The sequence below is a fragment of the Nicotiana tomentosiformis genome, chromosome 9, assembly GCF_000390325.3.
Source record: "Nicotiana tomentosiformis chromosome 9, ASM39032v3, whole genome shotgun sequence".
Lineage (NCBI taxonomy): Eukaryota > Viridiplantae > Streptophyta > Magnoliopsida > Solanales > Solanaceae > Nicotiana > Nicotiana tomentosiformis.
Genome location: NC_090820.1, coordinates 84,552,800 through 84,624,888, shown reverse-complemented (window position 1 = coordinate 84,624,888; position 72,089 = coordinate 84,552,800). Strand labels below are relative to the sequence as shown.

The 72,089-nt window shown below is 40.9% G+C and overlaps 4 protein-coding genes across 4 annotated transcripts; 3 read left to right on the top strand and 1 right to left on the bottom strand.

The window, feature by feature from the left end:
- Positions 1-31,665: 31,665 nt before the first annotated feature.
- LOC138899117 (uncharacterized mitochondrial protein AtMg00810-like) lies at positions 31,666-32,863 on the bottom strand. The gene is made up of 3 exons (XM_070185237.1): positions 32,774-32,863; positions 32,406-32,589; positions 31,666-32,306 (listed from the first exon to the last, which is right to left on the bottom strand). The coding sequence occupies exons 1-3, from the start codon at positions 32,861-32,863 to the stop codon at positions 31,666-31,668; spliced, it is 915 nt and encodes a 304-aa protein (XP_070041338.1).
- A 7,400-nt stretch (positions 32,864-40,263) lies between these two features.
- LOC138899116 (uncharacterized) lies at positions 40,264-40,713 on the top strand. Its single transcript, XM_070185236.1, has one exon. It carries the CDS (start codon positions 40,264-40,266, stop codon positions 40,711-40,713), a length of 450 nt encoding a protein of 149 aa, XP_070041337.1.
- Positions 40,714-41,126: 413 nt separating this feature from the next.
- On the top strand, positions 41,127-43,916 carry LOC104091173 (probable receptor-like protein kinase At2g23200). The gene has a single exon (XM_009596451.4). It carries the CDS (start codon positions 41,148-41,150, stop codon positions 43,740-43,742), a length of 2,595 nt encoding a protein of 864 aa, XP_009594746.1. The 5' UTR covers positions 41,127-41,147; the 3' UTR covers positions 43,743-43,916.
- A 22,847-nt stretch (positions 43,917-66,763) lies between these two features.
- LOC138899115 (uncharacterized) lies at positions 66,764-67,072 on the top strand. The gene has a single exon (XM_070185235.1). The coding sequence runs from the start codon at positions 66,764-66,766 to the stop codon at positions 67,070-67,072; it is 309 nt and encodes a 102-aa protein (XP_070041336.1).
- The last annotated feature ends 5,017 nt before the right edge of the window (positions 67,073-72,089 follow it).

The following is a 72,089-nucleotide window of genomic DNA, read 5'->3' as shown; positions in this document are numbered from 1 at the left end:
GAAGAAGAAGGATGGTACTTTGAGAAAGTGCATTAATTACAGATAGTTGAACAAGGTCACAATCAAGAACAAGTATCCTTTGCTGCGTATTGATGATTTGTTTGACCAGCTTCAGGGAGCGATGGTGTTCTCCAAGATTGACTTGAGGTCAGGGTATCACTAGCTAAAGATTCGGGACTCAAATATTCATAAGACAGCTTTCAGGACTCGGTATGGCCATTATGAGTTCCTTGTGATGTCTTTTGGGCTGACCAACGCCCCAGCAACGTTCATGCATCTAATAAATAGTGTGTTTCAGCCTTATCTTGACTCGTTCGTTATTGTATTCATGGCTGACATCCTGATGTACTCTCGTTGCCAGGAGGAGCATGCCCAGAATCTGAGGATTATGTTACATCGGTTGAGGGAGGAGAAACTTTATGCAAAGTTATCCAAGTGTGAGTTTTGGCTCAGTTCAGTGGAGTTCTTGGGGCACATGGTGTCCAGTGAGGGTATTCAGGTAGACCCGAAGAAGATAGAGGCAGTTCAGAGTTGGCCTAGACTATCCTCAGCCACGGAGATTCAGAGTTTTCTCTGTTTTACTGGTTATTACCATTGTTTTGTGGATGGCTTCTCATCCGTTGCATCGCCCTTGACTAAATTGACCCAAAAGGGTGCTCCTTTCAGGTGGTCGGAGGAGTGCGAGGAGAGCTTTCAAAAGCTCAAGACCGCTTTGACCACGACTCCAGTTCTAGATCTACCATCAGCTTCTGGTTCTTACATAGTGTATTGTGATGCCTTGCAGATCAGCATTGGGTGTGTTTTGATGCAGGAGGGTAGAGTGATTGCTTATGCTTTGCGCTAGTTGAAGACCCATGAGAAGAACTATCCTATCCACGATCTTGAGTTAGCAGCTATTATTCACGCCATGAAGATTTGGAGGCACTATTTGTACGGGTTCCATTGTGAGGTTTACACTGATCATCGGAGTTTGCAACATCTGTTCAAACAGAAGGATCTTAACTTGCGTCAGCAGAGGTAGTTGGAGCTTCTTTAGGACTATGGTATCACCATTTTGTACCATCTCGGGAAGACCAATGTGGTGGTCGATGCCTTGAGTCATCGGGCGAAGAGCTTAGGGAGCTTGGCATATCTTCCAGCAGTAGAGAGGCCATTGGCATTGGATGTTCAGGCCTTAGGTAGCCAGTCTGTTAGATTGGATGTTTCTGAGTCGAGTCGAGTATTGGTAGATGGTTTGTGTGAGTTGATTATCCAGGAGTCTCACAGTTTGCGGTATTCTATTCATCCGAGTGCTGCGAAGATGTATCAGGACTTGAGACAGCATTACTAGTGGAGGAGAATGAAGAAGGACATAGTGGAGTAAGTAGCTCGGTGCCTAAATTGCCAGGAGGTGAAGTATGAGCATCAGCAACCAGGTGGGTTGCTTCAGAAGTTAGAGATTCCGGAGTAGAAATGGGAGCGAATCACTATGGATTTCGTTGTTGGGCTTCCACGGACTCAGCGAAAGTTTGATGCAGTTTGGGTGATTGTGGACCGGCTGACCAAGTCAGCTCATTTCATTCTTGTGATGACTACCTATTCTTTCGAGCAGTTGGCTCAAGTGTATATCCGCGAGATCGTCAGGCTTCATGGCATACAGGTATCTATCAATTCTGACCGGGTTACGTAGTTTACATCACGGTTCTGGAGGGTCGTACAGTATGAGTTGGGTACTAGAGTGGAGTTGAGCACAGTATTTCACCCTCAGACGGACGAATAGTCCGAGCGCACTATTCAGATATTAGAGGATATGCTCTGTGCGTGTGTGATGGAGTTTGGGGGTTCGTGGGATCAGTTCTTGCCACTGGCGGAGATTGCCTGCAATAACAGTTATCAGTCGAGCATCCATATGGCACCGTATGAGGCTCTGTATGGTAGGCAGTTTAGGTCTCCAGTGGGTTGGTTCGAGCTGACCGAGGCTAGATTATTGGGTACAGACTTGGTTTAGGATGCTCTGGAGAAGGTTAGAGTGATTCAGGATAGACTACGCACAACCCAGTCCAGACAGATGAGTTATGCGGATCGGAAAGTTCGTGATATTGTATTCATAGTTGGAGAGCGGGTCTTGCTCCGGGTGTCACCAAGGGTGTTATGAGGTTCGAAAAGAAGGGCAAGCTGAGCCTGAGGTTTATCGGTCCATTTGAGGTATTGCGACGTGTTGGGGAGATTGCTTATGAGCTTACCTTTCCTCCCGGACTGGCAGGAGTTCATCCAGTATTCCATTTTTCTATGCTCCGGAAGTATCATGGCGATCCGCCTCACGTATTGGATTTCGTCTCAGTCCAGTTGGACAAGGATTTATCTTATGTTTAGGAGCCGGTGGCGATCTTGGGTAGGCAGGTTCGAAAGCTGAGGTCAAAGAATATTGCTTCTGTGAAGGTTCAGTGGAGGGGTCAGCCGGTCGAGGAGGCGACTTGAGAGGTCGAGCATGATATGCGCAACCGTTATCCTCATCTTTTCACCACTTCAGGTATGTCTCTATGCTCGTTCGAGGACGAACGATTGTTTTAAAAGGGGAAGCATGTAATGGCCCGGCCAGTCATTTTGAGTGTATTAGCCCCGATTCCCTATTTACTGTTTTCCCCGTATCTGTTTCTGCTTATGTGACTTGCCGAGAGGTCGTGTTTTTGGTTTCGGAGTGTTTTGGGACACTTAGTCCCTAAAACGGAAGCTTAAGTCTCAGGATTTTGACCGTAGTCGGAAGTGCGTGAAGGCGACTCCGAAATGGAGTTTCGTCGGTCCCGTTAGCTCCGTTGGGTAATTTTGGACTTCAGAGCATGTCCGGACTGTGAATTTGAGGACTGTAGTTAATTTAGGCTTGAAATGGCGAAAGACGAATTTTTATGAAGTTTGATCGGGGGTTGCCTCTTTGATATCGGGGTTGGATTTCGATTCCGGAAGTTGTAATAGGTTTGTAATGTTGAATATGACTTGTGTACAAAATCTAAGCTCAATCGGATGTGGTTTGGTAGGTTTCGGTGTCATTTGCAGAATTCGAAAGTTTAGAAGTTCTTTAGGCTTGAATCCGGATGTAATTGGTGTTTTGATGTTGTTTTGAATGATTCGAAGGTTCGACTAAGTTCGTATTGGGTTATATGATTTGTTGGCATGTTTGGTTGAGGTCCCGGAGGCCTCATGGGAAATTCGGGAGGTTTCGGACTTGTTTTGGATTTGAAAAGGGTAACTGAAGTGCTGTTGTTGCTGGTGTAATCGCACCTGCAGAGTGGGAACCGCAGTTGCGAGCTCGTAGAAGCAGGGATGGGACCGCAGAAGCGGCCAAGGAGGAGTTGAGCGGAAGCCGCAGGTGCGAAGATTTTCATGCACCTGCGATGGTCGCAAAAGCGGGCAGCTGGGCGCAGGTGCGAGTTTCAGCCGCAGATGCGATGGGTTTCCGCACCTGCGATAGGCGCAGATGCGGCCTTGGAGCCGCAGGAGCGGAACCTGGTATTTTAAGTGGAATCCGCACCTGCGACGGATTTTTCGCAGGTGCGGCGTCGCAGATGCGACAGTGGGTCCGCAGATACAAAAATTCTGGGCAGAAGGTTTAAAAAGCAAGGGTTCGCGATTTTAGTCTTATTTCACCATTTGAGACTCGGACTAAGGCGATTTTGGATAAGCTTTTCGAGGGTATTATTGAGGTAAGCTTCTTGTACTCGTTTTTTTATCATAAATCTTGATTCCCCACTGATTTCCCCACCTAATTAGCTAGATTTTGAAGTGAAATTTGGGGGTTTAGGGCTTGAGAATTGGAGAGTGGATTTTGGAGATTTGGAGGACCAAGTGATGTCGGATTTTGATGAATTTAGTATGGTAAGACTCGTGAGTAAATGGGCTTTCGGGTTTTGTGACTTTTGTCAGATTGCGAGACGTGGGCCCGAGGGCCGAGTTTGAGCCTATTTCAGATTTTGGCTTAAAGTTTTGTGTTTTCCTTGTGGTATTTATTCTTTTAGCTTATATTAATTATATCGTTCTTCTTGTGGCTATGCGTTTGGAGATTGATTCGAGGGGCAAAGGCATTGCGAAGTAGGATTTTGCGCTGTTTGAGGTAAGTAATAGTTTTAAATCTGGTCTTGAGGGTATGAAACCCCTGATTTTTGGTATGATGTGACTATTTTGTAGGTGATGCACATGCTAGGTGACGGGCATGTGGGCGTGCACCGTGGGGGATTGTGATTTGGTCCGTCCTGGGAGACTGTATAGTCGAATAGCCTATTGTTAATTACTTGTTCTCTCTGTGTTATAGAAATTTGACTGCAAATCATGTTAGAAATCATGCTTAGGCTATGTGATGGTACTGCTGGGACCCGCTAATTATTGTCTTGTACTCAGTCATGGTTTTACTTGCTTATCATATCTCAGTCTCATCGTGATTCATCGTGATTCTTGTTGATACACTATGTTATTTTTGTTTGGGCTGATCTTTATGATTTCTGAGAACCCGGGAGACTAGAGAGGTTGGTGACTGAGTTAGGGCCTGAATGTCGAGCTGTTAGCTATAGGTATATATATGGATCGAGTTATACGCCGCAATGAGCCTGGGGTATGTATATATATGGATCGGGTTACACGCCAAAACGATCCTGAGAGCTGTATGTATATGGATCAGGTTGCACGCCGCAACGAGCCTCACGACTATATATATATATATATATATATATATATATATATATATATATAAGGATCGGGTTGCACGCCGCAACGAGTCTTATGGCTTTTTATATATTATGAGATCGGGCTGCACGCCGCAGCGATATAGCGCTTGGGCTGAAGGAGCCCCTCCGGAGTCTGCACACCCCCAGTAAGCGCAGGTACCTATTGAGTGTGAGTACTGAGGGCTGAAAGCCGAGTGATTGAGTTATTATGACGAGTTAAGTGACTATTGTCCTGAGAGGCTGTACTTGCTTTTTCATTTGTTGATGCACTTAGTTGCTATCTGTCATTGTTGTGAAATTTCTGAAAGATTCTATATCCGGATTACCTGCACTGTAACTGTATAATCTGATTTGACTTGAACTGCCGGATTTGAAAGCATGTCTATTCTTTACAGGAATTATTGAAAATGAATTGTATTTATATAGCTCGTCACTACCTTCTCCGTTCCTTATTTATTTTTGTTACTTGCTGAGTTGGTTAAACTCATGCTACTCCCTGCATTTCATGTGCAGATCCAGGTGTGTTTGATCACGGAGGTCGTTGAGTTCATGCGCGATCGAGTACCGGAGACTACGAGGTAGCTGACGGCGTTCGCAAACCTTGTCTCTCCTTCTATGTTTTCTTTCTTATCTGTATTGATACTTAGACACAGTTTGTAATAGACTGGATATCTAGATGCTCATGACTCAGTGACACCCCGATGTCGGGCTATTCTTCCGCATTTATGCTTTGGGTTTTACCCTTTTTTTTATGAAAGACTTCGATTATTTTAAATATATTAATTCATTTCTGTTAAATGTTGGAAGTGTTTTGGATATGTCGACTTGCCTAGTATCACGATTAGCGCCATCATGACGGGTTAGGTTTTGGGTCATGACAGCTACCATCGATTTCTCCATGATTAGTCCACACAAAGTAATTATCTATAAATATGAAGCTTAACTTTCTCCGATATTTTAAACTTCACACAATTGCACTTGACACAAGGGCACCTAATTACTCCTTCAATTTGGTATGATGAAAGTGACATTGCATGTCTAATAAAGTCATCAACCCCTTCTATAAAATCCTCCCGCAATCCCCACCGATTAGGATAAATCCTATTGTACATCCAAGTACGATGTTCTATCTATACAAATAAAATAAAAATAAATGGAGATATTTTCATAGTATTAGAACTACTTAATTTTTAATTAAATTATTTTTAGTTAATTAAGATAATTAATTTTTACTAATTACACCAAAATTAAATTATACTAAATAGAATTAATTATAATTCATTGAATTTAAACATAAACTATAATTTCAATTCATATCCTAAAAGTTCAACCATTATCCATAAAAGTTCAATTTATATCCTAAAAGTTCAATTCATATCCAAAAAGTTCAACCATTACCTCTAAAAGTTCAATTCATATCCTAAAAGTTCAACCCATACCCTAAACAATTTAATTAACCACACAAAACATAAGTTCTATCCATAAAGTTCAACACTTACCACTAAAAATTCAGTTCATGCCATAAAAGTTCAATTCACAAGATCAAATCCTAAAAACTCAATTCAATTCAAAGTTAATAATTAAATTCCTAACTAAACTATTCAAGTCAATACAAACTTAAACATTCAATTTACACCATATGTAATCAATTCAATTCAATTCAATTCAATTAAAACAAGACCTAAACCCTAGATTTCAATAAAATGCAAAGTTAAACAATCAATTTAAGCACTAATTAACTAATTCATAACTAATTAAAAAAACATTAAATTTATACAAATAATATATAAGTTGTAATTCAAACCTAGAATTTTTAGGAGGTGGAGAAGGAGGGGCGGCAGTAGAGTCAGTAGCAGCGGCAGCTGCGGGGGGAGTGGCGACGCGGGGGTAGTGGCGATGTGGGGTGGGGAATGGGATTTGTGTGAGGGAAATAGAGAAGGAGAGGGGGGAAGAGTGTTGTGTGTGCGAGGGAGAAGAGAGTGAGGAGTTAGAAAATTTTGAGAAGAGAGTAAGAGAAATGAGGGGGAAATCCCGTATTTGGGATCTGAAATTAGAATTACTGACCAACGTTGGTCGGTAATTTTGGTCAGTACACTAAGTGACGAACGTTGTCTGTATTTTGATTCTTAACCCACCAACTTTGGTCGGTTATGTTTTTAAAAAAAACTAAATTGTTTTTTTTTGTGTTTTTATTTCTTAAAATATTATAAACTATAAAAAATATTATTATAAACTATAAGCATTTATTTTATTCACATATATATTTACTATAAATAATTGTAAATTATAAGCATAATTTTTATAAATAATTATATTAAGTAATTACTTTTAATAAATTATAAGCATCTATCTAAGTTAATTTTCTAAGTTATAATTAAGTATATGAGTAATTTCACACACACAAACACACACACACACACACACATACACACACACACACACAAACACTATATTGTAATAGATGATCAATCACATACATTACTACGTACGAAAACTTTATCAATTGATAAACCAATATCATTCAATTTTAAATATGTTTAGCCGTTTGACCTATTAACTCGTTTACTTAATGCTAGTAATTTCTTTCCTTTCTTTAATTTGTGATCCAGTTTAGTATTAATTCATCTATATTTTATTCATTCATCACTAATAATGCATGACATAGATTAATCGATATAGGTCGAGACGTTTTGTTTTTAATATTCATCGATATAGGTCGAAACGTTTTGTTTTTAATATTCATCGATGCGTCTAAGTAAGTTATAAGTCGATGAATAAATTTACAAATAGATATATTTGATGATGATCAATTATATATACTAATTAGATTATTGATTCTTCACAAGTTTATTCCCAAAAGAACCCGGCCCTATGGCCCTAACGCTTCGTGTTCTTATATTTATATATATATATATATATATATATATATATATATATATATATATATATATACACACACACACACACACACACTTCGTTGTACTACTTTAACTATATATAGCTTGTTATAGTATATGTTAGTTTATTACTTATTTGTATTACAAAATAAAGTGTTAATGGATTATATTTATATTATTTAAATAGTAAATATTAATGTGATTCAAAAGTTTGACCATGTTTGACCTATTAAATAGTTTACTTAATGCTAATAAATTATTTCGTTTCTTTAATTTGTGATCCATATATACATTTCAAAGATGTTTAGTATTAATTCTTCTATATTTCATTATATAATCACTAATAATGCATGACATAGATTAATCGATATAGATCAAGACTTTTTTTTTTAATATTCATCGATATAGGTCGAAATGTTTTGTTTTTAATATTCATCGATGCATCTAAGTAAGTTATAAGTCGATGAATCAATTTACAAATTGATATATTTGGTGATGATCAATTATATATACTAATTAGATTATTGCTTCTTCACAAGTCTATCCCCAAAAGAACCCGACCCTGTGGCCCTAGCGCTTCGTGTTCTTACAGATATGTGGCTATACATACATACACACACACATATATATATATATATATATACACACACGCATACACACTTCGTTGTACTACTTTAACTATAAATAGCTTGTTATAGTCTATGTTAGTGTATTCATTATTTGTATTATAAAATAAAGTGTTAACGGATTACAATTGTATTATTTAGATAGTAAATATTAATGTGATTCAAAAGTTTGATCATGTTTGACCTATTAACTGACCAACTTTGGTCGGTTATTTTCAGAAATTATATGTACCGACCAAAGTTGGTCAGTAAAATCTTCCCCTGTAATAACCGACCGACTTTGGTCAGTGAACTTAACTATAAATTTTATAAAATATTTTAAATAATAATATAATTATTAAAATTTAAAAATGTGGGTCCACATTACCGACCATTGTTCGTCGGTAATCAAAAAGGTACTTTGACTAAAACGATATGACCACTGCGGTCAAATGTTTGACCAATATATCGACCAACTTTGGTCGGTATGTAATTTTAAAAAAATGTAAAATAATTTTTTTTGTAGTTTCCGTCCGTTTTGGATGATGTTTTGGTCGCTTTGTTGACCGGTCAACATTGGTCGATATGGCTTGGTCGATTTTTCCCGAAATTTTAGTAGTGAATGCCCTTTGCCGTTTATTCTGTCACGACCCAACTCCATGTCAGGCCACGATGGCGTCCAACACAGTTGCTAGACAAGCCCACAGTGAACAACTTAGTGATTTCCCATTTAGCTTTACTTATTTTAAAACATTTGGTAAATAAAGGATTTTTAAGGCAAACAAACGGAAACATCTGAGAGCAGTTATAACTATTGAATTACAACCCAAAAATCAAAGTCTACTAATACATGCAAAGATCTGGTGTTACAAGTATGTGGGAAACTAGTAGAATATACAAAAGATGACTATCCTACTGCCTGAAACAGAATAGACAGATAAAAACAAAAGAGAAACTCCGGAATGCTGCCGAATGGCTCAGAAGGGACAGCTCACCGTGAAGTCTCGGTCCAAGATCAAGTATGCGCGCCGGGCGGGTAACTAAATGCACCAGCCTTAGATCCTGTACAATTAAGTACAGAAGTCCAGTATAAGTATATAAACAACATGTACCCAGTAAGTATCCCGCCTAATCTCCAAGAAGTAGTGACGAGGGGTCGAATTGACACTTACTAGGCCAATAATAATATAATTCAAGTACTATGCTAAGCAGGGATCTCATGAATGATACTGTCATTTCAACAACAGGAAGAGATAAGTCCTTCTTTCATAATTATAACATAAATTTTAGTAATACTATTTAGCAACTTACATTTCAAGGCATTTAAGCAGCATAAATCATGGAGAATTGCAAAATAATTAGCATGTGCAATTATGCCGATGTCGTACGGCCCGATCTAACAAAATATTTAAATTGTGCACTGCCGAGGGTCGAATGGAGTGAACCATAGATGCATCTATTTTCCCCGCTCGCGAATCATACGTGCGACGCGGTCAAACATAAATTTAAGGAATTACCCCGCTCGCGAAACATACATGCGACGCGGTTACACAAAGATCTCATAAAATTTTATAGTACTCTCCCATTCTTTTCAAAATACGACATTCAAATGAAAACTTTTAAAATCCCATTATTTTTCCTCAATTCCAATTCCTTTTTGAAACATTTTGCACACTCCATTCCGCCCTTCTCAAGGCAAACAATATACATAAAGCAATAACAATATCAACAATGTATGTTGTAAGCCTAAGATTACCCAGACATAACAGGAATAGTAGCTATGTACGGACTCTCGTCACTTCGTGCGTACGTGGCCCCTCACAAACAACAACACATATTAATTTAGTTTACCTATGGGGTAATTTCCCTCTTATAAGGTTAGAAAGGAGACTTACCTCGTCTCAAAGCCTACTTCCCAATTCAAGAACGCGCTCAAATCTCCAAATTTGACGCCAAACGACTCGAAGCTAGTCAAACATTACATAAACTAATCAATCTATGCTCAAAGGTTCGTAATTCTACCATTTAAGTGATTACCCAACCTAAATTGCAAGATTCCTAAAATTCACCCCTAGGCTCACATGCTCGGATTCCGGAAATATTTAAAGAAAGTTGTTACCCATAACATTAGGAACATAAATATATGATTTTTACTAAATTTCATAACGAATTTCGTGGTTAAATCTCATTTTTTATCAAAAACCTAGGTTTTCACCTAAACCCATGATTTTCACTAATTTACATGTTATAATCTACCCTTAAACTATGTATTTAACTCACATTGTGTAGAAATTACTTACCTCAAAGTGCTAAGTGAAATCCCCTCTCTAAGAGCTCCAAGAATCGCCCAACAATGGAAGAAATGAGCTAAAATAGCCTAAGTCCCATTTTTTAAAAATGTTTATGCCCAGGTCTGCCTTCTTCGCGATCGCTGAAGAGGCCTCACGATCGCGAAGGCAAATGGCCCAGGCCCAGGGATATTTACCCATCGCGAACGCGACAGGAGCAACGTGAACGCGAAGGCTCGCTTGGCCTACCCTATGCGATCGCGAGGGTTTCATTGCGAATGTGAAGAACGAACAGCGGCCACCCAACTCAGCCTCATCTACGCGAATGCGGGCCAGGTCATGCGAACGCGAAGGCTAGAGTACCCAGACCTCTGCGAACGCGGTCCTGCGCACGTAAACGCAAAGGGAAAAAGCTCTCGAGCCCACAGTACCCCAAATACTTCATCACGAACGCAAAGGTCTGATCGCGTTCGCGAAAAAGGAAACCAGAAGCAAAAATCTAGTGCGTTTCAACTCAACTCCGGGCGGTCCGAAACGCACCCAAGCCCCTCGGGACCCCGTCCAACTACTCCAATAAGTCTATAAACATAAAACGGACTTGCTCAAGCTCTCGCAACACGTAAAACAACAACAAAACCAAGAATCACACCCCAAAACCAAATTGAATCAAACTTGAACTTCAAGTTTCTGAATCGCTCTGAACGCGTCGAATCTTACTTAGACTACTCGGATTGACACCAAATTTTGTGTGCAAGTCTTAAATGACATTACGGGACTATTCCCGATCTCGGAATTCCATTCGGACCTCGATATCACCAAAACCTACTCCAAACCAAATTTAAAGAACTTCAAAGTTCTTCAAGAACCAACTTTAACTATTGGGCGCCAAAACGCTCCCGGGTCATCCAAAACTCGATCCGAACATACACCCAAGTCCGAAATCATCATACAAACCTATTGGAACTATAAAATCCCGATTTCGAGGTTGTTTACTTAAGATGTTGTCCGAAGTCTAACTTGGCCTTCTAAGCCAACCTTAAGGAACCAAGGGTTCCAATTCGAACCCAGACTATCCCAAATCTGGAACCAACCATCCCCGCAAGTCATAAATCAGTAAAAGCAAGTACGGGAAGTCTTATTTAGGGGAACGGGGTTCTAGAAAGCAAAACGACCGATCGGGTCGTTACATTCTCCACCTCTTAAACAAACGTTCATCCTCTAACGGGTTTAGATTCATACCTGAAGTGCTGAATAAGTGTGGATATCTGCTTCGCATGTCCTCCTCGAACTCCCAGGTTGCCTCCTCAACTGGTTGGCCCCGCCACTGAACCTTTACTGCGGAAATCCTCTTGGACCTCAACTAGCAATCATGTCTAGCAACAATAGCAACTGGCTCCTCCTCATACCCCAAGCTCTTATCTAGCTGAAGAGTACTGAAGTCTAACACATGAGACAAGTCGGCGTGATACCTCCGGAGCATAGACACGTGAAAAACTGGATGAACCCCTGATAGGCTGGGAGGTAAAGCAAGCTCATAAGAAACCTCCCCAACTCACCTCAACACCTCAAATGGGCTTATAAATCTTGGGCTTAACTTGCCCTTCTTTCCGAATCTCATAATACCCTTCATCGGCGAGACTTTCAAGAGAACCTTCTCGCCTACCATAAATGATACATCACACGCCTTCTGATACGTGTAACGCTTCTGTCTGGACTGTGCTGTGCGAAGCCGCTCCTGAATTAACTTTACCCTTTCTAAGGCATCCTTCACCAGATCAGTACCATATAACCTAGCCTCGCTGGGCTCAAACCACCCGATGGGAAAACGACATCGCCGACCATATAAAGCCTCAAATGGGGCCATCTCGATGCTGGACTGATAACTGTTGTTGTAAGCAAACTTGACCAATGGCAAGAACTGATCCCACTATCCCCCAAAGTCAATCACACATGCTCTCAGCATGTCCTCCAATATCTGAACTGTCCGCTCTAACTGCCCGTTGGTCTGTGGATGAAACGATGTGTTGAGCTCTACACGGGTCCCTAACTCACTCTGTACGGCCCTCCAGAAATGTGAGGTGAACTGAGGGCCTCTATCTGATATGATGGAAACAGGCACACCATACAACCGAACTATCTCCCGAATATAAATCTGGGCCAACTTCTCTGAAGTATATGTAGTCACAACCGGAATGAAGTGTGCCGACTTGGTCAACGTGTCAACAATGACCCAAATTGCATCAAACTTCCGCAAGGTCCGTGGAAACCCAACTACGAAGTCCATAGTGATGTGCTCCCATTTTCACCCAGGTATAGTCATCTGCTGAAGTAGGCCACCTGGACTTTGGTGCTCATACTTGACCTGCTGGCAATTTAGACACCTAGCTACATACTCCACTATGTCTTTCTTCCTCCACCGCCACCAATAGTGCTGTCTCAGGTCACGATACATCTTTGTAGCACCTGGATGAATAGAATACCGAGAACTGTGTGCCTCCTCTAGAATCCTCTCCCTTAAGCTATCGACATTAGGAACACATAGACGGCCCTGGAGTCACAGAACACCATCATTGCCAATAGAAACATCCTTGGCACCGCCCTGTAGTGCCGTCTCTCTAAGAACTGCCAAGTGCGGATCGTCAAACTATCGGGCCTTTATCTTACCTAATAATGAAGACTGAGCAACAACACATGCAAGAACTCGGCTGGGCTCTAAAAAATCCAACCTCACAAGTCTGATAGCCAAGGACTGAATATCCAAAGCTAGTGGCCTCTCCTCCGCTGAAATAAATGCCAAGCTACCCATACTCTCTGGCTTCCTGCTTAAGGCATCCGCGACCACATTTGCCTTGCCCGGATGATAAAGAATGGTGATGTCGTAATACTTCAGTAACTCGAGCCATCTACGCTGCCTCAAATTGAGATCCCTTTGCTTGAACAAATGTTGTAAGCTGCGATGATCGGTATAAACCTCACATGACACCCCATATGGATAATGCCTCCATATCTTAAGAACATGAATAATCGCAGCTAACTCTAGATCGTGCACAGGGTAATTCTTCTTATGAATCTTTAGCTGACGCGAAGCATATGCAATAACTCACCCCTACTGCATCAATACACAACCCAAGCCAACGTGTGAAGCGTTGCAATATACCGTATACATCCCCGAGCCGGAAGGCAACACCAAAACTGTTGCTGTAGTCAAAGCTGTCTTGAGCTTCTGGAAGCTCACCTCACAATCATCGGACCAACGGAACGGAGCACCCTTCTGGGTCAATCTAGTCAAAGGTGCTGCAATGGATGGAAATCCCTCCACAAACCGGCGATAATAGCCTGCTAACCCCAAGAAACTCCTGATCTTAGTGGGCGAAGTGGGACGAGGCCAACTCTGAACCGCCTCAATCTTCTTGGGATCCACATTAATACCCTCTCCTAACACCACATGACCCAAGAATGACACGGACTCTAGCCAAAACTCACATTTGGAGAACTTAGCATATAGCTCCTGCTCTCGCAATGTCTGAAGTACCACTCTTAATGTTGCTCGTGCTCTCCCAGGCTACGTGAGTAAATCAAGATGTCATCAATGAAGACAATAACAAAGGAATCAATATAAGGCCTAAACACTCGGTTCATCAAATCCATGAAAGCCGATGGGGCATTAGTCAAGCCGAAGTACATCACTAGAAACTCATAATGACCATATCTGGTACGGAATGCAGTCTTCGGAACATCTGAGTCCCTAATCTTCAACTGATGGTACCCCGATCTCAAGTCGATCTTAGAAAACACCTAGCACCCTGCAACTGGTCGAACAAATCATCGATACGCGGCAGCGAGTACTTGTTCTTGATGGTAACCTTGTTCAACTGGTGGCAATCAATGCACATCCGCATAGTCCCATCTTTCTTCTTCACAAATAACATTGGTGCACCCCAGGGTGACACACTTGGTCTCACAAACCCCTTTGCTAACAACTCCTCAAGTTGTTCCTTCAACTCCTTCAATTCTTTTGGAGCCATACGATACGGTGGGATAGATACAGGCTGGGTGCCTGGAGCCAAATCAATACGAAAATCAATATCACGATCTAGTGGCATGCTTGGAAGGTTAGAAGGAAACACATCGGCGAACTCCCGGACTACTGGCAATGAATCAATAGTCAGAGACTCTGCGGTGGTGTCCCAAACATAAGCTAGATAAGCCAAACAACCCTTCTCGACCATATGTCGAGCCTTCAAAAAAGAGATGACCCAACTAGCTATACTAACCGAGGAACCCTTCTACTCTAATCTCGGTAATTCTGGCATCGCTAAGGTAACAGTCTTGGCATGACAATCAAGGATGGAGTGATATGGGGATAACCAGTCCACGCCTAGGATGACCTCAAAGTCAGTCATATCAAGTAACAGAAGGTCCGCCCTAGTCTCATAACTATAAAATATGACCACACAAGACTGATAGATCTGATCCACAACCATAGAATTGCCCACAAGAGTGGACACATAAACAGGAGTACCCAAGAACTCATGAGAACATCCAGAAAATGAGCAAATAGAGATGATACATATGAATAGGTAGATCCTGGATCAAATAACACCGAGGCATCCCTATCGCAGACAAAAATAATACCTGTGATCACAGCATCCGAGGCCACTGAATCTGGTATGGCCGAAAATGCATAGAATCTAGCTGGGCGCCACCTGACTGGCCCCTTCCTGCTTGACCTCCACCTCTAGGATGGCCTCTACCCACCTGCCCTCCGCCTCTAGGCGACTGGATGGCTGGTGCAGCTGCAAGAGCTGAAATCATGGGCTGCTGATCCTGTTGTACTGCCTTACCCCGAAGCCTGGGGTAGGATCTCTTCATGTGACCCGGATCTCCACACTCATAACAACCTCTCGGTACCATAGACTGCTGCCCCGAAGTCTGATCCTAATGGCCTGAATACCCACTAGAAGAACCCTGAATGGCTGGTGGGCGGTATGAACTCTCTGGCATAGCGTTGAAATAAGCACTGGAAGAACCCTGATGAACTGGTGGGCGGTAAGAACTCTGTGGCATAGCACTAAAATAGGGTCGTGTCGAAGCACCCCGAGAAGGTGGTGGTGCTGAATATGTGGGTCTACTAGGCTGATCCCTCCCGATCTGACCTCTGCCCCTAGCCGGGGCATCTCTAAACTCTCTAGAGAAATGGGCCCTCTTGTCTTCCTGCATCTGCTCTCTACATCTCTGCGGTAGCCCTCAATCCTCCAAGCAATCTCCACTACTAGCTGATAACCAGTACCCATCTCAACCTCGCAGGCCATACTAGCCCGAATATTAGATGCAACCCTGCAACAAATCTACCCACTCTCTCTGCATCTGTAGAAAGTATCATAAGTGCATGGCGAGACAACTCAGAAAACCTCACCTTATAGTCGGTCACTGACATCTGACCCTGCTCAAGCTGCTCAAACTGATACAGCAACTCTTCCCTCTCGGAGGGTGGAATATACCTATTGTCACGCCGCGAACCTAGGAGCGAGACCAGCACCCGGTGCCTCACCTAACCTGGCGTAACAAATTGCGACTAAGGGACTCTAAACATATAAAGTCATACTTTGGCCATGGGGTCACCTTGCAAGACAATTTGCGAAGCAAAATATAAAATTGAATGGAAACTAGCGCTAACTAAACATCAATATAAAGCTAGGCCGACAAGGCCGTCATAGCTACTACATCTGACAAACCACCAAATTATACATACCAGGCCTACAAACCCAACATACTGCACTAACCAACAAGATATGTCTACAAGCCTCTACTGATAGATATATTGTGATTGGAACAGGGGCCCGACCTACCCATAATATATATATAAATACATACATAAGATGTACACGAAAACCTAGACCCGATAACTCTGAAGGATGTGGAGCTTACCGATCAGGCTAAACTCTGGAAACACCTACTGAGGAGTTCTACCCTTCTATCTATCTGAACCTGCATGCATGAAATGCAGCGTCCCCAGAAAAAGGACGTCAGTACGAAATAACGTACTGAGTATGTAAGGCAATAACATAACTGAAAACTGAAACTGAACTGATAATATAATAATTGGAAGTAACTGGGAGTCAAAGATGATCTGGATATATACTTACCTACTGATACTGACTCAACTCCTTCATATAGTAAGTAAAATAAATGTCCGGCCCTAAAAGGCTCGGTACGTGTAACTGCTCGGCCGTAGTAGGCTCACTCATAAGCGCTCGGCCATACTGGGCTCTGTATTTCGGCCATCCTGGGCTAGCTCATAGGCGCTCGGGCACAGTAGGCTCAGTATATATAACTTACCATCTGATCAGAGGTTGCCCAATGGGGGCCTGCCCACCGATTATAGCTCGATGGTGGTGAAAATAGTGTAATACTGCATATATATATATACCCTCTGCTCTCTTGACTGAATAAAGACAAAACTAAACTGAATATGAAGTCTCGATAAGGGAGAATACTGTAACTTATGAGACTAGGATAGTGTATATAAATTCGGGAGTATGAGCTTTTCTTTATGCCTCGTTATCAAACACATGTAATTACGAGATCATGCCAAAATGAAGGAAGGGCTTAGCCTTAACATACCTTATCACAATCATTCCAATCACCAAGTTGAACTCACCTCTTCGCACCTTAATCTACAAGAATGATAATAATACTATCGTTAAGTTACGAAAGGTACAACTATCGCACAACGAACGACAAACTTATTTTGTATTAAAACGGGCAGCATCTCCCCTATAATCCTTACTTCCTCCAAATTCAAGATAACACCAACAATACAAGAACAGAACAATAAAAGCATATATACATCATTTTCCATCCCTATATACGCCATCAAATACTACAAAACAGCCCAACACACCCCAATCTCTTCATACACAAAACGACCACCGTAGTAGTGTCAAACGACCCGGAAATGTTATGACGAACGACCAGCCAACCACCCTACATTTATATGGTGTTCCTACACCCCATTCCTCCTCCAAAACTCCACAAAACAGTAGTAAAACACGCAACCCAACAGCAACACAAAACAGTCCGCTACAAGTGAATAACTCGAACTCACGGCTTCCGATCACCGTCCCATGAGTTCTTACAAGTATAGAACGACTTACCATGAATTTACAGCAGAAAAAATGGATGAAAGAGAGAAGTAAACACACCTTATTTGTTGGATAACTCAGCTCCTATCTTGGTTCATCAAACTCTAGGTTTTATCTCCAATTAGAACTTGAAAGGGAGAGAAAATCAATTAGGGTTTGGGGGAAATATTTTGGGAGGAGTTTTGCAGAGCTTATGTATGGTTATTATGCTCTATTTTAAGTCTAATATATGAAGAAAATAGGCCTTTAAAAGTCCTCTTTCTACGACCCGAAATGGCCCATTTTTGGGCTCTCATTTAAGCAAGTAGGTGACACACCTACTTGTCACCTAGCAGCTTGTGCAGTATAGCAAATATGCCCATATCTCTCTACTACGATGTTGTATTGACAAACGATTTAATGCATTGGAAAATAGACTCATAGATCTTTCATTTGATGGGTGGAACACCCCATAACTCTAAGTATATTGGGAGACAATTGCAGTTACATTTGACCCAAAGTTTCAGTAAAACTTATGAATGTAACTTGTGATGACTTTCATCGACTTTTGTTCCACAACTCGCTTGACTTCAAAACATAACACATGGATGTCATACAACTAATATAAATCATAACATAATCTCCTTATCATGTTAAGCACCCTAGTCTCACCCCAAAGGTACATGTTATAACATTCCCAACTTGTCGACTTTCAATGAAACATTGTTTACTTCAATTTCTTTAGCTTCTGAACCGTCCAACCCTCTTTGTACTTGTTGTTCATGATCTTTAATATTTATAACCTCAGAGGTAACTTGATTAACTTACTTTAAATACTTTTAAATATTATCTCATTTTTGGTCCTACATTAGTTTGCTTACGACGCATTTTTACGTACAAAAATATAGGTTGTAACATCATTCCCCCCTTGGGAACATTCGTCCTCGAATGTTTACTCTTAGAGACTTTGGAAAATTTTGCTAGAGTATTCTTCGTACACTAGGTTAAAACCAATCTGCACGTAGCCAGCAAACATACTATGCATGCCATACATGGCCAATGTTTATAAATAGCAACACTTTGCCTCACCGACCGTAAATCATAAATACTAAAAGTGAAAAATAAAAGCTTACCTGATGACCTACTAGCCTGAATAGAGCTGTGTTGTAGCGTCCCATCTTGAGTCATATCTTCAGTTTGAAATAGGTGGGGGTATTTAGACTTCATTTCTTCCTCTGATTCCCACGTCATCTCTTCTACATTCTTGCTCCTCCATAAAACCTTCACAGAAGCTACCTCCTTATTTCGTAGCTTGCGGATTTGTCGGTCTAGGATGGCAACTGGAATTTCCTCTTATGACAAATCCTCTGTAATCTATACATCATCCGTGGGCACCACTCGGGTAGGATCACCAATGCACTTCCGTAGCATAGATACGTGAAAAACCGGATGGACAGACTCCAATTCTGAGGGCAACTCTAACTTATAAGCTACTTGGCTTACTCTCCGAATGATCCTATAAGGCCCAATATACCGTGGGCTAAGCTTGCCTTTCTTGCCAAACCTCATCACGCCCTTCATAGGTGATACCTTTAAGAATACCCAGTCATTAATCCTAAACTCTAATTCTCGTCGCCGCACGTCATAATATGACTTCTGACGACTCTAAGCTGTCAACAGTCGCTCCCGGATAAGTTTTACTTTCTCTATGGCCTGCTGAACCAGGTCTGGCCCATGTAACCTAGATTCTCCAACATCAAACCACCCTATAGGAGATCTGCACTTACGCCCATACAAAGCCTCGTACGGAGCCATCTGGATACTGGAGTGGTAACTGTTATTATATGCAAACTCGATAAGAGGTAGATGTTCATCCCAACTTCTTTTAAAATCCAACACACATACTCGTAACATATCCTCGAGTGTCTGAATTGTGCGCTCGGCTTGTCCATCAGTCTGTGGATGAAAAGCTTGTGCTGAGATTCACCTGAGTCCCTAGACCTCTCTGAAATGACCTCCAAAAATGTGCTGTAAACTGAGCCCCACGGTCAGATATAATAGAAACCGGTACTCCGTGTAGCCGCACTATCTCCTTAATATATAACTTTGCATAATCTTCTGTTGTATATGTAGATCTGACCGGTAGAAAGTCAGCTGATTTCGTGAGCCTATCGACTATCACCCATATTGAATCGAACTTACGATTAGAACGAGGTAAACCCGTGATAAAGTCTATGTTTATCGCCTCCCATTTCCATATCGGGATCTCTATAGTCTGCATTAGCCCTCTGGGCTTCTGGTGCTCTACCTTCACTTGCTGGCAACTAGGACATTTGGCGACAAACTCAGCAATGTTCTTCTTCATATCGTTCCACCGGTACACATCCTTAATGTCATGATACATCTTCGTCAACCCAGGATGGATGGAATACCATGAATAATGTGACTCTGACATAATCCTGTCTCGTAAGCCTACTACATCTGGAACACATAGACGACCCCTGTATCTGAGAACCCCATCTCCCTTGAGCTCTAACAATGGCTTCTTCTGCTGCGGAACTCGCTCTCTCAACTCGACCAACTCTGGGTCCTCGTACTGCCTTTCCTTGACTTCAGCTATGAGGGATGATTTTGCAGTGTTTTGGAGTACAACTCCACCATCCTCAGAATCTACTAACCGAACCCCCAACGAAGCCAATTGATGAATCTCTCTAGCTAATTGTCTTTTCTCGGGCTCTACATGTGCTAAGCTACCCATAGATCGGCGACTTAAGGCATCTGCTACAACATTAGCTTTCCCTGGATGGTAGAGAATGTTAACATCGTAATCTTTCAATAACTCAAGCCATCGCCTCTGTCGCAAATTCAACTCTTTCTGCTTGAAAATATATTGTAGGCTTTTATGATCAGTAAATACATCAACATGAACACCATATAAATAATGCCGCCATATCTTAAGTGCATGGACAACCGTAGCTAACTTGAGGTCGTGGGTCAGATAATTCCTCTCGTTCTTCCTCAACTGCCTTGAAGCATACGCAATTACCTTCCCATGTTTCATTAGGACACATCCTAACCCGACACCTGAGGCATCACAGTACACGGCATAACCCTCTAGACCCTCTGGAAGTGTTAGAACTGGAGCTGAGGTCAACCTGTTCTTAAGCTCTTGGAAACTCCGCTCGCAAGCCTCTGTCCATTGAAACTTAGTTTCTTTCTATGTCAACTTCGCCAATGGTGCCGAAAGGGAAGAAAAACCCTCTACGAACCTTCGATAGTATCCTGTTAAGCCTAGAAAGCTACGAACCTCTGTCGGAGTGGTAGGTCTATTCCAAGATTTCACGGCCTCAATCTTCTGAGTGTCCACCTTTATACCTTCATCTGATACAATATGCCCCAAGAATGCTACAGACTTCAACCAGAACTCACATTTAGAAAACTTAGCATACAACTTACGATCACGGAGGGTTTAGAGTACCGCTCGCAAGTGGTCCACATGCTCATCCTCTGAACGGGAATAAACCAGAATATCATCAATAAATACTATCACGAACAGATCTAAAAATGGCCGGAATAGGCTATTCATCAAGTCCATAAATATGGCGGGTGCATTAGTCAACCCGAAGGACATGACAAGGAACTCGAAGTGGCCATATCGGGTCCTGAAGGCTGTCTTCGGAATATCTTTTTCCCGAACTCTGACCTGGTGGTACCCCGACCTCAAATCTATCTTTGAAAAGCATCTAGCCCCCTGCAACTGATCAAACAAGTCATCGATCCTTGGAAGTGGATACTTATTCTTAATAGTTACCTTGTTCAGCTGCCTATAATCGATACACATCCTCAGCGAGCCGTCTTTCTTCCGCACAAATAGTACTGGTGCACCCCAAGGTGAGGTACTGGGCCTGATGTAACCTTTCTCCAGCAAATCTTTTAACTGCTCCTTCAACTCCTTCAATTCGCCAGGTGCCATTCTATATGGAGGGACGGATATTGGTTGAGTTCCTGGAAGCAAATCGATGCTAAAATCAATATCTCGCTCTGGAGGAATACCTGGAAGCTCATCTGGAAACACATCTGCATACTCTTTGACTACGGGAATAGACTGAAGTGTAGGTATCTCAGCATTTGCATCTCTAACTCGCACAATATGATAAATGCACCCTTTTGCGATCATTTTCCTTGCCTTCAGATAGGAAATAAACCTACCTCTGGGTGTTGCTGTATTACCTACCCATTCAAGGACTGGCTCACCCGTAAAATGAAATTTGGATGCCTTTGCTCGGCAATCAACTGTGGCATAGCAAGCTACCAACCAGTCCATGCCCATGATAGCATCAAAATCCATCATCTCTAGCTCAAATAGGTCAGCTGAGGTCTGACGACTACAAATTGTCACCATACAACCTCGATAAACCCATCTAGCAATAATAAATTCTCCGACCGGTGTAGATACCGCAAAAGGATCACTTAGTATTTCAGGCACTACACCAAACTTCCTCGCGACAAATGGGGTAATATACGATAAAGTAGATCCTGGGTCTATCAAAGCATAAGCATCGTGAGAGCAAATGGTTAATATACCTGTCACAACGTCTGGTGAAGACTCCTGGTCCTATCGACCTGCTAAAGCATAGATACGGTTCTGATTACCACCTGAACTGGAACCTCTACCTCTGCCTCAACCTCTACCAGCCGAAGACTGAGACTCGTGCCTTGAAGGATGCACGGACATAGATAATCCTGTTGCTGAACTCGCTGGTTGTGCCATTCCCCCAGAATCTCTATTTGGGAAATCTCGCAACATATGCCCCGAATCCCCACATGTATAACAAGCATCAGAATCTGCTCGGCATTGACCCAAGTGTCCTCTACCACAGATGTCACACCGCGGAGGAAATGACCATGTCTGCGTAGAACCTCTCTGTCGCTGCAAACTCGACGCCCGTGAACTCTCACCTGGTCCTGACTGAGTATAGCGGTCATACCTGTAACCCTGTAACTGAGGTGGCGGAGACCTAGGTGGCCGTCCGAAGTACTGGGTCCTATAACTACCCTGAGATTGCTCCTGAGACCTTGGAAATCTCATCATCTTTCGTTGCCCTTGCTCAGCCCTCTCTGTACCCTGCTGCCGACGCCTACCCCTTTCTATATTCTAGGCGAATGCCTGAATCCGAGAGATATCCATACTATCCTGCAATGCAGCGGTGGCACATGCCTCGGTTAACTCTGGGGCTAACCCTGCTATAAACCTTTGAATCCTGTCCCGCATAGTAGCAACTATGGATGGTGCATATCTGACCAATGAGTCAAAACGGAGACTATACTCTCTAACACTCATATTACCCTGCTTGAGGGCTAGAAACTGATCGACTCGAGCCTGTCGGATCTCCCGTGGTAAGTACTGGTCAAGGAAGGCATCTGAAAAATTCTCCCAAATAGCTGGAGGTGCATCACGTCCCCTGGACCTCTCCCATCCCTCATACCAAAGGATGGCTATATCTCGGAGTCGAAAAGCTGCTAGCTCAACTGCCTCTTTCTCCGTGGCATGCATAACACGAAAGATCCTGTGAAGCTGATCTATGAAATCCTGCGGGTCCTCCCTCTGATCTGTCCCCGTGAACTCTGGGGGACTCAAAGCAATAAACTCTCGGACCCTTGAACTCCCAGACCCCTCAGAAGTTCCTGCACTAGCTGATGCCCTAGCCTGTTGCTGGGTAGCTACCAACTGTGTCAACAAATGCACCGCACTCCTCAAGTCCTGATCTGATGGAAGTGGAGGGGGAACTGGATGTGCGGTTTCCCTAGGAATCTCCGTAGTTGGTGGAGGAGCCGGTAATGGCTGAGTAGGGGTCTCACCTTGAGCCTCAGACTGGGCCCCATCTACTGGGGGTACCCTGCTGGTCCCCTCACCTACTGCTGTATCTCTCCTCTGGCTAGCCGTAGTCTTCCTAGTCACCGTCATCTGTGCATGCAAACACCAACACATAAGTTTAATTCAAATTTCCTATAACTCAGTTCTGTAGCACGATTTAGATTTCAAAGAAGGGTAACCAACTCCTAAATGCCCTGTAGTGCCCTGCTTATATAATGTGGTGCACAACACATCTATAAACAAGACCCTACTAGACACGGCTTGTAGACTCCCTAGGACAGAACTGCTCTGATACCAAGTTTGTCACGCCCCGAACCTAGGAGCGATACAAGCACCTGGTGCCTCACCTAACCTGGCGTACCAAATTGCGACTAAGGGACTCTGAACACATAATGTCATACTTTGGCCATGGGGCCACCTTGCAAGACAATTTGCGAAGCAAAATATAAAACTGAATGGAAACTAGCGCTAACTAAACATCAATATAAAGCTAGGCTGAAAAGGCCGTCATAGCTACTACAGCTGACAAACCACCAAATTATACATACCAGGCCTACAAACCCAACATACTGCACTAACCAACAGGATATGTCTACAAGCCTCTACTGATAGATATATTGTGATCGGAACAGGGCCCCGACCTACCCATATTATATATATAAATATATACATAAGATGCACACAAAAACCTAGACCCGATAACTCTGAAGGTTGTGGAGCTTACCGATCAGGCTAAACTCTAGAAACACCTACTGAGGAGGTCTACTCGTCTGTCTATCTGAACCTGCATGCATGAAATGCAGCGTCCCCGGAAAAGGGACGTCAGTACGAAATAATGTACCGAGTATGTAAGGCAATAACATAACTGAAAATCGAAACTGAACTGATAATATAATAACTAGAAGTAACTGGGAGTCAAAGATGATCTGGAGATATACTTACCTGCTGATACTGACTCAACTCCTTCAATATAGTAAGTAAAATAATTGTACGGCCTTATAAGGCTCGGTATATGTAACTGCTCTGCCATAGTAGCCCCTCTCATAGGCGCTCGGCCATACTAGGCTATGTATCTCGGCCATGCTGGGCTCGCTCATAGGCGCTCGGCCACAGTAGGCTCGGTATATAACTTTCCATCTGATCAGAGGTTGCCCAATAGGGGCCTGCCCATCGATTATAGCTCGATGGTAATGAAAATACTGTAATACTGTATATATAGGCTTGCTGCTCTCTTGACTGAAAGAAGACAATACTAAAATTGAATATAGAGTCTCGATAAGGAATAATATTGTAACTTATGAGACTAGAATAGTGTGAATAAATTCATGAATATGAACTTCTCTTTTTGTCTCATTACTAACACATGTAGCTACGAGATCATGCCAAAATGAAGGAAGGCTTAGCCTTAACATACCTTATCACAATCTTTCCAATCACCAAGTTGAACTCACCTCTTCGCACCTTAATCTACAAGAATGATAATAATACTATCGTTAAGTTACGAAAGGTACAACTATCGCACAACGAACGACAAACTTATTTTGTATTAAAACGGGCAGCATCTCCCCTATAATCCTTACTTCCTCCAAATTCAAGATAACACCAACAATATAAGAACAGAACAATAACAGCATATATACATCATTTTCCATCCCTATATACGCCATCAAATACTACAAAACAGCCCAACACACCCCAATCTCTTCATACACAAAACGACCACCGTAGTAGTGTCAAACAACCCGGAAATGTTATGATGAACGACCAGCCAACCACCCTACATTTATATGGTGTTCCTACACCCCATTCCTCCTCCAAAACTCCACAAAATAGTAGTAAAACACGCAGCCCAACAGCAACACAAAACAGTCCGCTACAAGTGAATAACTCGAACTCACGGCTTCCGATCACCTTCCTATGAGTTCTTACAAGTATAGAACGACTTACCATGAATTTACAGCAGCAAAAATGGATGAATAGTAAACTCACCTTATTTGTTGGATAACTCAGCTCCTATCTTGGTTCTTCAAACTGTAGGTTTTACCTCCAATTAGAACTTGAAAGGGAGAGAAAATCAATTAGGGTTTGTGGAAAATATTTTGGGAGGAATTTTGCAGAGCTTATGTATAGTTATTATGCTCTATTTTAAGTCTAATATATGAAGAAAATAGGCCTTTAAAAGTCCTCTTTCGACGAACCAAAATGGCCCATTTTTGGGCTCTCATTTAAGCAAGTAGGAGACACACCTACTTGTCACCTAGCAGCTTGTGCAGTATAGCAAAAAGCCCATATCTCTCTACTCCGATGTCGTATTGACAAACGCTCTAATGCATTAGAAAATAGACTCATAGATATTTCATTTGATGGGTGGAACACCCCATAACTCTAAGTATATTGGGAGAAAATTGCAGTTACATTTGACCCAAAGTTTCAGTAAAACCTATGAATGTAACTTATGATGACTTTCATCGACTTTTGTTCCACAACTCGCTTGACTTCAAAACATAACACACGGTTGTCATACGACAAATATAAATTATAACATAATCTCCTTATCATATTAAGCACCCTAGTCTCACCCCAAAGGTACATGTTATAACATTCCCAACTTGTCGACTTTCAACGAAACATTGTTTTCTTCAATTGCTTTAGCTTCTGAACCGTCCAACCCTCTTTGTACTTTTTGTTCATGATCTTTAATATTTTTAACCTCAGAGGTAACTTGATTAACTTACTTTAAATACTTTTAAATATTATCTCATTTTTGGTCCTACATTAGTTTGCTTACGACGCATTTTTACGTACGAAAATATAGGTTGTAACACCTATCCAGGAAAGGCTGTGTGAACTGGCTCCAAGTCATGGGAGGAGAACCTGTTGGTTTGCTAAGAAGATAAGACTGCCACCATCTATGGGCCCTGCCCTCCAGCTGGAAAGTAGTGAAGTCAACCCCATGAGACTCTAGTATCCTCATGTTGTGCAGTCAGTCCCTACACCTATCAATGAAATCCTGGGCATCCTCATGACGCTCTCCCCCAAAGACAGGAGGGTCTAACCTAGTCCATCTGTCCAATAACTTTTGTAGATCGCAGTCCGCAGTCGGTCTAGGCTCAAGTGTAGCTGCCGCAACTAGCTGGGCTCCGCCTACGGGTAGTGCACCCGGAGTCTGATATACCGCAGTTGTGTGCCAAGGAGCCTGAGCAGTAGGGGTCTGTGCTCCTCCTCCTGCCTGAGATATGGCCGGGTCCGCTGGTAATAAACCAGCCTGAGTCATGGTGTCCATGAACCGCATCATATGTCCCATGACCTCCTGAAAGCCCGGTGCTGTCATGAAATCTACCGTAGTTGGCTCTGCGGCAGGCACCTCGCCCTGCTCCTCAATAATGGGATCCTCCACTGGATCCGCTGTTGGTTCCACTGGGGCAGTTCTGGGATGCCCTCGTCCCCTACCTCAGGTCGGTGCTGTCCCCCGGCCTCTGTCTCGGCCTCTAGCAACAGGGGTAGCAGCTCCTCCCGGGTCTAGAACATCCACCGTGCGCGTCCTCACCATCTGTGAGAGAATAAGAGAAGGAAATTTAGTGTATCATTAATTGCACGATAGGATATGAATAATGAGTAGTTTCCTAACATCTCATAGCCTCTCAAAGATAATTACGGACGTCTCTGCACCGATCCACAAGACTCTACTAGGCATGCCCATAACTTGTGAGACCTACGTGAACCTAGTGTTATGATACCATGTTGTCACGACCCAACTCCATGCCAGGCCGCGATGGCGTCCAACACTGTTGATGGACAAGCCCACAGTAACCAACTTAGTGATTTCCCATTTAGCTTTACTTATTTTAAAACATTTGGTAAATAAAGAATTTTTAAGGCAAACAAACGGAAACATCTGAAAGCAATTATAACTATTGAATTACAACCCAAAAACCAAAGTCTACTAATACGTGCAAAGATCTGGTGTCACAAGTATGTGGGAAACTAGTAGAATATACAAAAGATGACTATCCTACTGCCTGAAACAGAATAGACGAATAAAAACAAAGTAGAAACTCCGGCATGCTGCTGAACGGCTCAGAAGGGGCAGCTCACTGTGAAGTCTCGGTCCAAGATCAAGTATGCGTGTCGGGCGGGGAACTAGATGCACCAGCCTCAGATCCTGTACAATTAAGTACAGAAGAGCAGTATGAGTACATAAACAACATGTACCCAGTAAGTATATCCCGCATAACATCGAAGAAGTAATGACGAGGGATCGAATTGACACTTACTAGGCCAATAATAATATAATTCAAGTACTATGCTAAGCACGGATCTCATGAATGATATTGTCAGTTCAACAACAGGAAGAGATAAGTCCTTCTTTCATAATTATAACATAAATTTTAGTAATACTATTTAGCAACTTACATTTCAAGGCATTTAAGCAGCATAAATCATGGAGAATTGCAAAATAATTAGCATGTGCAATTATGCCGAGGTCGTACGGCCCGATCAACAAAATATTTAAATTGTGCACTGCCGAGGGTCGAATGGAGTGAACCATAGATGCATCTATTTTTCCCGCTTGCGAATCATACGTGCGACGCGGTCAAACATAAATTTAAGGAATTACCCCGCTTGCGAAACATACATGCGACGCGGTTACACAAAGATCTCATAAAATTTTATAGTACTCTCCCATTCTTTTCAAAATACGACATTCAAATGAAAACTTTTAAAATCCCATTATTTTTCCTCAATTCCAATTCCTTTTTGAAACATTTTGCACACTTCATTCCGCCCTTCTCAAGGCAAACAATATACATAAAGAAATAACAATATCAACAATGTATGTTGTAAGCCTAAGATTACCCAGACATAACAGGAATAGTAGCTACGTACGGACTCTCGTCACTTCGTGCGTACGTGGCCCCCCACAAATAACAACACATATTAATTTAGTTTACCTATGGGGTAATTTCCCTCTTACAAGGTTAGAAAGGAGACTTACCTCGTCTCAAAGCCTACTTCCCAATTCAAGAACGCGCTCAAATCTCCAAATTTGACGTCAAACGACTCGAAACTAGTCAAACATTACATAAACTAATCAATCTATGCTCAAAGGTTCGTAATTCTACCATTTAAGTGATTACCCAACCTAAATTGCAAGATTCCTAAAATTCACCCCTAGGCTCACATGCTCGAATTCCGGAAATATTTAAAGAAAGTTGTTACCCATAACCTTAGGAACATAAATATATGATTTTTACTAAATTCCATAACGAATTTCGTGGTTAAATCTCATTTTTTTATCAAAAACCTAGGTTTTCACCTAAACCCATGATTTTTATTAATTTACATGTTATAATCTACCCTTAAACTATGTATTTAACTCACATTGTGTAGAAATTATTTAACTCAAAGTGCTAAGTGAAATTCCCTCTCTAAGAGCTCCAAGAATCACCCAACAATGGAAGAAATGAGCTAAAATAGCCTAAGACGCATTTTTTTAAAAAGTTTCTGCCCAGGTCTTCCTTCTTCGCGATCGCGGAAGAGGCCTCGCGATCGCGAAAGCAAACGGCCCAGGCCCAGGGAAATTTACCCATCGCGAACACGACAGGAGCAACGTGAACGCGGAGGTTCGCTCGGCCTACCCTACACGATCGCGAGGGTTTTTTCGCGAACGCGAAGAACGAACAGCGGCCACCCAGCTCAGCCTCTTCTACGCGATCGCGGGCCAAGTCACGCGAACGCGAAGGCTAGAGGACCTAGACCTCCACGAACGTGATCCTGTGCATGCTAACGCGAAGGGCAAAAGCTCCCCAGCCCACAGTACCACAGATCCTTCATCGCGAACACGAAGGTCTAATCGCGTTCGTGAAGAAGGAAACGAGAAGCAGAAATCTGGTGTGTTTCAATTCAATTCCGGGCGGTCCAAAACGCACCCGAGCCCCTCGGGACCCTGTCCAACTACTCCAACAAGTCTATAAACATAATATGGACTTGATCGAATTCTCGAAACGCATAAAATAACAACAAAACCAAGAATCACATCCCAAAACCAAATTGAATCAAACTTGAACTTCAAGTTTCTAAATTGCTCCGAACGCGTCGAATCATACTTAGATTACTCGGATTGACATCAAATTTTGCGTGCAAGTTTTAAATAACATTACAGAGCTATTCCCAGTCTCGGAATTCCATTCGGACCTCGATATCACCAAAACCTACTCCAAATCAAATTTAAAGAACTTCAAAGTTCTTCAAGAACCAACTTTCACTACTGGGCGCCAAAACGCTCCTGGATCATCCAAAACCCGATCCGAACATACGCCCAAGTCCAAAATCATCATACGAACCTATTGAAACTGTCAAATCCCGATTCTGAGGTCGTTTACTCAAAATTTTGAACGAAGTCAAACTTGGCCTTTTAAGCCAACCTTAAGGAACCAAGGGTTCCGATTCCAACCCAGACTCTCCCAAATCTCGAACCAACCATCCCCTCAAGTCATAAATTAGTAAAAGCAAGTACGGAAAGTATTATTTAAGAGAACGAAGTTCTAGAAAGCAAAACGATCGGTCGGGTCGTTACATATTCTATCTCATATTAAGGAACCCTCGCATAATTATTAAATTGCCCAGCATAAGTGCCAGAGATAGTGCCACTTTGTCCAGCAGCCAGTAATCCAAATAGCTCCAGATATCAATAGACACTTTTGTTTGGGTGTGAAAATAAAAAATGATGCCAGACTTTGAGGGACCCTTTATGTATTTATTTTATCCTTTATTTAAGTGATCTAATAGCGTAAAACTTTTTAAACATTAACCTATGAGTCTTATGGTTTGCGAACAAATTATAATGGCATTGCAATACAGTACTAGACAACTTTGGATAAACTCTTACTTTCCTATCTTAACCTTGACCCTCTTAAAGGACTTTGGAAGAAGTACTTTGGAGAAAGTCATCTTTGTTTGTCTTATTCTAGGATTAGATAATTCTGAAATTGTTATTTCACATGTAATATCAAATGAAAATTAAAAATCCTAAAAATTATAGGGTAAATAATTCCGAGATTATTTATATCAAAAATAATTGTTTTTAACCAAACTCGAAATAAAATAATTTTACCTTTTATCCCAAATTTATTATCTTATAGTACCAAACAACCCCTTAAAATCTTTTTGAGCCAATCATAGCCTAAGAATTTCAAGAAAAAGAAACCCAACCAATGAACAATCTGATACTTGTCAAGTGGTACAGTGGTAGTCTTGTTCCAAGTCAATATGCAGTCAATTTCATCGTCCTTCTTTTTTCACATTCTGCCAAAAATTAATAATTCTCCTCTTCACTTCCCTTCCTCTCACTCTTCTCCACCATTCTTTCCATGGCAAATCTTTTTTCCTTTCCCTTCTCTTCCTTCTTGCTTTATCTTCCTACTATTCCATGTCCTTATCATCTAGTTACACCCTCATTCTTTTTCTAGGTCATAATCAAGTTATATTTAAAATTATAGTGTGACGATTATAATATAAGAATTAATATATTAACTTCATTATTTAGTGAATATATTTTCGGTAGCTATTTCGTTCATTATTTTAAGAATGAATATTATACTTGGTATAATCTAAAACATATATTTGATTTTACATTAAATAAATTTCGATAAACATTATTTTAATTTTAATGTTGGTGATCTTAAAGGACTATGTGAATGTGAAGAATAGTATTCTGCCCAAGATGCTCTCAACCTTAGAGCTTTGTCTATTATATATAATGTTATACAAAGTACAATGTATCAAGTCAACAAAGACTCTACCTAGAGTACAAGGTTATATAAACAAGGACTCTTTAGAATACAAAGTGTAAGATTAAAGGAATTCTACCTATTCTATATGCACTAATACACCCCATCAAACTGGACGGACGGATAACGGACAGATTGTCCCGAAGAAAACAAAAGCGAGATAAAGGCAGGCCCTTTGTAAAGATATCTGCTAACTGGAAATGTGTCAGAATATATTGAACTATAAGATCTCCTTGTGCAATCTTATCATACACAAAATGAAAATCAACAACAATGTGTTTCGAGCGATCATGAAAAATTATATTACGGGTCATTTAAGTTGAACTGATGTGGTCGCACAATACACAAATTGGTTCATGAAGAAAGATACCAAACTCACAAAGATCGTGACGAATCTAACAAGTCTCAGCAACAGTGTATGTAATAGCCCGGTACTCAGCTTCTTTAGACAATTTTGAAACTGCTGGTTGCTTCTTTGCATGCCAAGAGATAAAATTAGTTCCTAGGAACACAGCAAAACTTGTAGTAGAACGGTGACTATCAGGACAACCAGCCCAATCAACATCCGAGTAGGCAATAACCATAGAAGTCATAGATAGGGCACGCAAAGTCAGTCCATAAGTCAGAGTACCCTGCAAGTACCTGAAAATACGCTTGACACAATGCATGTAAGCGGTACAGGGAGCATGTATAAATTGAGAGACAACATTTACCGCATAGGCAATATCTAGACGAGTCATTGTCAAATATTGAAGAGCACCAGCCATGCTCCTATGTTCACTAGGATCTGAAAGTAACTCACCGTCCATCAGAGAAATAGAAGTACGAGAAGCAAGGGGAGTATGCAATGGTTTGCATGTGTGCATATGAAATTTAAGTAATAAATCAACAATGTGCTTTTGCTGAGACAGGTGAAGACCGTGAGATGTAGGAACTGCTTGAATACTAAGAAAACAATGGAGATTGCCTAAGTCCTTCATAGCAAACTGATGAGATAGACGAGAAATGAATTGATCAAGAAGACCATTATGACTATCTGTGAGAATGATATCATCGATGTAGAGTAATAGAATAAGGAAATGATAAGAAGATCAATAAATAAATATTAAACTATCAGATTTGCTGCAAGCAAAACCATGAGAAATAAGAAATGCACTGAAGCGATGAAACCATGCCCTGGGAGCTTGTTTCAAGCCATAGATGTCTTTGGTTAGCTTGCAAACATGATTAGGATAGTGGGGATGAATAAAACCTGTAGGCTTCTTCATGTAGACCTCCTCAGTAAGAACCCCATGCAAAAATATATTTTTAACATCTAGCTGATAAATTTGCCAAAAAAAAAGAGACAGCAAGGGAAAGAACAATTCTCGCAGTTGTCGCACGAACAACAGGGCTAAATTTCTCATGATAATCTATGCCAGGCTTTTGATGAAAACCTTATGCTACAAGGCGAGCCTTGTATTGCTCAATAGACCCATCTAAATTATATTTTATGTGATATACCCATTTGCAACCGACTAAGTTCATGTTAGGGGTAAAAGGAACAAGGATCCAAGTAATATTCTCCAAAAGGGCATTAAATTCATCTGCCATTGCTTGTTGCCACTTTAAATTTTTCACAGTTTGAGAAAAGCAAGAAAGCTCATGTTCATGGACATTAGCACTCAAAGAAAATTATTTCTTTGGCTTAGAAATACTAGACTTAGATCGAGTTTGCATTGGATGTTGGGAAGGGGTAGATGACGAAGTTGAGGAATTAGTAATAGGTAATGAGGTAGACAAAGATGGTGAAGAATCTATAGGTAATAACTCACTAAGGCTAGGTACGAGTGAAAAAGTCTCTACAACAGAGATCTGATAACTTGTGGAATCTATAGTTCTAGAGGATAAAGGTTGAGACACATGAGAAGTATCATGTAAAGAATAGAACAATGGTAGACACAGAAGATTGAAGCTGTGGCGGTGGACTCCTACGATTTAGAGCCGACATGACAACAAGATGATTAGAATTAGAGGATGAAGGGGAGACAACAGTAGGAGAAATAGACAACTCAAAATATGGAAAAACTAGTTCATGAAATATTACATGTTGACTAACATATACACGACCAGATTTCGGATCTAAATAATGGTATCCCTTATAATCAGATGCATAGTCAAGGAAGACACATCTAACTGAACGAGGTGTAAGCTTATGAAAAACTCGAGCAGACAAATTGGGAAAGCATTCACAGCCAAAAACTCGGAGAAAGTTGTAATCTGAAAGTCTATGAAAAAATTTCTCAAAGGGAGAAAGGCCATGTAAAATAGGCGTAGGTAACCTGTTAATGGTAAAAACAACATAAAAGGCTGCATCAACCCAAAATTGAAATGGGAGAGTAGCATCTGTTATAATTGTGTGTACCATTTCAATAATGTGTCGATGTTTCCGTTCAGCAACCCCATTTTGTTGTGTAGTGTCCGGATACAACTTACGAAAAGAAATGCCAGAATTAGTAAAATGTGAAAGCATGGCCTTGTTGTCAAACTCGCCTCCTCCATCACTTTGAATTTTTTTTATTGTAGTGTAAAGCAAATTTTCCACCAGCTTTTGAAAAGCACAAAAATGAGTAAAAACTTCTTATTTATTTTTCATTGTATAGAGCCATGTAAATCGAGATTGCCAAACATCTGAGTGAATAATATCCAAAGGAAAAGAACTACAATGTTCCACTAGTTTGAATGATAAACGATGAGACTTTCCTAGACGACAAGAGACACATTCATTACTAAATGAATTTGACAAACTAATAGCATTATTGTTCCTAAGAGTAGTGATGTGTGGCTATAATTCATGGTTTAGTATACTATTCGCCTTATATTTTATACGCTTTAATGATAAATTATACTTTATTTGCTCGTAATGAAGGATATTTTATGTGTAGGTGAATTGGAGATGAAAGTAGAGAAAAAGGGATAAATAAAAGTCGAAAGCGTGCTCGGGGGCAGTTGAAAAGGAGAAGCTGGCGAAGCCAGGCCTACACCAGGCGTTATACCTGGCAAAGCCAGGCCTAGAGCAGGCCTTATACCTGGCGACGCCAGGCATGTAGTAGGCGATAGACCTGGCGAGGTGAGGTAGAAGCGAGATTGACCAGGCTTTATACCTGGCGACGCCAGGCCTGGGGCGAGGTCTACCAGGTGTTAAGCCTCGCGAGGCCAGGTCTGGGCATGCACAGTCCGAGTTTTGAAGACTTATTTCGTCTCCGAGTTTGACTAGGACTTTGCCTACACGTTTAAGTCTTTTCGTACATATATAAATAGACCTAAAAATGCCACTTTGGAAGATTTTTGAAATCGGAGGCAAGAATAGCTTGTGGAATCACCCGTTGAGAGTTAGAATCATTGATTTCTACATCCTTTTATCTTTACTCTGTACTTTAATTATGCAAAATATTTGGGATATTATTGCTATGAGTATGAATACATAAATTCCTAATCTAAGGTTTTGATGGAACCTATTGAAGGATGATTTTCTTGTTACGTTAATATAAATTTACCGTAGTATTTTCTCTATTTGTTCAACTATATTATTCATGTGGTTGATTGAAGGGCCCTCAATTAGATGTGCCTATTTAGTATGTATTACTCGGGAGAAAGTGCATATTTAGGTATTTGTTGAACAACATCACTCCTAACGTATATGAGGGATCAATACGAAGGGTTTAAAGGTGCGATTAGGGATAATGAAACCTTGGTGCGATCAGAGTGAGCCGTACTTAATGCCAGCTAGCGTAATTCGGGAGAATATGTCTAGTAACTTATGGTAATTACTCGGGAGAGAGTTACGACAGTCATAGTGCTCATGATCGATAGAGAAAACTTAGGCAAATTTACAAAAAATATAGCGGAAAAGATTCCAACAATAGAGGGAATCACAACCTTAGATCTTTCCAATTCTTGTTTACAAACCATTCGTAGTTATTCATTTGTTAGTGCATTTTCATTACGTAATATTTAGTTAATGAACATCCAAATTATTATTCAAATATTTCTGAAGATTGATTGCGTGAATTTGTGAGGGTCTAGCAGTTGTGGTTGATAGGTTAATTCCCTATGGGATTTGACTCCGGACTTATTAGCCGGAATATATTTGCGACGACCGATTGTCCTTTTTATAAGGTATAGTTGGACGCGATCAAAATTTGGCCCTATTGCCGGAGAATTAACGGTGTTATTAATTGCATCTAAAAGAAGTGCTATAATTCTTATTGTAGTCAATTTTCTTCATTCTAAATCAAATACATTGAAATTCTAATGTTTGTAGTCTTGGGTGTTACAGGTGCATGCCTAGGAACTCCTCAAGAACTGGTGAGCTGCTCGAAGCATTATCAGATCCTGAGAAAGTTTTCAAGGCACTAAATCGTGCAAATAAGAAAAGCAAACAACAACAAAACTTGACAGAACAAATCGAGCCAGACATGGATGACAGAATAGAAAATCCAATCAACAACAGAAACAATGCGGATGAACCAAACAATCAGGGTGTGGTGCCTCTTGTACCAGAAGCAGTATTATATGATTGGGCACAAACCACTGCCGACAATCTGGTAACCACAATTGCAGTCCCTTAAATACAAGCGGAATCATTTCAAATCACAAACAACATGCTACATTTGTTGCAGAACAAGGGACTGTTCTCAGGGTCACACATTGAAGATCCTCAGCAGTATCTGAAGAATTTCCTATCGATATGTATCACGCAAAGGCAACCTAACGTGACACCGGATGCAATAAAGTTGTTATTGTTCCCATTCTCGTTGACACGAGATGCTCAGACTTGGCTTAATTCACTCTCCATAAACTCCATCACTACCTGGAAGGAATTAGTCAAGCAATTTATGAACAAATTTTACCCACCTAATAAAACTGCCCAACAGATTGATGATATATTGAGCTATAGGCAGAGACCAACAGAATCACTACAAGAAACATAGGATAGGTTCAAGGGTATGCTGGTTAAGTGTCCACATCATGGCATTCCAGATCAGATGTTGGGGCAGAGATTCTACGTGGGACTGGCTGACGGCTTAAAGGCCAATGTTGATGCTTCAGCAGGTGGAGCATTTTTGAGTAAAACATTTGAAGAATACAATATCCTACTTGATAAAATGGCCCAAAACTCAGGATGGATGACAAGAGCCTTTACGATCACTCCGGTTGTTCACTCAGTGGCTTTGGACCCAAACAACTCCATAGCTGGGAATATGGCCACTCTAATGACACAAATGAGTATCCTCACCAAGAAGATTGATGAATCAGGCAAGAAGCAACAGGTTCACATAGTTGACGCAACTAATGGGGGTTTATGTACACCATGCATTAATCAACCATATGTTTGCTCGTAGAGTGCGGAAGGTGACAACCAGCACTATCAAGAAGATATGAATTATGTAGCCAACTATGGGGGGACAGAGGCAAGTTGGTCAGAATTGGGGTCAACAGAATCAACAATATAGACCAGCGCAGCAGAAGTACAATAACAATAACAATCCCGGAGCTACGCGACCACTGGGTCAAGTTGTGCCTTACCAAAGGCAACAGGGTTACAACCAGCAAAACCAGCAGCTGACTTATCAACAACCTCAACAATAACAGATTATGAGACAAGATGATGGTTTCACTGAACTTAAGGGAATGCTGCAACAAGTGATTGGGTCCACGGGAAAAATGCAACAGAGAGTAGACTCACATGAATCAGCGATAAAGGGCATTGAGATTTAATTAGGACAGCTTTCTATGGCTCTAAATAATCGTCCCCAAGGGACGTTACCTGCAGACACACAAGTCAATCCAAAAGAACAGGGCCTGAAACAGCCTATGGCAGTGAGTCTACGAAATGGTAGAGACCTACATTTGGAGCAAGATATGGCTCGTGAAAGCCGACTTACTGAAACACTTATGCCAGTACCCATTGAGATAGACGATTCAACAGGGTTGACAGAGGTGACGGTATAACATGCACAAGAGAGCACAAGCAAAGAAAAAGAGGTTGCGAAGGAGACTGAGGTAGCACAAGAAACGTCAGTAGAAGCAGTGCCTGAGCAGGTTCAAAATTAAATCACAGGAAAGAAGCGGCCTCCAGCACCTTTCCCCCAGAGATTGGCCAAATATCAAAAAGATGAGCAGTAGAAGAAATTCTTGGAGATGTTGAAACAAATTCAGGTTAACATTCCATTGATTCACGCCTTAAAGGAAATACTTGGTTATGCAAAAATGATGAAGGACTTGATGTCTCGTAAGTTCGACTTTCAAGACTTGGCCACAGTTACATTGACTCAGACATGTAGTGTTGTTGTGACGAGACCCATAACTGAGAAGTTATCTGATCCAGGGAGTTTCACAATCCCATGCACAATTGGCAACTATGCATTTGCTAAGGCACTTTGTGATTTGGGGGCAAGCATAAACTTGATGCCTTTGGCTATCTGTAAAAGGTTAGGCATTGGAAGAGCTAGACCCACGTCCATGTTACTAAAGTTGGCCGATAGGACAGTGAAGAGGCCCTCTGGTATCCTTGATGATGTATTAGTAAAGGTTGGGAAGTTTGTGTTCCCAGCAGATTTTGTCATTCTAGACTACCGGGTTGACGAGAAGATTCCCATAATTTTGGGAAGACCATTCTTGGCCACTAGGAGAGCTTTAATCGACTGTGAGACTGGAGAGCTCAAAATGAGACTAAATGATGAAGAAATAACATTCAACATGCAGAAATCTATGCGGCGACCAAGTGAAATTGCTAACTGCTCTCTAATAGAAGTCGTGGATGTAATTTTAGAGAAGGAAGATGAAACCTTGAATGCTAAAGACCCTCTAGCAGCTTGTCTCATGAACTTAGATGAAGTAAATGGAGAGGATTTGGTGGAATGGGTACTGGCTCTTGAAGTCCAAGGGTTTTGGAAAAGAGAGCTCGAATTTGAGCCTTTGCACTTAGAAGAAAGAAAAATTCCTCCAGCTAAGCCATCGATAGAAGAGCCACCAAAAGTTGGAGCTAAAGCCGCTACCACCTCACCTCAGGTATGCTTTCTTGGGACCTAGTTCAACTTTACCTGTTATTATCTCATCTGGTTTGTTAGATGTGCAGAAAAAACAGCTTTTGCAGGTATTGAGTGAGTGCAAAACTGCAATTGGTTAGACCATCGCAGACATTACGGGTATCAGCCTGGCCTTCTGTATGCATAAGACTCTACTGGAAGATGGACACAAACCTTCCAGAGAATATCAAAGAAGGTTGAACCCTAACATGAAGGAAGTTGTGAAAAAGGAGGTGATAAAGTGGTTAGATGTGGGAATCATCTTCCCCATCTCCGACAGCAACTGGATCAGCCCAGTCCAATGTGTGCCTAAGAAAGGTGGGATGACTATAGTGCAAAACGAGAACAATGAGTTTATCTCAACAAGAACAGTCACGGGATGGCGAATTTGTATGGACTACAGAATATTGAACAAAGCCACCCGAAAAGACCATTTTCCCTTGTTGTTCATTGATCAAATGCTAGATAGATTAGCAGGGAAGTCCCACTTTTGCTTTCTAGATGGATACTCGGGGTATAATCAAATCTCTATTGCCCCAGAATATAGAGAGAAAACATCATTCACTTGTCCATATGGCATCTATGCCTTTCGGAGAATGTCGTTTGGTCTATGCAATACACCCGCCACATTTCAAAGGTGCATGATGGCCATCTTCACTTATATGGTTGAGGATATCATGGAGGTCTTTATGGATAATTTCTCGGTGGTGGGATACTCATTCGATTATTGCCTAAGGAATTTGAAAAGAGTGTTGAAAAGATATGTCGAGACGAATCTAGTACTCAACTGGAAAAAGTGTTATTTCATGGAACAAGAAAGTATAGTCTTGGGGCACCTAGTGTCGAGTAGGGACATTGAGGTAGATCGTGCCAAAGTTGATGTGATCGAAAAGCTTCCACCACCCACGTCCGTCAAAGCAATAAGAAGTTTCCTGGGCCACGCCGGCTTCTATAGAAGATTTATAAAAGATTTTTTTCAAAATTGCTAACCCCTTGTGTAAATTGCTTGAAAAAGATCACCCTTTTGTGTTTTCTGATGATTGCAGGGTAGCTTTTGAGGAATTAAAGAAGAGGCTGGTGAAAACATCCATCATAGTTGTACCTGACTGGGAGCAATCGTTTGAGCTGATATGTGACGTAAGTGACTATGCTGTGGGAGCAGTGCTTGGACAGCACAAAGACAAAGTCATGCATCCAATATATTTCGCTAGTAGAACTTTGAGTGGTGCCCAACTAAATTACACGGTGACCGAGAAGGAGATGCTAGCAGTGGTGTTCGTATTTGACAAATTTAGATCATACCTGATAGGCTCTAAGGTAATTGTTTATAATGACCATGGTGCTCTCAGGTACTTAATTGATAAGAAGAATTCAAAGTCGCGCATGATTCGGTGGGTGCTACTACTGCAAGAATTTGACTTGGAAATCTGTGACCAAAAGGGAACGGAGAACCAAGTAGATGATCACTTGTCCAGGCTGGAAGGAGCCGAGAAAAAGGTTGAAGTGGAAGATATTGTGAAGACCTTCCGAGATGAACAACTACTAGCCACGAGTCTTGAGGTAGCGCCATGGTATGCAGACATTGCAAACTACCTGGCAAGCGGTATTGTCCCCTATGACCTTTCTTCTGTTCAAAAGAAAAAGTTCTTTCGCGACTGTCGCATGTATTATTGGGATGAGCCTTATCTGTTCAAGATTTGTATTAATAACATGATCCGGAGATGTATCCCCGAGATGGACCAATCTTCTATTTTGCAGGCGTGTCACGCGTCACCATATGGTGGCTATTTCGAGGGAGTAAGGACAGCTTCGAAAGTCTTGTAGTCGGGTTTCTACTAGCCGACATTGTTCAAAGATGCACACTTATGGGTGAAAGGTTGTAATGAATGCCAACGAATCGGGAATATTTCCTGCCGACATGAGATGACTATGAACCCAATTCAGGAGGTAGAAGTGTTTGATGTATGGGGAACCGATTTCATGGGGCCTTTCGTCAGCTCATATGGCAAAAAGTACATACTCATAGTTGTGGACTACGTGTCCAAATGGGTGGAAGCTGCAACGCTCCCTACAAATGATGCAAAAGGGATAATTGGTTTTTTGAGAAATAATATATTCACCCGATTTGGCACTCCAAGGGCAATAATCAGTGACGGAGGCACTCATTTTTGTAATCGAACCTTTGCAAAGTTGTTAGAAAAGTATGATGTACGCCACAAGGTCGCCACCCCATACCATCCACAAACGAGTGGGCAAGTGGAAGTTTCGAACAGAGAGATAAAGAGCGTTTTAACAAAGACTGTGAATGCTACAAGAACGGATTGGGCGAGAAAACAGAGTACAATGTATCAAGTCAACAAGGACTCTACCTAGAGTATAAGGTTATGTAAACAAGGACTTTTTAGAGTACAAAGTGTAAGACTAAAGGAATTCTACCTATTCTATGTGCACTAATAGTGAAAACAGTTTTGAAAAAAAGATATCTTTACCTTTTAATTATTTATCCCATAATTAGCCAATCTCGAAATTATTATCTCACATGTAATATGGTACAAAAATAATATCGAAATTATAGGATAAATAATCACCAGATTACTCACAATCGAAATAAAAAATTTCAATCAAACACAAAAAACTAATCCTACATTTTATCGCAAGACTAATATTTTTTTCTCTCGTACCAATAACCCCTTTAAATATTTTGGAGCCTATTCATGGCCTAAGAATTGCCCAAACAAAAAAGGAGGAACTAAACCAATGAACAATCTGATAGTATTTGTCAAGTTGTAAGTCTTGTTTAAGTCAACATGCAGTCAACTTCATCATCCTTCTATTTGCGCATTCATTTCCATCTGTATAATAATTGTCCTCTTCTCTTCACTCACTCACTCTTCTCCATGGCAAATCTTCTTTCATTTTTCACCTTTTCACTTCTCTCCCTTCTCTCTTTACCTTCCTATTCCATGTCCTCATCAGCTAATAACACTTCCCCTAAAAAATTCTTCATCAACTGTGGTTCAGATTCCAGCGTTCCGGCCGGAGTGACCACTTTTTCCGGCGACCTGAACTCCGACTCCGTCACCTTCTCCGGCCACAGTAGCTCTGCTAAGGGCTCCATTTCGTCAGGTTTAGCTGCCATCTACGAAACTGCCAGAATTTTCAGACAAGATTCTTCATATGAACTTGAAACAGAGGAAACTGGTGTTTACATAGTAAGACTTCATTTCTTTCCTTTTTCTTATCTTTTTAATGCGAAGTTCGACATTTTGGCATCTGGGTATTTGCTATTGTCTAATTTCACTGTCCCAAGAAACGTAACTTCTCCTGTCATCAAAGAGTTTTTACTCCCTGTGAAAGATTCAAAGTTGAAAATTAGCTTTAAACCTCAAGAATCATCTTTTGCCTTTGTAAATGCTATAGAAGCATTTATTACTCCTCCAGATTTCATTCCTGAGTCTGCTACTCATGTCACTCGTCAAGGAAATAGCAATATTAGTAATAAGGATTTGTCCTTGAGTGCTTTAACTGTAATTCATAGGATCAATGTTGGTGGTTCAGTAATTACGCCCGAAAATGATACGATGAGGAGATATTGGTTGCCTGATGATGCTTACTTGTTTATCAAAGAATCAGCAAAGAACCATCCAATGTTTAGTGATAGCCTTAACTATGATACAGAAAGCGGGGCTAGTCCATATGATGCTCCTGACTTTGTTTATAAAACTGCCAAAGAAATGAATATAGTTGTTGAGAGAAAAGATAACAACTTGTTTAATATAACTTGGCATTTTGAAGTGAATAAGAATGGTATATTTTTCGTGCGTCTACACTTCTGTGACATCATTAGTAAAGAAAGGAATGAAACGGTTTTCAATGTCTATATGAATGGTGTATTTGGACAGCCAATTAGGCCATATGATATAGTTCCACAATTGGCAGCTCCTTTCTATGTTGATTTTGTAGTGGATTCAGATGGTTCTGGTTTTATGAATATCTCTGTTGGACCCCGGAGCGACTCACGTACTCCAAATGCTTTTCTAAATGGAGTAGAAATCCTGCAGCTGAATAACGAACGGGGATCTTTTCCAGATGGAAATGGACAGACCAAGAATCGTCGTTTGTTGATAATCGTTGGTGCTACCGTTGGTGGTGTGGTTGCGGTTCTCATCTTAGTTTCTGCAGTGGTTATCTTGTTTTGTTTGAAATCAAGAAAAGCAAAACCTGTTGAGAGTGTTGATTGGCAAGTTGTGAATGCTAATGGAACAAGTTCACAAAGCAGAACTACTGTAAGAACTTCTCCAATTGGTAGCACTACTCCTGATATGAATCTTGGGTTAAAGATACCTTTGGCTGAGATTGTTTATGCTACGAATAACTTTGATCCCAAATTTATGATTGGTGTGGGTGGTTTTGGGAAAGTTTACAAAGGAACTTTACAAGATGGTGTTAAAGTGGCCGTGAAAAGAAGTGAGCCTGGACATGGCCAGGGTCTTATGGAATTCCAAAATGAGATAATGGTCTTGTCCAAGATTCGTCATCAACGTCTCGTTTCATTGATCGGATACTGTGATGAACGAGACGAGATGATACTTGTGTATGAATTCATGGAGAAGGGAACTTTGAGAGAGCATTTGTACAGTTCGAATGAAGACCTTGGTAAATCATCTTCAAAGTCAGAATTATCTTGGGATCAAAGGCTTGAAATTTGTATAGGTGCAGCTGAAGGTTTACAGTATCTTCACAGTGGTTTAAATGGTCCAATCATTCATAGGGATATTAAGTCGACGAACATCCTTCTTGATGAACATTATGTTGCCAAAGTTGCTGATTTTGGTCTATCGAAGTCAGGTCCTCCTGATCTAACACATATTAGTACCGATATCAAGGGTAGCTTCGGTTATCTTGATCCTGAATACCTAAAATGCATGCTACTCACTCAAAAATCTGATGTTTACTCTTTTGGAGTTGTACTTCTTGAAGTGCTTTGTGCTAGACCAGCTGTTAACACTCAGCTTCCGAGGGATCAAGTAAACATAGCTGAATGGGGACTTTCTTGGCAAAGAGAAAACCAGCTAGAAAAGATAATTGATCCATTGCTTGTAGGTAAAATTAAGCCAAACTCGTTGAGAAAATTCGGGGAAACAATAGAGAAATGCCTACAAGAATATGGGACGGATAGGCCTAATATGGTGGATGTGTTGTGGGACTTGAAATATGCTCTACAGCTTCAAAACTCTGCAATAATACCCCAAGAATTTAATGAAGATAGCACCACAGATGTTTCGTGGCAGTTGGCATTGCCCGGTATTCATCGCTTACCTTCTATAAATGTAAGCACAAGTATTGCCAGTGCCAGTGAGAGTGAGGTTTTTTCGCAATTGGTGATCGATGAAGCCAGATGAATTTTGGCCTTAGCATATGTTAGCTCAGTTCATTCTGTTGTAAGTCTGTCTTCTTCTGCTTCCTTTTGGTTAAGGCAATTTTTTACATCATATGCCAAAACCTTGTTGCAACTGTATTCCTGAGTAATAGTCAGGGTTCATTTTTCTTTATTGGATAACAGGTAAATGCCTCAAGCAATATCTGTAATAATAGTATATGACATATTTTCTGCTTATAAAAAATGTGGTGCTATATAGGGTGTGTTTGGTACGAAAGAAGTATTTTCCAGAAGAAAGTGTCTCACTACTCGATACTCTCCAAAATTTAGAACTATTTCAAATAGGCTAATGGAGAAAAAAATAAGTAAAGAAAGTCATTTTTTCCCTTTTAATGAAAAACAATATTTTGGTGCTTGGCAGCCAAAAAGACTTATTTTCTGGAAAATACTTTTCGTCATACCAAAACACATCCATGGAGGTGGTAAATTATGGGTTGGATCAAACTTGGGTAGCTCAAAACGGGTCAAATCAATAAGTTGGTCAGGTCGCACAAAGTTTGTTTAGGTCAAGATGGGTCATAATCCAACTTGCACATTATTATCCAACCTCCCCTCCTTTTAATTTTGCTCCTTTTGAAAGAAAATGTGGAAATCTAATATATTTTAATTAAATGATTAGCTTAAGTTTCTTCCAAATATACACAATTCTCCATCTCCAAATTCAATTTTGTATGTTTAGATTTGTTGTATTTTGACTCATTGTGTTGTACTATTTTGATCCGCATTGACCAAATAGTTTAATTGGTCGTTACGGCTCAATCTGTTGGAGCAAGTTAAAGAACTAGTCACAACTTAATCGGTTTGAATTTGGCCAGAATTGGACGATTACTGTAAGAACTCTGGCAATTCTGCGCTCTTTCGGATGTCGAACAAATTAATAAAACACCAAACAAGGATTTTTCTCGTTCATCTCCATAAAAGGAACAAATAGGCAAATTTTATGCTTTTAGTCAGCAAAATAACATACAACAGAGCCAATAACTAGTGGTCTCGTTGCATAACTAATATTTTAGGTAATACTTAAAAGATAAGAAATCACACAAAATTATAGTTTAACTAGTAAATATGTCCGCGCTTCTAGTAAATTAACGCCATGATATTTTTTCTAATACCGAAATATTAAAAGAGTTACCGATAGTAGACACTTAATTTTGTACCACTATCTCAATTATTTTCTAAAATTTTCTAGTTGATACGTTTAAGTAAAATACTTCTATTTTCACAATTTAAGAGTTTAATAGGTCTATATTCAAGTAATATTTTACTTTTCTTTACCTTTATAAAAAGAAGTGGGGTCTGGGGGTAGAGAGCCTGTTTCTGATAGAAACATCGGCTTCCTCCCTCCAAGAACTCCCCTCCTTGTTTTTGGGGTGATTCGAACTCACAACCTCTTAGTTGGAAGTGAATGGTGTTCACCACTAGAGCAACTCACTCTTATCCTGAAGCTCACCACAACTAACCACCTATTGTTGACCTGAATTCTTTAGGGCTAAATATTCTATCACTAACTCCAAAGAAAGGATATATAGACACATAGGCGAAGCTAGCTTTTCAGTTGCGCGTTCGGCCAAATTCAGTAGCTTTAGTCCAAACTTTTTATTTGTCTTAAGAAATCTAATGAATTATACACAAAATTATTAATTTAAAACTCAATAGCTTAAAATGACTAAAATTCTAAATCCGTAAACTTCAAATCTTGACTCGTCTATTTTCAACTTCCAAGGTAGACCCACACTAACTTTGAGACTCTCACGTAAGCTAAAAGTCGGCGTCAACCTGTCAAAGATATAGGGCTGCTCTACACTCTACATATTTCAAACTTTCAAAGGCATGAGTTTCAATTTGCTCAACATGGCTAATTAACTTTCAAAGGCGTGGATAAAAACATGACTTTAACATCTCCTCTATAATCAATCCGAACGGCGGAATCTCTTATTCGACTAATTCGAATTTGCATAGTGTAGGAACATAAAAGGAGAAACCTTATTTGTCCACAGTCTCTCCATTCTCAAAAATTAAACTTAAGACCTTTAATATATATATATATATATATATATATATATAAAAGTTAAATACCAAACTTGCCGAGACCAAGGTGGTTGTTGCGTGAATTAGTAGTTACACATGGAAACAATTGACTAAAACCTGAAAATCTCCAATATAATCGTTGGTCAATCTCTATCGGCATTCAAACATTAATTAATTCTCAGAGCAGTATAGGAAATGTTTTACTATAAACAGAGAAAACATAGAAATCGAAATTATAAACTTTGGTGCTGCCCGAATTAGACTCGCGAGTCCACATTCTACAACATTTCTAAGCTGAAAACACATGACTTCTTTTTCCATAATCTAGAAACTGCCTGATAAGTTCCCACATTTGATAAATCAATTCGTCTAACATCATTACTCAAGTTCAATTTGAATACAAATTAGCCACCTTCAGTATTTCGTCCTGGTCAACAACAAGCCCACTCATTAACTAGTATAAATTGGCATGAATACACGAGGAGAAACCACACAAGTACCAACTAAACAAACTCAACTACTAGTGCAACATTCTAAGTTAGTTCTTTTGCCCCCTAAACTTAGATAGATCGTCTAAAATCGCCGCGTCTGATTTTTTGTGCTTACACACAAGGCTATCCTTTCCTAAAAGCTCCGTACGACCACCTATTTCGTCACTAGTCTTCAGACGGAGGGGTTAATTGCACAAAAAATACAGTTTTAGCCTCTTTTTTTCTCTCAAATAATTAAAATGGCAAGATTTGTGGACTTTATTTTGCTTATTCTTTTGATTACTTCAATGAACATTTTGGGTTGTGAAGCACGTCCTCTCAATATATTGAAGATTGATGGCAATGGCGTGGGTTTTAATTGGTTAACTTTGAGTTCTATTAAAGATGGTCCTAGTCCTGGAGTTGGCCATAAATTTATCAACAGCCAAACGCTTGGAGGAATTAAAGATTCTGGTCCAAGTCCTGGAGAAGGACACAAGGTTGTCAATGGCAATCATCAATAGTGAAGTTAATTAACCTCGATTTTGGCCTGCTTTGAATTTTATTAATATTCATTTTTTCCATTCTTTACATATATTATTTTAATATTCTATGTCGGTTACATACTAGCACTGCAAATTATAGAAAATTCTTTTAGCAATAAGATGCCTTGGCATCCTTTTAGGCAATGATTGTGTAATGCAGAATAAATAATGACATATCTACTTTACATTTTTTAGCGCCTTACTTTTTTATTTTGTGAAATATGATTTTTAAATGATGTTGACTCGAATCCGAGGGTCTATCAGAAATAATATTTTTATCAGCATAAGGTAGGAGTAAGATTATGACTCACTACCTTTCTCAGACCTCACTTGTAGAATTACACTGAATTTGTTGTTGTTTTTAATGACTTTTAAATGAAAATAAACGTATTAGATCCATTCCACGGACCAAATCATGCTAATATACCTTAATTGAATGATGAATTGGGATAAAAGTACTTTTCACTTAAGAACACTTTCGAGTTTCGACACATAATCAAATATATTCAAGTTGTTGAACAGTGACGAAACCTGAAAAGAAACAGTTAGTAAGCATGCTGATATTAACAATAAAAAATATAGTTGTCAACTTTTAAAAGTAGCTTTAAATATATGAGTTCCGAACAAACTTAGATGGTTTCAAGTTCTAATAAAGGGGAATGGTTGCAAGAAATTGGTGGTATATGTAAATGTAATATATTTATCCGCTTTATTTTATATGACACTTATTCTCAATTCGTTCAAGAAGAACGATATCTTCCTATATTTAAAAATATTTAAAGTTCAAACTTATTATTTAAATGTTAAAGCCATGCTTTTATAACCGTAAAAATATCAACATATTTAAAACTATAACTTTTAGTACTTTTGGTATATGTGTAGATTAAGTCCTTCATCACAATATAAAATATAAGAGATAAAAGTAACTAAAATGAAATTTCCGAGGATATAAAAGGTTCGTACAAGTCATATAATAACTTTAACTGAATTAGAGTTGAGATGTAATTGGTTGATTGAAGTTGATTTTACTATATCAGAACAATTAGAGATTTTTTCAATATCTAAAGAGGAATAACGTATACTGTATATTCCGGTAGAACCAATGAATAAAAACAAAACTACATCTCAAATTTAAAAATATCAGGACCATATTTGCTAAGAAGCATTTTGGGCTATCCATTAGCTAAAGTATTAGATATTAAAAAGGGAAAAACTGAAAAGATCATGTATGATAAATATTTTTTCGTACTCAATGTATATCAAATTAAATATGGTCCAAAGGGTTCGTTTGGTATGCAGACTAAATTTGGGATTATAATCCCAGTACTAATTTATACCACATGAGAGATGGGATAAAATAATCCCACATTTAAGGGTATAACGGTAAAAGCTTTGTGGAGACATAATATTTTAGTAGTTATAAAAACTTCTCATTAAGGGTAAAATGAGCAAAATGAAAAGTTCAAAGTTAAATTATATTAAGGGAATGGATCGGAGTGCAGCAAGCACATCTAATATATTCGACTTCACATTATTTCTTAATATAGAAATGTGTTTTTCTTTTTTAAACGGACTAATAAGAAAAGTGTATCATTTAAATTGAAACAGAGGAAGTAATTAATTTTACGGATAATTTCAGAGACTTCCCTCCAGGTTTCGCCCTATCACACTAACCTCCTTTCTGGTTTACAATATTACGCCTACCTCCCTTATTTTGATTTTCTTGTAATCATTTTTTAAACTCATTTAAAATAAATTTAAATAAAATATAATTTAACAGATTTGCCCTATTTAAGTGGTAATTTCTTTCAATTAATTTCCTTAAAAATAAAAACGCATTTCCTTGCGTGGGAAGTTCTCTTCTCTGCAAACTTTCACGTTCTTATTCTTGTTCCTCTACATTCATAAATGCAAATTCATCAAACATCTCCCCTATAAAAGAAAGCAAATTAGGTATGCTTCTACAAATCTCATGTCTTTGCTTATGTAGATTGAGTACTCATATTTTTATACTGTCAAATTCGAGTTTGCCCTTCGTGTAATTAGTCGAGATTGGAATGTGATGAACCGAGGGTCGTCATTGTAACATCAAGATTAGAAGTAAAGCCAAGTTATCAAACTCAAGATTCAGAGACCGATCAATACCGAGCTCGAAGTCAATATCGAGCTCGATTCAATATCGATCTCGAGTCAATACCGAGCCCGAGTCGATATCGAGTTCGAGTCAATACTGAGCCCGAGTCAATATCGAGCTCGAGTCGATATCGAGCTCGAGATCCAAAGATCGATCTGTACCAAGACCAACCAAGGTCGAACTATGAGATAAAGAGCTGTTGTAGCGACATTTAGAGAGAGAATCTCGGCGGGAATTAAGGAAAAGCTAATTAATTAATCTATCATGAGATCTCCACTATGTATTTTTATTATATCCAAAGCATGATTTTTTCACTATATTAAGAGTGGGTATCATTTTTGTAAGGACAGATTGAACATTGGCAGAAAAGATCAAAATATTCATGCACTTGCATTTCAAAGATTATTACAATGATATATAGAGAGATTATTCTTTTTTGGGCTTTGGATATTAATTCATCTTGCTCGTTTATAAATCATTCTCTAATCAATTTGGTTTGTATTTCTTTTCTTTTTGCAATAAACATTCGATATGTTTCTACTTATCTTTCCGCTTTGTACCAATTTATACCACGTGTCTTTAGAACCGCGTATAAATTCAACTCTATCCGTTTTTCGGGTAAACTGTTTGGCTCCCACCGTGGGGCTATGGATAATAGTGGCTATTTGGTACGAATCTCTGTGAAACACACTGTTTTTACACTTGATCTTGGAAGTGTCTTTGATTTCAGGCTGAAACCGACGAATTCCCAATTAATGGCCTTACTTATCGACAACAAAGCTGGCCTTCAAGATGAGAACAACAACTTAAACCCCGGGGGTGAAAGGCCACTCGTTGATCCCGTTGGAGCTCGAGTCGAAGAGCCAATAGACGTTAATTCATATGTGGCCATAGAGGCAAACCAACGTTCCGACCCTGAAAATAACATTCATGATGGAACTCGATCTGCAGCTCGAAATACCCAAAATGCGGAGGAAAACGGAATCAGCTTGCGTATGATTTTCAAAATGTTGCAAGCTCAACAAGTAGCAATAGCCCAGTTGCAGAGCCAAACCCAGGCACCGACCAGGCTCGAGCCCAGTCCACCCCAAGAAGTCACCCACAAAACGGGACCAGCTATAGTGAGGTCAAATGAGCAAGAATCGGGGACTAATCCTGAAATCGTTAAGATGCTCAAGGAACTGACAAAACGAATAGAGTTAGGAGAAAGGAGGATTAAAGCAAACGACAAAAAAATGGAAACTTATAATTCCAGGGTTGATCAGATCCAGGTGGCACCACCAACATTGAAGGGCTTGGATTCCAAAAAATTCGTACAAAAGCCCTTCCCCTCGATCACGGCTCCAAAGTCGATCTCCAAGAAATTCTGCATGCCTGAAATTCCTAAATATAATGGAACGACCGACCCCAACGAACACGTCACCTTTTATATATGTGCCATCAAAGGGAACGATTTAGAAGACGACGAGATCAAATCCGTATTATTGAAAAAATTCGGTGAACCCCTGGCAAAAGGAGCAATGATATGGTATCATAATTTATCGTCTAACTCTATCGATTCTTTTGCTATGCTTGCATATTCTTTCGTAAAAGCACATGCTGGAGCCATAAAGGTCGAGACTAGGAAGTCAGACTTTTTCAAGGTAAGACAAAAAGATAACGAGATGCTAAGAGAATTCGTATCTCATTTCCAAATGGAACGAATGGACCTACCACTAGTCACATACGATTGGGATGTTCAAGCTTTCAATCAAGGTCTGAACGAACGAAGCTCGATAGCTTCATGATGGTTGAAGTAGAATCTAATTGAGTACCCAGCTGTTACTTGGGCCGACGTTCACAATCGGTATCAATCGAAGATTAGAGTCGAAGATGACCAGTTGGGTTCTGGGTCCGTTATTAAAAGGGACATAAACCAAGAGCAAAGGCCGATCAGGGACCGATACCGGCCGTATAGTGGAGATTATAGGGGTAATGAACCAAGACGTAACCTCGTACAAAGCAATAAAAGAAGTGGTCGAGGTCAAGGGTCTCGGGGGCTGAAGAACAGGAATGGGTTCGACAAGCATACTGGACCTAAGGAAGCACCACGGTAATCGGAATATAACTTCAACATCGATGCATCCGCCATCGTATCGGCTATCGGACGCATCAAAGATACTAAATGGCCTCGACCTCTGCAGACCGATCCAACCCAGAGGAATCCCAATCAAATGTGCGAATATCATGGCACTCATGGCCTCATAACGGAAGATTACAGGCAATTGAGAGAGGAGATAGCCCGGTTATTCAATAAAGGGCACCTTCAAGAATTTTTAAGTGACCGAGCCAAAAACCATTTCAAAAACAGGGATTTCAAAAAAAACGAATAAGAAGAGCCACAACACATCATCCACATGATCATCGGTGGGATCGATATCCCCCAAGGACCGGTTCTTAAACGCACTAAGATGACGATTGTAAGAGAGAAGCGATCTCGATCTCAGGATTACACACCTAAAGGAACCTTGTCCTTTAGTAATGAAGACGCAGAAGGAATCATGCAACCCCATAACTATGCACTGGTAATATCTGTACTTATGAATAAAACTCAAGTTAAGCATGTGTTAATTGATCCAGGTAGTTTGGCCAACATATTAAATCGAAGGTCGTAGAGCAGCTCGGTTTACAGGACCAGGTCGTGCCCGCAACCCTGGTTCTAAACAGATTCAATATGGCATGTGAAACTACTAAGGGTAAGATAATTCTGCCAATAAACGTGGCCGAGACCATCCAAGAAATGAAGTTCCACGTGATCGAAGGCGACATGAGGTATAGCGCTCTTTTTGTAAGACCGTGGATCCACAATATGAGAGTTGTACCCTCGATCCTCCACCAGGTTATGAAATTCCCAACATCGTAGGGAGTCAAAACGGTCTACGGAGAGCAAACGGCCGCTAAAGAAATATTTGTCATCGATGAAGTAATTCTGATATCTCCACTATCATCGACCAAAGGATCGGATTCGAAGGGGGAACGGAATATCAAATAGCAATCACAAACGTTAGCCTCGACCAAACTAGGGGATTAGAAGACTGGCGAAGATGATGAATATGGGGTCCCTCGATCTTTCGTGGTCCCTGACGATTCCGACGCTACCCAATCAACGGTCGAAAAACTAGAGAAAATCATGTTGGTCAAACATCTGCCCGAACGAAAGGTATACCTGGGCACGGGGTTAAATCCCGAGCTCAGGAAAAAGCTTATTCAATTTCTTATTGCTAACATGAACTGTTTCGCTTGGTTCTATCTTGACATGACAGAGATCCCACCAGAAGTAACTACACATAGACTAAGCTTGGATCCGAAATTCCATCCGGTAAAGCAAAAAAGAAGGCCCCAATCCGAGGTCAAACATGCCTTCATCAAAGACGAGGTAACCAAACTTCTTAAAATAGGATCCATTCGAGAAGTAAAATACCCCGAATGGCGAGCAAATGTGGTGGTAGTCCCTAAAAAGGGAAACAAACTTAGAATGTGTATAGATTATAAAGACCTGAATAAAGCTTTCCCTAAGGATTCTTTTCCTTTGCCTAATATCGAACGTATGATCGATGCCACGACCGGCCATGAGACTCTCAGTTTTCTCGATGCCTACTCCAGGTACAACCAGATACAAATGAACCCAGAGGACCAAGAAAAGACCTCGTTCATCACTAAGTACGGTACCTACTGTAATAACGTAATGACATTCGGTCTAAAAAATGCTGGTGCAACTTACCAACGCCTAGTAAACTGAATGTTCGAAAATCAAATAGGAAAATCAATGGAAGTTTATAATGATGACATGTTAGTCAAGTCCTTATGAGAAGAGGACCATTTAAAGCATTTGCAGGAAATATTCAACATACTAAGAGAGTACAACATGAAACTCAACCCTGAAAAATGTGCATTCATGGTTGGCTCTGGCAAGTTTCTTGGTTTCATGGTATCCAATCGAGGAATCGAGATCAACCCCGACAAAATCAAAGCTATCGAGGACATCACAGTAGTAGATAATGTAAAGGTCGTGCAGAGGCTAACGAGACGGATAGCCTCCATAGGACGATTCATTTCGAGATCCTCAGATAGAAGCCATCGATTTTTCTCACTACTGAAGAAAAAAAGCGGCTTTGTATGGACTCTGGAATGCCAGCAGGCTTTGGAGGAGCTGAAGCGGTATTTATCGAGCCCGCTGCTTCTTCATACCCCGAAAGTGAACGAACAGATTTCCTTGTACTTAGCTGTCTCGAAGATAGCGGTAAGCGGAGTCTTGGTCCGAGAAGAACGAGGTACGCAATTCCCTATTTATTATGTCAGTCGGACCTTAGGCGAGGCCGAAACTAGGTATCCACACTTATAAAAATTAGCGCTTTCTTTAATAAGCGCCTCTAGGAAACTAAAACTATATTTCTAATGTCATCTGATACATGTTGTAACAACTTTTCCTATTTGAAGTATTCTGCACAAACCCGAGCTTTCAGGTCGATTGGCTAAATGGGCCATAGAAATCGGCGGGTACGATATTGAGTACCGACCCCGAACCGCTATCAAATCTCAAATCTTGGAAGATTTCGTGGCTGACTTTATACCGGCCCTTGTATCCGATATTGAGAAAGAACTATTGATAAAATCGGGGTCCGGACTAGGCATCGTACTAAAATTGCCCACAGGTAATATAGTTAGACAGTCTATTAGAACTACAAAATTGACTAACAATGAGGGCGAATATGAGGCTAAGTGTGATTCCCTCCTCGTGGTCAACCAGGTTAACATGACTTTCTAAGTCCGAGAAAATCGGATGCAGAGGTACTTGGATAAATTACAGGTGACTCTATACCGATTTAAGGAATAGACTTTGCAGCATGTACCCCGAGAACAAAACAGCGAGGACGATGCCCTCACAAACTAAGGATCAGCGGTCGAAGATTATGAACTCAACTCGGGGACTGTCGTACAACTTATAAGATCAGTGATCGAAAAAGGTCACGTCGAGATAAATTCCATAAGTCTGACCTGGGATTAGAGAAACAAATATATAGAATACTTCAAGAACATGAAACTTCCTTCAGATCCAAAGGAATCGAGAGCTTTGCGCATAAAGGCAGCATAGTTCACCCTGTTCGAAGATGGTACGCTGTTTAGATGGGCGTTCGATGGACCATTGGCAATATTCTTGGGACCGGGAGATACCGATTATATCCTACGGGAAATTCATGAGGGCACTTGTGGAAATCATTCCAGTGCCGATTCACTGGTTTGCAAAGCAATTAGAGCAGGGTATTATTGGACCCATATGGGCAAAGATGCGAGGGAGTTCACTCAAAAATGTGACAAATGCCAAAGACATGCACCTATGATTCATCAACTCAGGGAACTACTCCACTCGGTCCTATCTCCATGGCCTTTCATGAAATGGGTAATGGACATCGTTGGCCTACTCCTATCGGCCCCAAGTAAAGCTCAGTTTATTTTATTTATGACTAATTATTTCTCTAAATGGGTTGAAGCATAGGCTTTCGAGAAAGTCAGAGAAAAAGAAGTGATAAATTTCATTTGGGACCACATCATATGTGGATTCGGGATGCCATCCAAGATTGTATGTGATAATGGAAAACAATTCATCGGCAGCAAAGTAACTAAATTTCTCGAGGATCATAATATCAAGAAGATCCTATCAACTCCGTACCATCCTAGCGGAAACGGGCAAGCCGAATCGACCAACAAAACTATCATCCAAAATATTAAGAAAAGATTGAACAACGCTAAAGGAAAAAGGAGAGAAATACTACCGAAGGTCCTATGGGCATATCGCACAACATCGAAATCCACTACCGTAGCAACGCCATTCTTGTTGGTCTATGGCGCCGAAGCTCTGATCCTGGTTGAGGTCAGAGAACCTAGCATCAGGTTTCGATATGCAACAAAGGAGTCGAATAACGAGACCATGAACACGAGCCTAGAATTATTGGGCGAAAGACGAGAGGCCGCCCAAAAATAGTGGATCGAAAGATACTACAATCGAAGAACCAATCTTCGATATTTTACAATCGGGGACTTGGTAATAAGGAAAGTCACCATCAACACCCGAAATCCGAATGACGGGAAACTGGGTTCGAACTGGGAAGGACCATATCAGGTTCTCGAAATCGTCAGAAAGGGATCCTACAAGCTCGGCGTGATAAACGACAAACAACTACCGAGAAATTGGAACGTATCACACCTAAAATGATACTATTGCTAAGGTACGACCTTCCCATGTTCTTTTATATTTAGAAATTAACCCTTGCAGGTGATCGACCAGAAACAGGGATGGATTATTTGACTCGAAGCCTTTAGGCGTGAAAGCACGCGTTGCACTCTTTTTCCCTTAGGCCGGTTTTGTCCCAAATGAGTTTTTCGGCAAGGTTTTTAATGAGCCAACCATTGATCGTGCTAACTTAGAACAATTCAACAGTATCCGAGGCCTCTTTACAATCAACCTCGAATACTAGGGGGCATTACCTTCGGAAATATATCAAAATCTATTATCAAGTTCGATGCAAGAAAGTTACTTCATGGCAACAGGGTCTCGATAGGAAATATTTTAAGGGCCAAATGGTCAAACGAACCATGTCCGTGTAGTTTGCTTGAGCCCTGGCACAAAACATGAACACATGTATAATGACTCATAAAGAGAAATTTCTTCTTTACCGATATCTTATATCTCGAAAAAGTTTCTTTTATTTCGTGATCTATTATGCAAACAGGCTTAAGGGCCGACCATTATCCCATAAATCAGGGACTGCCAACCGAAAAATCAACAAGATCGAGCACCATAAAGACTAAGGGCTACATTACTTCGAGTTCGAGTAAACACCCACATGACCATAAAGTCTAAGGGCTACATTAATTCGAGTTCGAGCAAACACTCACTCGACCATAAAGACTAAGGGCTACATTACTTCGAATTCGAGTAAACACTCACTCGACCATAAAGCCTAAGGGCTACATTACTTCGAGTTCGAGTAAACACTCACTCGACCATAAAGCCTAAGGGATACATTAATTCGAGTTCGAGCAAACACTCACTCGACCATAAAGCCTAAGGGCTACATTAACTCGAGTTCAAGTAAACACTCACCCGACCATAAAGCCTAAGGGCTACATTACTTCGAGTTCGAGTAAACACTCACTCGACCATAAAGCCTAAGGGCTAAATTAATTCGAGTTTGAGCAAACACTCACTCGACCATAAAGCCTAAGGGCTACGTTACTTCGAGTTCGAGTAAACACTCACTCGACCATAAAGCCTAAGGGCTACATCAGTTCGAGTTCGAGCAAACACTCACTCGATCATAAAACCTAAAGGCTACATTAATTCGAGTTCGGCAAACACTCACTCGACGATAAAGCCTAAGGTCTATGTTACTTCGAGTTCTAGTAAACACTCAACTCATAAAGCCTAAGAGCTACTCTTAATTTGAGTTCGAGCAAACACCCACTTGACCATAGCCTGAGGACTACATTACTTTGAGTTCGAGCAAACATTCACTCGACCATAAAACCTAAGGGCTACTCTTAATTCGAGTTCGAGACAAAGGGCGTATAATATCGAATCATGAAAACCCTATTGGGTACAGAATTGTTCGAACTCTTGTGCAAATCCCTTATTCATTGCTAAGGCACAACATATTTTATATGATCAAACAATGGACATATTGACCTAATTCAAGAGCCTAAAGGGCCATCTTATTTTTGAGTTCGAGAAATCATCCTCGCTCGATTAAACCCTAAGGGTCACCCTACTCCGAGTTCAAGCAAGTACTCACTCGACTATAAAAAATACACTAGTCCGACTTCGATCAAATTGCCTAAAGCCTCAAACTTATGAACAAATTTTTCATAAGGCATGAATGAAACAAAATTTTCGCAAGGTACGGAATGAAATAAAGAAAAGTCGAACAAGAAAGAGATCTTTATATATATGAAGATATTTACATGGTCCGATCAGGACCTTACACAAAAGATCAAAAATGTAAAATCCTAAGGTTCCTGATTTTCTCCGGGGGAAGTTTCTTCTCCATCGAGGTCCCCCCTCCCCCCCCCCGCTCTCGGACCCGCTTTTGCTCTCGTCATCATTATCGGAGGCCAGTGCTGCAGCTTCGGTTTCATGCTCTCTATCCTTTTTTATCTAGTCGGCAAGATCGAAACCCTGAGCGTGGATCTCCTCGAGGGTTTCCCTTTGAGATTGGCATTTGGCGAGTTCAATAATCCAATATGCTCGAGTTTGAGCGGTCTCGGCTGCCTCTCTCGCCTGTACTTGAGCGGCTTCAGCATCGGCTCGGTAAACGGCCACAATCGCCTCTACCTCGGCCTTTGCCTTTTCAGGTTTAGACTTGGCCTTTGCAAGTTCGGAAGCCAACTGGGCCTCGAGCTCCTCTATCTTCTTCGCCTGAATTGAGCTTTTCTCCTTCATGCCTCGAAGCTGACTTTCGGCCGATGACAATTGGGATAAAGCAGTCTTTTTTTCTGTAGCAAAGCGGTCCATACTCAATGTTTCCCAAATTTTTTCACCCGAAATACGAAATTAAATGATAAAAATAATGATAGATTAGTGGGTTATAACAATAAAGGAGTTAGGAATCATTACCCAATGACGCCCTCTGAAAATCCCTCAAAGAAATCGCCAATTTCCGAGATCCCAAGTCCAAAAATGGAGAAATGAATCAAACCCTCGAATTTCTTTCCCTTTTCTGCCTAGCAAATTCGCTCCTGCAACCTATTCATTGCACCTGCGGAAATTCCATCGTCGGTGCGGAAATGACTTAAGTAAACTGGGACCTCTTCTCTAGGGTCGCATCTGCGGACATCGCAGATGCGGAATATTACCTCGCACCTGAGATCGCTGAGCTCCTCCTTCCAAACCGCATCTGCACCAGATCCTCCGCACGTGCAAGTCCGCACTTGCAATTCCCCAACCGCAGATGTGAAAACACCAGCAACCAAAAATCTTTAGCAATTGCATAAGTCCAAACTTTAACCCGTTGAGCAGCAGAAACACTCCCGAGGGCCTCGGGCCCTCAACCAAACATACCAACCAATCCTAAAACATCATACGAACTTAGTCATTCCCTCAAATCACATCCAACAACGCTAAAATCACGAATCACTCTCCAATTCAAACTTAAAGAAACTTGAAATTTCCAAATTCGACAACCGATGCCGAAACCAACCAAACCGCGTCCCATCGATCTCAAATTTTGCACACAATTAATATTCTACACTATGGACCTACTCCCACTTCCGGAATCGGAATCTGACTCCGATGTCAAAAATTCCACTACCAGCCCAAAACTCCAAAAATTTGACTTTCGCCATTTCAAGCCTAAATGAGCTAAGGACCTCCAAACCACAATCCGGACATTACCCTAAGTCCAAAATCACATAACGGAGCTAACGGAACTGACGAAATTGCATTCGGCAGTCGTCTTCACATAATTCCGACTACGGTCTACATCCTAAGACTTAAACCTCCATTTAGGGACTAAGTGTCCCAAAACACTCCAAAAACCAAAACGCAACCTCCCGGAAAATAACAATAGCAAAAATAGATATGGGAGAAACAGTAAATAGGGGATCGGGGCTATAACTCACAAAACGACTGGCCAGGTCATTACACTTTTGCTGATTTACTTGCCATACTCCCATGTTATTGTTGTTGTTGTTGTTGTTGTTAGATTTAGTGTTGTTGAGACGAAGGCTATGTGTGGTTGTGGTATTGGAATTGTCTTCAATAAAATGTTGTGGCATATGGGCATATGTTGCAAGTTGTTATATTGTGTTGTGATGTTTTTGGCACACGTGGTATTGTTGAAAGGATTGTCGGGGTAAATGTAACGACCCGGTCGGTCGTTTCGAGTTCTAACGACCCGACCGGTCATTTTGAGCCCTAGCGCGTCATTCAGCAGTTTGAGGCCATGAGCAGCTTTACTTCAGGTATTATGACTTGTACGTGGAGTCGAAATTGAAGTTCGGGAAATCCGAAGTCGGTTTAGAAAGGAAATTCTCATTTCGGAAGCTTTAAGTTGGAAGAGTTTACTAAGGTGTGATTTTTGAGTGAACGACCTCGGAATCGAGATTCGAAGGTTCCAACAGGTTCGTATGATGATTTTGGACTTGGGTGTATATCCGATCGAGTTTTGGATAACTCGAGAGCGTTTCGACACATATTGTGGAAGTTGGCATTTTTGGAAGGATTTCATAAATTTGGGTTGAAGTGCATTTCAATGCTATCGATGTCCGTTTGGGATTGTGAGTCTGGGAATAGCTCCATATGGTGATTCTGGTATTGGGAGCGCGGTCATTTCTGGGTCATTTGGCAAAAAATAGAAATTTGAAGATTTTTAGAAAATTTGACTAGAAGTGGACTTTTTAATATCGGGGTCTTATTAAGATTCCGGAAGTGGGAGTAGATCCGTAATGTCAATTATGACTTGTGTGCAAAATTTGAGGTCAATCAAACGTGATTTGATAGGTTTCGGCATTGAATGTAGAAGTTTGAAGTTCTAAAGTTCATTAAGCTTGAATTAGGGTGCAATTCATGATTTCGATGTTGTTTGGGATGATTTGAGGGTTCGAGCGAGTCCGTTTCATGATTCCAATCTTGTTAGTATGTTCGGGCGGGGCCCCGGGGGCCCTGAGTGGCAATCGGATGAGGCTTGGACCAAGTTGGAAATTGGGAGCAACAGCTGAAGCTCCTAGTTGTTGTCATAATCACACCTGCGCTTGGCCAGCCACAGGTGCGAGGTATGAGCCATAGAAGAGAAAGAGTGAGGGCAACCCAGCCACCGCAGGTGTGGAAGTTTTGGCGCTCCTGCGTGACCGCAGGTGCAAGAGCAGTAGTCGCAGGAGCGGATGGGCTCGCAGCAGCGATCCCTTTTTGTCCGCAGATGCGGAGCTTCGCCAGGTAAGGGAAAATGCGCACCTGCGAGGATTTTGTCACATGTGTGGGACCGCAGATGCGGCCAAGGCACCGCAGGTGCGAAAAATTGCTGGGCAGAATCATTTTAAGAGCGGGATTTGGCTCCTCTTCTCTCATTTTTCACTTGGCTGGGGTGGTTTTGGAGAGCTTCAAGGAGAGATTTTCATCATCTATGTCAAGGTAAGTGATTCCTGCGTATTTTGAGTTAAATACAAGATTTATACATATATTTAAGCATGAAAATTTGTAGAAATTTGGGATTGAAGAAAATCCTAGAATATGGTATTCTTGGATTTTTATCACGAAATTTGGCATGAAATTGAGAATAAATTATATATTTGAGTTCCCGGGGTTATGGGTAATGTTTATCTTCGAAAATATTTGGAATCTGGGCACGTGGGCCCGAGGGTTGCTTTATCGACTTTTCGAGCGGTGTTGGAAATTGTTGTAAATTGAATTATAATGAGTATTAGAGTATATATTTATGGATTTGCACATTTATTGAATAGTTTCTGAGTGTTGGGCATCGAATTGAGTCGTTTGAAAGGCTTGAGAGCCGGCTATGGAACTTTGGATCCAGGTAAGTCTCCTTTCTAACCTTGTAAGAGGGAATTAACCCCATACGTGAATCAAATCATTATGTGCTTCTATTTGTGGGGGCTACGTACGCACGAGGTGACGAGAGTCCGTGTGTAGCTACTATTATGCTTATGTCCGGGTAGTCTAGGACACATATCATGTTGTACTTGCGATGTTGTGCCCTACTTGTTAAATTAATTGTTCAAAACATTTAGAAACTCGACAAAGGAATTGTAAAAAGGTTAAACTTCATTCACTTGACCGTTAAATGGGAATTTGAAATTCTTGGAATATTTACCCCTTAATAAATCTTGAATTGATTGTTTAGTGTGTTTTCTCTTTTGTGGAGCGGGCCGAATGCCTCGGTAGCAGATAGATGCATCTATGGTTCGCGCCGTTAGACCCTCGACAGTGCACAGTTTAAATAATTATGTTGGATCGGGCCGTACGACCTTGGCATGATTTGCGCATGATTGAATTGGTTTTGTTTGAATTTATGATAATTGATATTGCTTCATTGGCCTGATATACAAAATTATAAACGATGAAAAATAAATTTGGAAATTTCTTATTTACAAAAGAATTTTTACTTATTTGATGATATTGACCTTACAGCTTTTCTACGTAATCCATGCTAAATTATATCATTGGTATTTTATTTATAGCCCATATTAAGTGCCTGAACCGACCCCTCGTCACTATTTATTTGAGGTTAGGCGGGATACTTACTGGGTACGCATTGATTTACGTACTCATACTACACTTGATGAACATATTTGTGCAGGTACATGTATGCCTAGTGGCCTTGTGGGTGTAGAGGTGCGGTTATAGCAGGGGCTTAGGTGAGCTGCACTCTATATTACGATCCGCAGCCAGCAGAGTCTCGTTCAGAGTATTTATATTTTTCCTGTCAAATTTCTATTCCGGACAGATGCTGTATTTTATTTTACATTCCTAGTTGATGCTCATGCACTTGTTACACCAGTTTTTGGGGTGATATCTTTAGGCTATGACGTCCTGGGCCATGAAACATGTGATAAGGGATTCACAGGCCATGAAATGATGTCCTTGGGCTATGAGGACGGTTCCTCTGGACTATGACGCCTTTGCATAATGGAGTGCAATTTTGAGAAATCCTCAGGCCATGGAATGGTGTCTCCCGTCTATGAGGATGATGCCTTCGGACTATGATGCCTTTGGACAAAATGGCGCTATTTCAGCCCATGAAACGCAAAGTTATGATGCTTGAAGTGGGTGCAGTAATGGTAGCCCAAGATCTGAAGTCTCCCCTAACAAACCAAACACCTCCACCCACATACCAGCCTTCACCCTTTAGATATCAACAACCCGCTGCCACCTATCACTCTAATAACACCCAACCCGCATATTACCATTCACTGCCACCAGCCCGCCAAAAGTACAAAACACCAAGACCAACTTTCGACCGCAGACCACCCAGACAATACACTCTGATTGGTAAATCAATAGACCAACTATACGGGAAACTGAAGACTGCGGATTACGTCACTCCCATTCCCGCTTATGCTATGGAAAACTCTTCTCAGTGGATTAACCCAAACAAGACATGTGTCTATTACTCATGCATGAAGGGTCATACCACTGATAAGAGTCGCACTCTGAAGGACTCATTCGGGAGGGGGATGATCCTAAAACATCACCAATCACTCTCACGCCTATTGTGGTACAAACCTAGGCACCGATCGAAGTTGAGGTAGCCGCACCATCGTCGTTTGAAGTCGAGGTGACCACACCTTTTACCATGATGGTAGCACCTACACCATCTTTTAAGTCTGATGCTATACCATGGGATTATTTTGCGGAAGCAAGAAGGAAAAGAAAAGCAAAAATAGAAGAAACAGGTGCAGCACAAGGCATGACTAGAACTGGTAGGGTTTATACACCTGAGCACATGGGAGGAACAAGAAAATAAGTTGCATCTAAGAGGCCTGTCATTAAGACTGGCCCTGACGACCTTTGGAGAAAAGTGCAAGCAAGAGAATACTCTGTGGTTGACCATTTGAACAAAACACCCGCTCAGATATCTATCATGTCACTGCTACAAAACTCTGAGACACACAGGAATGCCCTGATGAAGGTGTTGAGTGAAGCCTATGTACCCACCAACATCACTAGTGGGGAAATCGCCAACATAGTTGGGCAGGTACTGGAAATCAACAAAATCACCTTTCATGAAGACAAGCTGCCACCAAAAGGACTAAGTCACAACAGGGCACTACATATCAGAGTGCAATTTGAAGATAAATTCATCGCCAGGTCCTGATAGATGGGGGTTTGAGTCTCAATATACGTCCACTGACTACTCTGAAGAGATTGGGTAAAGGCCTGCACGATATACGAGCAGGAAGCATGAATGTAAAGGTGTTTGATGGATCTCAAAGAGCCACAATCGGAGAAATCAACCTCAGCCAACATATGGGTCCAACCTGGTTTGATGTTGCGTTTCAAGTGCTGGACATATCTACTACCTACAATTTATTGTTGGGACGACCCTGGATACATGCCGTTAGGGTAGTGGCCTCTACTCTCCATTAGTCCATGAAGTTTGAATGGAACCACCAGGAGGTGATCATCTACGGAGACGGAAGTATTATGATTTATACCAATCAGACTGTTCTGCTCATCGAGAATAGGATAAAGTTAGGTGGAGAAACATACCATTGCATTGAGCGCGTCAACGCAATTAAAAAGGACAAATAGTGGAGCAACAAGATAGAAAGCATACTGCTATGGATAGGGTATGAATCTGGCAAGGGTCTCGGCAAGAACCTCCAAGGGATCACCAAACCGGTACAACCGAAGCATCATGGTACAACTTTCGGACTTGGGTACGAATATACTTGGCAAGAGTGCCAGGATTGGTCACCACCATGGCACGGTCCTTATTATCTGCTGGAACAACCGGTACCACATTTGCACCAGACACTTCTTCAAGTTGACATGATATGAGAGTCTAAGGAAGATGAAGCCTTAGCTGGCACAAGGAAGCTATTTCTAGATGATGAAGGCATAAATTGCAGTGCGATAGTTGAGGAGGAGGAGGAGGAAGACCTTACCATTCAGACCGTTGAAAAAGGAGTTGTTCTAAAGAATTGGAATGCTGCATCATCCTGGCCCCGTCGAGTTCCTGGGTAGCCTGGCAATATGCATCAATTATTTTGAAAGCAATTTTGTGAGCATCTAAGGCATTCTCAGTATTTTGTTTTGAACGTGTTTGGTTTTGAAATAATTGCTCGAGTCATCGATTCGTACTTGTTTGACATTTTCAAGATTTATTTAACGCATTATTATTCTTAGTATTTATTATTATTCTTTACATTTTCTCTATACATCATTATTATTACATATCTCGATGAACCTACGAATGTAACATGTAATGAGACAACGCAACATAAGGATAGTGATTCAGAGGATCTGGAAGATGATATAATATCGGAGGAAATTGTCAGAGAAGTGGAAAACTTTGAAAATAACCCTAAGTATAATTCAGACGAGACTGAGACAGTTAACTTAGGGGACTTCGAAATGGTCAAGGAAACACGTATAAGCATTCACCTATCGTCATCAGAGAAGGAAGAGTATGTCCGATTCCTGAAAGAATATGCAGATATCTTTGCATGGTCCTACCATGATGTGACTGGTTTGAGCACATCCATAGTGGCTCACAAGCTACCTACCAATCCTATTTATCCACCGGTAAAACAGAAGCTCAAAAAATTCAAGCCAGATATGAGTTTGAAGATAAAAGTGGAGGTCACCAAGCAAATCAAAGCCAAGGATCTCAGAGTGGTTGAATATCCAACTTGGTTGGGCAACATTGTGTCGGTTTCGAAGAAAGATGGAAAAGTCAGAGTGTGTGTTGATTACCGAGATTTAAACTGGGAGAGTCCCAAAGATGATTTCCCATTGCCGAATATACACATTCTGATTGACAACTATGACAAGCATGAACTCTAGTCCTTTGTGGATTGCTTCGCGAGGTATCATCATATCTAGATGGATGAAGAGAATGCCGAAAAGACAGCCTTTATCACACCATGGCGAATATATTGCTATAAAATGATGCCGTTTGGTTTGAAGAATGCTGGAGCCACTTACATGAGAGCCATGACAACCATTTTCCACGATATGATACACAAGTAAATAGAGGTGTACGTGGATGACGTCATCATCAAATCCAGAAGAAGCATCGGTCATATAGCAAACTTGAGGAAATTCTTTGATCGGCTTAAAATGTACAATCTGAAACTGAATCCTGTAAAGTGTGCCTTCAGAGTCCCTACCAGAACATAGCTAGGATTCATCGTCAGTCGTCGAGGGATTGAATTGGACCCGTCAAAGATCAAAGCTATCCATGACTTGCCACCGCCGAAGAATAAGAAAGATGTGATGAGCTTCTTAAGGCGTCTCAACTACATCAGCTGTTTCATAGCACAATCAACCTTGATCTGTGAGCCGATCTTCAAAAATATTGAAGAAAGGTGCTGCAACAAGCTGGACTAAAGAATGTTAGAAAGCCTTCGACAAAATCAAGGAGTATTTATCCAAATCGCCTGTTTTGTTCCCACCAGAGCCAGGATGACCACTGCTGCTTTATTTATCTATACTAGATGGAGCTTTTGGTTGTGTTTTGGGACAATATGCTGAAACTGGAAGAAAGGAGCAGGCAATATATTATTTTAGCAAGCAATTCACACCTTACGAAGCCCGGTACTTTTTGATGGAGCGCATCTGCTGCGCTTTAACATAGATAGCTCAAACGTTGAGGCATTATTTCTGTGCATACACCACATATTTCATATCAAGGATGGATCCGCTAAAATACATCTTCCAGAAACCCATGCCTATGGGAAAGTTAGCAAAATGGTAGATATTGCTGAGTGAATTCGACATCATCTATGTAACCTAGAAGGCGGTAAAAGGGCAAGCATTGGCCGATCATTTGGCAGAAAATCCTGTGGACGGAGAATACGAACCATTGAAAACGTATTTTTCTGACGATGAGGTATCATTAATGGAGAAGATATCACTGAAGTATATGATTGTTGGAGAATGTTCTTCGACGGAGCTGCAAACTTCAAAGGAGTGAGTATCGAAGTTGTCTTAGTATCAGAAACTGGCCAACACTATACGGTATCTGCAAAATTCAGGTTTCCATATACCAACAATATGGCAGAATATGAGGCTTGCATCTTGGGACTCAGGTTGGCCATTGACGTGAATGTTCAGGAGTTACTAGTGATTGGAGATTCCGATCTTTTGGTGCATCAGGTTTTAGGAGAATGAGCTACCAAGAACACCAAAATATTACCATATTTGTATTGTGTACAAAAGCTGATCAAGAGGTCCACAAAGATAGAGTTTAAACATGTTCCGAGGATTCAAAATGAGTTCGCACATGCATTGGCCACTTTGTCTTCCATAATACAACACCCAGACAAGAACTTCGTCGATCCTATCCCAATAGGAATTCATAAACAATCGGCTTATTGTGCTCATCTTGAAGAAGAAAGTGGCGGGAATCCTTGGTTCCACGACATCAAAGAATACTTGGCAAAGGGAGAGTATCCGGAGCATGGAACTCATACTCAGAAGTGCACACTCTGAAGGTTAGCCAACTAATTCTTTCAAAGCTGAGGAATTTTGTACAGAAGAACTCCAGACCTGGGATTATTACTGTGTGTCGATGCGAAGGAAGCATCTAGATTGCTCGAGGAAATACATGCCGGAACCTGCGAACCGCACATGAATGGCTTTGTCTGAGCCAAGAAAATACTAAGAGCCAGATATTTCTGGATTACTATGGAAACACACTACATCAACTATATCCAGAAGTGTCACCAGTGCCAGATACATGCTGATATGATACGAGTGCCACCCAATGAACTCAATGCAGCAAGTGCACCCTAGCCTTTCTCCGCTTGGGGCATGGATGTCATCGGTCCAATCGAACTCGCTGCTTCAAATGGGCATAGGTTCATTCTAGTTGCCATAGATTATTTCACAAAGTGGGTTGAGGCCGCATCTTACAAAGCTGTAACTAAGAAGGTCATCGTAGATTTTGTTCGAGATCGCATTGTTTGTCGGTTTAGAGTACCAGAGTCAATCATCACCGACAACGCCGCTAATCTCAACAGTGATTTAATGAAGGCCATGTGTGAAACTTTAAAGATCAAGCATAAGAACTCCACAACATACAGGCCGTAGATGAATGGAGCTATAGAAGACGCTAACAAAAACATCAAGAAAATACTGAGGAAAATGGTAGACAATTACAAACAATGGCACGAGAAGCTGCCCTTTGCTCTGCTCGGGTATCGTACCACGGTTCGCGCATCAACTGGGGCAACTCTTTACCTGCTGGTCTACGGTACAGAAGCGGTTATCCCTGCCCAAGTAGAAATCCCTTCTCTAAGAATCATACAAGAAGATGAGCGCAGCGATGCAGAATGGGTACAAAGTTGCTATGAACAACTGGTCCTCATTGATGGAAAGAGAATGAATGCAGTAGGATGAAGCTAAAGGAAAATTTTCACCCAATTGGCAAGGTTCCTGCATGGTTCATCGAGTATTAATAGGAGGAGCACATATACTTGTAGAAATGGACGGAGAGATTTGGCCAAAACCTATCAACTCAGATGCAGTCAAGAGATACTATGTTTAGGATTGTTTACATTTCTTCATTTGATATAACTGAACTACGCTTGACCTGATTCCTGTTTAAGAGGGATACGTAGGCAGCCGTGTGGGTTCAGTCACATCTTAATAAAATCTTCACTTTGCCATGATCAGAAATTGAGGCAGAATTTTGAGGAGGACCCTCAAAATTCTAAAGCAAGTCCAGCCAACTTCGTCATATGCGAAATAGCCAAAGTATTGTCGGAAGTATTTATTTAAACTGGGACCCTCAAAATTCTGAGGCAAGGAGGTCGCAATGTCTCTAAAATGTGTCACAGTCACCGGTTCATCTAAAATGTGTCGCATATCAAATACATTGCATAGTTTTCGAAAATGTTGTTTCTATGACAGCTAGATGTTGCCGAGGGTAACTTAAACGGGATCCCAAGACAGGAGCAAAGATAGAGCAAGAAAACGAAATCACGAACCAAACTTCCCCACATAACTCAAAATTTTTCTTTGGATGCAGGCACGATAAAATAACATTATCCGCAGATACATCAAGTCACTACCTTCATGGCGACAAATTATCTAGCGCACACACCTCCAGCTAAGAAATACATTACTTTCTCATCGCCTTCTCATAATTTGCATAAGGTTAAGCTCTACCTCCTCTTCTTGCATGAGGCTAAGCATTGCCTCCCTAATTTCATAAGGCTAAGCATTGCCTTTCTTTGCATGAGACTAAGCATTGTCTCTTCTTCTTGCATGAGGCTAAGCATTGCCTTACCAATTACATGAGGCTAAACATTGCCTCCCTAATTGCATAAGGCTAAGCACTGCCTTTCCCTGCATGAGACTAAGCATTGTCTCCTTTTTGCATGAGGCTAAACATTGCCTCCCTAATTGCATGAGGCTAAACATTGCCTCTCTAATTGCATAAGGCTAAACACTTCCTTTCATCGCATCGAGACTGAACATTTCCTCCTTAATTGCATAAGGCTAAACACTGCCTTTTCCTCGCGTAAGATTAAATGCTATCTCCACTATGCTATATCTTTGTTCACCTATGGCTAAGCGCTGCCCTCATCTCACACAAGACTAAGCCTTGTCTTGTCTCGACCTCGCATATGACCGTTGTTACAAATTATTTCCTTCCTTGTTGAGATGTTCTATTTATGACTAGCATTCTCTATCGTGGCTACTCCTTGTGAACTAGTTCTTCCGTTTCTTTGAGTTCTGGAATTTCTAAGTTGATTTATTTGCCGCACACCTGTATTATTGTCATTGTTGTTGTTGTACTTGTTTTTGTGATGCACGAGGTTTCTGTTGTGCGGTTGTCATTGTGATGCATGAGGTTTTTGCCGTGCAGTTGTTGTTATTGTGATGCACGAGGTTTTTGCCGTGCGGGTGTTATTGGGTTGCACGAGGTTTCTACCGTGCTATTATTATTATTATTGTTGATATTTGCACATGCGGCATAAAAAGGCGGGCTATATATATGTGGGTTGTGCATGTGGCGAGACAAGGTGGGAACATTATTATGCACGTGTGGCGAGACAAGGCGGGCATTTACTTTATTAATTGTGCACATGGCGGGACAAGGTGGGCTATGTCAGGAATTGATTTGTGATGGCCTGGGGGAATTCTTGTTGTTGATATTGTGTAGTGGCGCACTTACCTGTGTGAGTTTTATCATGTTAAAAATTATGGGAAAACACTCTACGTGCTGTCCATTTCCTTCTTTCTATACTTACTAGCTGGCATGAACTATGTTAGAACACTTGCACAAGCGTACACCTAGTTAATCACTCTTATCGGTTATGAGGATGGATCTTGATATTGTTGAGTATTGATACACACCCTCGTCTGGTTCTATTGGCACATAAGTCGTCCGTACAGTTATTAGTTGTAGTGAAGACACAGGATGCCAAGTGTTTAAGGTTCAAAAATTGGAACCTGTGAGTTATGAATATTTTGAGGTTCAGTGCCACATGGTGATTATTGGATAAAACCCGATGTGAAAGAGATTATTTTCATCTAGTTGATACATGGCCTTCTTTTAATTGTGTTCTCCGGGTTTAGACTGTGCCCAACTTACTCTACTGTGTTGTTACTTGTTGTGTTCCGCTGCTAATTAATTTTTCTATTTCTTATTGCGAGTGCTATATTATCGTTGCCATTATGCATAGCTTTATAGAGATATTGTATTTCTGTTAGTCCTACACTTATACTCGTTCATATTATTTTGTCCAGTAGGTATCTTGACTGTTCCTCATCACTACTTCACTGAGGTTAGTCTTGATACTTGTTGGGTACTGCTGTGGTGTACTCATACTACACTTCTGCACATTTTTGTGCAGATCCAGGTATTTCAAAGTTAGTTGATCATTAGCTAGCTGTGTGGATTGTTGTTGTGGAGACTAAAGGTCAACCTGTTGCTGCGTTCGCAGGCTTCGGAGTCACCTTCTGATTTTGTATTTACATTGTTCACTCTTATTTCAAAACAGTTGTATTAGAGGTTTTCTAGCAAACTCTGTGGAGCTTATGACTTGTACTACCGGTTTTGGGATTGTAAATTTTATAGAGATTTCTATTTCAAAATTGTAACGAGCCGGCCGTTTGTTTCGAGAGTTATAGCCCCGATCCCCTATTAACTTCTTCTCCTATATCTTTTTTTTGCTATCGTGACTTGCCGGTAGCTTTCATTTTGGTTTTGGAGTGTTTTGGGACACTTAGTCCCTAAATGGATATTTAAGCCTTAGGATTTGGACCGTAGTCGGAACTGTGTGAAGACGACTCCGGAATGTAGTTATGTCGCTTCTGTTAGGTCCGTTAGGTGATTTTGGACTTAGGAGCATGTACGGATAATGTTTTGGAGGTTTGTAGCTCATTTAGCCTTGAAATGGTGAAAGTCGATGTTTTGGAGATTTTGACCGGTAGTGGAATTTTTGATATCCGGAAGTTGGAGTAGGTCCGTAGGGTTGAATATGACCTGTGTGCACAATTTGGCGCCAATCGGGCGTGGTTTGGTTGGTTTCGGCATCGGTTGTCGAATTTGGAAATTTCAAGTTCTTTAAGTTTGAATCGGAGGATGATTTGTGATTTTAGCATTGTTTGATGTGTTTTGAGGGCTCGACTAAGTTTGTATGGTGATTTAGGATTGGTTGGTATATTTGGTTGGGATCCCGGGGTCCTCGGGTGAGTTTCGGGAGCTTAACTGATCAAAAGTTGGATTGGTGTTGCTGAAGTCTTCAGGCATCTGGTGTTTTCGCACCTGCGGTGAGGAGACCGGAGGTGCGGGATCGCGCGTGTGGTGCACAAAGTGCAGAAGCGGAGATTGGAGGCGTGGCCAGGGATCGCAGGTGCGATGCGTTATAGGATGCGCAGGCGCGGTGAATGACAGCAGAAGCGGACAGTGATCCACAGGTGCATCCCTCTTGCCGCAGATGCGGTCCCAGCCCCCTTTAGTGATTTTCCCACCTGCGATGGATTTCCTGAAGGTGCGGTTGAAGTCTCGCAGAAGCGAGTTTACTGGGCAGGAAAGAGGAATTCGAGGGTTAATTACCCATTTTGATTTTGTGAGTTTGAGAGCTCGATGTGAGGCGATGTTTCGAGATTTCTTCAAGGAGATTGTTGGGGTAAGTGGTTCTAACTCGGATTGCACTATATTTCATGAATCTATTGCTATATTCATCATCTAATTAGGGATTTGAGTTGGACATTTGGGGGGAAATGGTAGAAACTTCATAGACTAAAATTTCGAGTTTTAGAAGGTGATTTGAGGTCGGATTCGAGTAATTCTTGTATGGTTAGACTCGTGAGTGAATGGGTGTTTGTATTTTATGACATTTACCCGATTTAGAGACGTGGGCCCGAGGGAACTTTTTGGGGCGATTTTCTAGTTTCTTTTTTTAGGTTTGATTTCATTCATTAGATTAATTTCTTATAGTTATTTATGGTATGAATTTGACTTTTGCTAGATTTGGGCCATTCGGAGTCGGATATTCGTGGAAAAGGCATTGTTACCGATTGAGCTTGGTTCGAGGTAAGTGGCTTGCCTAACCTTGTGTGGGAGAGATCCCCTTAGGATTTGGTACTGTTGTGATATGTGAGCGCCGTATACGTGAGGTGACGAGTACCTACACGGGCTATTTGTTGAAAAATCCTATTTATTTTACTGAGTAATACTTGTTTCCTTTAATTTGAGTTATACTGTTTAAATAAGTATTATTCTGTTTTTCATTCTTAATTGAGTTATCCAATATGCGTAGTTATCCTATTTAGTCTAATATCACATGTCTACGTGCTTTAACTACTTATTTGAACTTTGTGAAGCATGCCTAGTTGATTTCCTGTTTTTCCTTGTTCTTTATCAGCCTTAACTGTAAAATTCTTACTGTTAACTATGGTATTTATCGATTGAGCTGTGTGTTTACTTTTGAGACTACGAGGCGGTTCCTCGGGAGTTCTCCCTGTTTATGTGTCTACTCCTGTGGGAGATTCACTTGTTGTGGACCGCGTGTATCAGTCGTGTTTGATTGCTCTTAGTGGTTTTGAGACCGGAGCCGATTTATTATTACTCAGCATGGTAGACTTTGATGTTATCTTGGGCATTGACTAGTTGTCGCCCCATTATACTGTTCTTGATTGTCACGCTAAGACTGTGACGCTAGCTATGCCAGGTTTACCACGATTTGAGCGGAGAGGTAGCTTAGAGTATACTCCCAGTAGAGTTATTTCATTTCTTAAAGCTCAACGAATGGTTGAGAAGGGGTGTGACACATATCTAGATTATTTGAGAGATGTAAGTATTGATACCCCTACAGTTGAGTCAGTTCCAGTGGTGAGGGACTATCCAGATGTCTTTCCAGCTGATCTTCCGGGCATACCGCCCGACAGAAACATTGATTTT

Coding starts and splice junctions, on each gene's coding strand:
- LOC138899116 (XM_070185236.1), top strand. CDS start 40,264: ATGACTATGAACCCAATTCAGGAGGTAGAAGTGTTTGATGTATGGGGA.
- LOC104091173 (XM_009596451.4), top strand. CDS start 41,148: ATGCAGTCAACTTCATCATCCTTCTATTTGCGCATTCATTTCCATCTG.
- LOC138899115 (XM_070185235.1), top strand. CDS start 66,764: ATGAATGGAGCTATAGAAGACGCTAACAAAAACATCAAGAAAATACTG.
- LOC138899117 (XM_070185237.1), bottom strand. CDS start 32,863: ATGGCAGATGAATTTAATGCCCTTTTGGAGAATATTACTTGGATCCTT. Junction 32,590..32,773: donor ACTTAGTCGGTTGCAAATGG/GTATATCACATA, acceptor CAAATTTATCAG/CTAGATGTTAAAAATATATT. Junction 32,307..32,405: donor TGCATTTCTTATTTCTCATG/GTTTTGCTTGCA, acceptor TCATTCTCACAG/ATAGTCATAATGGTCTTCTT.